Genomic DNA, 72089 nt, shown 5'->3' with positions numbered 1-72089 from the left:
ATATACAGGACCGAGAATTATTTCATTGTCTCCGATCAGTTCATGTCCTGAGAGCATCAAAGTCAATGTACCATCCTCTTAAAGAAGGGGAAGGTGTCTTGACTGTTTCCACTCAGTCCAAAATTTTACCCTTCTTCGTTCTCTTCTGATTCCATTTCACAAAGAGTTTCTGAAGATTCGCGAATCTGGAGACTGGGTTATGTGTTTTACCTCCTTAAAAGTTTTCCACTTGACAAGTGACAATATTTTCCCAACATCTCTTCATAATCCTCTGTCTTTCACCATGGCCAGGGATGAGAAGTCCGTTTTGTGGATTGATTTCCGAGACTGGTGATTTTCACTTTGGAGAAAAGATGGTTTATCAGCAATTTCCTGCGACTCTTTATAATGATGGGAGAGGGAGTGGTGGGGATTAGCTCTTCGACGAGCGGGCGGAAGTATTGCCACTGACCAGAGTAAGTGAACAGGGGACTGGGATTAAAGGAATATATTGAAAGCCAGCACTTCTACACTGTACATTTAAAGAATACTGCATAAGCTCAATGGGTCTAGCAGTATCTGCGAAAAGAGAAGCAGAGGTAATGTTTGAAGGATAGTAGATTTCTGATTAAAACGTGAGATCCCTAAGTCTGATCAACTGTCTCACCTCTTTTATCGAGGCTGGATATTTGAGTGAGAATTCATCCCTGCATGAAGGCATTCCAAACATAGCCAGCAGGATTCGAATCTGCATCGGGAAACCCCCAATAATTTCTAATCCATCACCTTAACCATACGGCCATGATTACATGCACGGTGTTTACCATTTCTTATGAAATGGGAAGTTCCAAACTAAAGTCCAGTTTTTGGCTGTTCCTCGTACCTCAGAATTCGCTGTCACACTCTCTTGCTTCCGAACGGAGGAGGATGTTGGGGGATCAATTTGATTACCACACATATTGATGAGAGGTAAAGTGGATGGGTCGGATCCATTTTCAAGCGCAGAGAGGCAAACAAACGCAGCATTGGATCGAGAAAGTAAAATGTCCTTGCATTTGTGTAGCCTTTTCATTGCAAGTTGAATTATGACCATTGAAGTGCTCTTGAAAAAAATCACCACTGGCAAATCTAATGAGCAAATCAGGTCTATTTTTTTTTTAAATCAGAGGTCAAAATATAAAAATGTTTCAAATACACAGAGCTGGCACTGGGGAGTGCAGACCTCCCTTCAGGGACTTATTCTGCTCTGATGTCCAACCGCAAGAAAGTGGGATGAGAGGGCTTTCTCACAGCTGAAGGGATCAAACCTTTAAGAAAGTGATAAGGAGGATATTCACTCTTCCAAAGGTAGCAAATCTGTGGAGTTCTTTGCAACAGAGAGCTGTGAAGGCGAGGTACATTCAAGGCTGAAATAGACAGACATGGAGAATCACGGAGATGAGGCTGAAAACGGGGATTGACGATGAACCAAAGCTACCATGATCTCATTGAATGTTGTGGGATAAATTACTTCCATCTGCTTTCATGTCTTTGCCGTCATTTGGAAGATGCCGGACTCTATTTTAAAAGAAGAAAAGCACAAATTTAGGATGAAGTGCTTTCAGTCAAACTTAGTGAAAATTATTTATTGAGAGAAAATTGCACTTGGCAATTTGCCAGATTTCTTTGCTAACATGACCAGCAGAGTTCATCAAGGGAGCTGTTGGTCTGAATGTACTTGGGCATGAAACATACAAACATTAGTGACATAATATTTATTTTCTTTATGTCAAAAGTAATGTCTTTCCTGATGGTCACAACAAAGGAGATGGTTTCCAAGAAAAGACAGAAACTAAGTCAGCTGTAAACTAATCGATGACCAAAATATGTCTCGCGTTGTTCTCTGGGACATAAATATGTAATTGATTATTGACAACCAAACCTTTTTTACAATTGAACCGTGAGTGTGAGATGGGAAACTAAGATCACCCATAATTATTCCTTCTTTTATCACTCACATGAAGTAATCTTTTCTTGTAGATATTGGTTAATGCGAGTGGGCTTTTAAGCTAAACCTGCGGGTGATTTCTTTCCTCACTGTTCCTGATTTCTACACCAGCATGTTTTACCTTCTTATTTACATTGGATAAATGTCACTAAAACCTCGGCATTTCACACGCCTCCATTTGTAATCTTCCAATGTTAATTAATAATTTACCGTGTTGCAATTGCACAAAACAAGAGACAACAAATACAGGCAGGTGGACCTGGGTAGCAAACGCACGTTTTTGCAGCTAAAACGCTGGTTACTGCCAACAATACGATCAGGGAAGCATGCACCGAACCGTCAGGAAGCACATATAAGTCCAGTTCCAGAGGGCATGTCAGGAACAGCACCAGAAACGCAACCAAAATACTTCTCTTGGATAATATTTTGGATGTACTCCTCAATGATCAATCGTGCTTTACAAATGTTGCATCAGTAGTTACCACACACAAGGAAGCAACCAGTATTGCAGAGGGTCATATAATCGCAATTCCCTGAATCAGAGACCCTCAGTGCCCTGCATATAACTACAAGAACAAATGCATGATTGCAGGTCGCTAGTCGTCCGACTGTTTCTCCTATATAGTGTTTTGTGCTGTCCCTGCGTGGAATCTTGACAACCACATTTTTCTTGCACATGATGGGCATTGGATATTGCTTTCTGGTGAGTTTTGTCTCAGCGAGGCTGTTGGTTTATGTGCTGTCGTAAATCCGAGTGTTCAGAGGAGTCTGGCTATCAGTTCCCAAAAAATTATTTTGTTAAAGGGAAGCTTGCTGTTTACATTGCCTTCCGGCATATCCTAGTTAACAATTTAGCGTAACACACATCTGGGAATGAGGTTGCGGGATATATATTTTTGGCAAAGAATTTGTGTGGCCGTCACGAATTGCCACTACCAGCTATCCCTAGAAGCAATAGGTACAGACAGCAAGCATCACAAATTCCACGAGAGCAGCACAACAGTAATAGGACAGGCAAAAGAGAAGGCAGCTAGATAATTTCTAGAAGCAGGTCACCCATCCATGGATTCCATCAATAAACACATTGATCAGGATCCAATCTGCAACACCAACAGTGGACCCAGCGGGAATGAAACCAAATCAATTCCAACCATCACAGGAGAGCAGGGCTTCACAACATGCTCTGCAACCCTGAGGATGTTATACAGAATTGTGAGAATACCACTTCCCAGCTCTGCAAAACATTCCAACAACAACTCCATGTATCACACGAGCTGCACACCTTTCTGCTCCAAAGCACTCCGATTTTCCTCAGCAGAGAATTTTACACCGAACTGCCGCGTATAAGGTGAGGATGCCAACCCTACACGATCAAGAACGGCAGAGTGAGCGAGGGCAGAATTGCCATTGTCATGTGGACAGCCACAAACACTCTCTTTGAAAGGTATCTTTTCATATGAAAATCTGTTCAGCAGAATAATCCGGGAAGCAAGCAGGCTGCGCTGGGTATTCATATTTCAGACAATTTCCTTTGTTCATCGTTTTCACTGAAAGTGAATGGAGATGGCGACTTCATTGCTGATATGAAACCAGATCCTGCATTAAATCTGCTTGCCGTTTTTTTTTGTTGTTGCTGGGGCGAAATGATCTTGCGATGTGAAACTTTTGTGTATTTCTCTTATTTCCTTCATTACTTTCCTGGTGAGAGGGGCTGGCGATTGGTCCTCTCGATCAGATGGAGGCATCAGCGCATTGTTGACATAATTTCATCAAGAGTGTAGTTGGTAATGCTCATTTTCCATGGGGTATTGCTGTTCGGTTTTGTTTTATGTTTCTTGAAAACTTTCTGTGACTTGGCAAAGCACTAAACCTCCAGAATGTTTGGAATTGTCTCACTGCGATGCCTCTGAACAGTTCATGACATGGACGACTCACACTGCCTCAAAGGCAGCATGCATGCTTCAGTGTGTCTGGCAATGGTTCCGCCTTTTCGGTTCTGCTTCTGTTCCACATGAAGAGCTGTCACTTTCTGGATTCGTTGGAGAGCTGAGGGGGAAACAATGCGTGAGGTATATTTCTTCAGACAATCAGTTTGATGGCAAACTTGGGGAGGTGTCAAAAGAATGGTCATTGGCAGTAAAAATCCGGAAAGACTTTCATCGCTGGTTCGGTTTGACCCATCCACCCTCCAGAAATGTAGGCAAACGCGCTGACTGATAAATAAACTGCGTGTGATTTTTTTTTTTTGCAAATGGTCCATTAAAACTGGTGCCAGCTGCTGGAGCATCTCAATGTTGCCGAGCACGGAAACAGACCCTTCTATCCAACTTGCCCCTTCTGAACAGATAAATGAAATTAATCTAACCACCTTTCCCAAAATTTGTCGCTTATCTCTCCAAACCCTTTCTGTCTGTATACCCATTCAGATGCCCTTGAATTTGCCCTAAATGTGGGAAACTTTCTGCATACACAATAATGATTGGGTGAAAATAGCTGTCCGTCACATACCTTTTACATTTTACAATTCTCACATTAAAGCTGTGTTATCTAGGTTTGAACTCGCGTGCCTTGGGCAAAAGTATTCAATGACCATTCAGTCTGTCCGTTTTCCTCATAATTTTATAAACTTCTCTTCGTCCATCCCTCAGCCCTGAAGCTCCAGGGAAAACTGTCGAAGCCCATTCAGCTTCGTGCTACTTTCTAAATCGTGCAAACCCTTGTAAATATTTTCTAAATTGCACGAAGTTCGTTACTGAATGCGGGAGGTGTCAGTGCCTGAAGTGAAACGCGGGTCAGAGCAAAGTTGGGGTAGCAGTCTCGCAGGGCTGGTCGCTCTTGTGTGGTGTCATGAATGAGTGGTCTACAGTGCTGAATTTTCACTCCAGACTCTATTGAATCATTTGTTCGAATCTCACTGATGCGACAATCGCGAGTGAGCTACTGCAGGTAGTTAAATATGACAGAGCTACCCAGGTCGTTTCCTTCTTCATTGACGTGCTTGCAGATCCTCAGGCTTCTGATCCTTTCGGCGACGAAAGCGGGAAAATTAGCGACTGGTTCTGAAAACAGTGGGAGCCACTGATGGTCAAAGCTTCCTCAAAACAACTCAGCTTTCGGATGTATGCAGGGCTGGTTTTGGCGCTAGTTTCTGTATCTCAAATAGTTCGAGCTCACGCCGAACTCAGAGTCTCAAATACTTCATTTCAAGCATTCAAACCAACCACGTACCTACATTGCAACCACAAGAACTCATCCACGATTCACCCAGAGTCTGCAGGGAACGAGACGTTTACACGCAGCACAAAGCCACCCCAATCTCTCCAATCCCCCGCTGCCAAGTGAATGCGGCTACAACAGCTTCAGTTAGCGGCTTCATGCCCAGCCCTGGGACACAGCACATGGAAACTCCTTCCTCAGGAACGGCTCTTGCCGTGTGAAAAGGACAACTCCACTTTAAATAGGAAACAGCCACAGAAGATTGGAGGATTGTTCCTGTTCTCGGAACGTTTTCTCAACAAAACTCCTGTCTGGAAAATAAGAAGTGGTAAAATGTTGAGGCAAGAAGTATCCAGAAAGTGTTGATTGTGAGGACTCTGTCTCGTCAGCTGATGTGATTCCCTACACTCGAAACAGAAATTCTTGAGTTTCCTTCTGTAATTTCCCGATTGATTTATGGTCTGTCAGATTGACTGGGAATCATTTCGGCGACCTAAATCGAGGGCAAAAATATGAAAATATTAATATTGAATCTTAAATCCGGGGACAAGTTCGAAATAGATTGGAACGTTCTGAAGGAATAACCACTGAGAAGTGGAAAGTGTCAATTTTGTCACTTGTGACTGGGAGGAATGAACTAGATCATTGCAAATTGCAGTGCTAGGTGAATTATGCTCAGTATAAAGTGACACACTAATCAATCGTGAGGCACGCCCAGCTGATTTTGCCGGTAGAATATGAGATGCTTAACGGCAAGGCAGTGGGTTCAAACCTCACGATGGGGGCTTTCAATCCTTCAAAGAAATTCACCTCTCTGTTCCACTTGTAGTATTGCAACCCAATTCAGGGACACGTCGATTTGACTGTTTTTGATCACACGTCGGTTTCTGAGTCAAAACTGTCTCCTATTTCCTGGAAGTTCCCGAGACATGTGTATTAATGCAACTGAATATTCGATGAATGATGACCCTTTCAAAATGCCAGGTTCCACTCCAAACACGCACCAAATAAAATACTCAGAGATGTGCAATTAGAATGGCTACTCTTTGGGGGGCGGCTCCAAGTCAAATGGTCCTGAACCAAAATGAAGTGATTCAGAACGTTCTGATGGAAACCGACGAGAACTCACCCTGAACGTTTCAGAATTCACACGGAAAATAATCTTGTGTGCTCATGTGAGTTTATGTAGTGAACAATTTATTGTCAGTAACGGGGGTGAGGGTGGGGCAGGATTGTGAGGTTCCAGAGTGGGACCAAAGTGATCTAGTCGAAAAGGTAAGTCAAACATCCCCAGAGCATGGGAGTGCTGATTGGTCCTGGATCACTCCCATCTCCTGGTTCTGAACCAACAAATTAAATTGCTGGAAAATCTCAGCAGGTCTGGTCGCGTTTTGGAAAGGAAAACAGAGTTAAACCTTCAGGAGTAGTGACACTTTATTTTCCATGTCCATCTTTCTCTGTCTTTGCACACTCTTCCTTTTTATTTAATATCTCCTGACTTCCAACTTTATACTCAGTTTCTCTTTTATTTCTTCCTCTCCAACCATTTTCCCAGTTTTTAAATTTATATCAGATCTGTCCCATCTCTCATTTTGCCCAGTTATGAAAGGAGGACTTCAAACTGAACAATTAACTCTGTTTCTAATTCCTTAGATACCAGCTGGCTAGAGAACGGAAGGCATAGGAGAACTTTAGAGTTTTCAGCCCATCTGGTATGCTCCGCAATTCGATCATGATTAATTTTGTTCTCAACCCCATTGTCCAGTCTTCTCCCTGTAACATTTATTTTTCCTGAATGTAGGACACAGTCTATTTTTCTTTCCCAGAGTGCGTCCGAATCCGCCCCCAAACCCTCCTCATCTGCTGGTGGCTGTTATATTGTGCCTGGGTGTGATCAAAATCAAATTCAGTCCTGCATAGCAAACCGATCTGTTTTGAGCAAAGCTATCGCCGCTGGGGCACAGCTCGATTGGGTCTCTGGTCCCACTGTGTTTGTGTCGGGGAGCAGTTATCACCTCTATCTCCCACGGGAAGGATCGATAGCATAAAACATGAAAGAAAGGTAGGCTCGTGTGTTAACACAGGTGGAAGTGATTGCTTTCTGCCCTGGTCATTAAACCTTACTCTGAATGTCCCCGCCCATTCTTGCTGTTGTGAAAGGGAATACAAGTCCAATTAATTGTCGTGTCTGATTTTACTTGATACGCATGCTTCTTTGGTCAGAATATGCGTGGATGTTTCCAGCACAGATGATCGTTATTTTGAAGAATGCAGTCGGCGGGTCCTGCTACTTTCTGGAGAGTAGAAGCATTAGTTTGTACGAAAGTGGCCCAGTTCAGAGCTGAGCAGAAACATTATTGTTCCTTCTTTATGGGCGACGGTCTTCCAGATCGTAATGGATGGGGCAGTGGCAAGTGGAGCACTCATTTGCTCTTGTAAAAGCTAACAAAGGCTTCCTGAGGTAAGTTTCTGTCAAATGTATTCCAATGTAGGCTCTGAAACGCCTTATTTGTACCTTGTCTGGCGTTTCTCAACCTGTGCGAACCAAAACTAAAAATCCTCACTCATGCTTTGGAGTACTTCACATATTCGAGTTTCAAAGCAGAAGGTACAGTTACAGATGTTTCAGTCAGTAACAGGAATGAAAATATTTACATACTCAGATGAACTGTTTGACTCATGCTCTCATTGAGTCACTAATATTACGGTGTGGTCTGAAACCTCAGCCGTGTTGTAACTGAAGTTGATGAAATAACGGACAGGCTGCCGAATGATTGCATCCATTTTATTTTCTTGCTATCATAGATTTACAGGAAAGTATGAACAGGGGGGTAGAGGAATGAAAGATTCAGGAAGCTCTGGTGAAACACTTTCTCTCTGATTCAGTCATCAAGATGAGACATGAATGCGACTAAAGCGGGAGACCTTTTCACACCTCGAACAAAGAACAATCACGTACAGTAAGCATATATTTGACATCTCAGATCGTCTTTGACCTTCCCTGAATATGTGCCGAAACTGAATTTTGTGCACTTCTAAGTAAGAACTGTTTGATTTACAAACAATACGTGAGTCACATATCCTCTAAACCCACACAGGTTTCCGACTCAGCTTGCAGCCACATGGCAGTTACTCATGGCTTTGCGGGAAAATGCACGGTTCAGGAGAATGACAAGTAAAGTTGCAACTCTTGCGGTACCGAGTTTCGAATATCCTCACTACTTGTTCTGCCATTTTCAAATTCCAGTGCAAAATCAGATTTTCAGATGGAGGATTTCCTTTCAGCCGTTTATTCTGCAGAACTGCTGTAGTTGTTGTGTGTATGTTGCAGGTTATCATCAGGTACACGCTCTTGGCTTTCCGTTTTTTTGCCTCTGTGATAGCGTGGTGAGCAATCCGAGACGCTGGTGTCAGGTTCCACGTCTGAAGAAGGTTCCGTTTGAATCCATTCTCTGCCACTTTTGCGAACGGATAAGGCTGGCAACGTTTCGCAGGGATGAGTTGTGTTTTCGTTGAACAGAATAAACTTTAGTCATTTCTTCTACACCACGCTGTGACGTGGCATAGCACACAGCAACCAACGTGTCAGTGTCCACGCTGTGTTCCTTTGCTGCTGTGTTGAGTGTTGATCAGGTTCGTCTCCAGCTCCAAAGCCCCCCCCCCCCCCCCCCCCCCCCCCCGCATAATACGGGATCCAAACAGGCTGCGCAAGGTTTCCATTTTCAAGACAATTTGCGTTGTTCATCGTTTCCTCTGAAAAAGAATGGAGGTAGTTATTTCACCGCTTGTTGTGATAACAGGTCCAGAATTGAATTCGCTCGCTGTTGTTTGTTGTTGTGGCGAAAAGGAGGGCAATCGCAGTGTAAAACTTGTTTAACTTTCTCTCATTTCCTTCATCTCTGTCCTGATGAAGGTGGCTGGTGATTGGCCCTCTCAATCCGGTGAAGACACCAGTTCATTGTTAACTTAATCTAGTCGAGTCAATAATTGATAATCTTCACTTTTCATGGTTCATGTTTTATGTTACTGGAGCACTTTCTGGTAAGTGGTGGTGCACTCAGCCTCCAGTACGTTGAATGTACCGTTTGGAATTGTCTCCCTGATGTTTGGGTGAGCTGTTCATGACCTCGATGACTCGTACTTCCCCACAGACAACATTCATGCTTAGACGTTTCTGAAAAAGTTTCACCTTGTCAGTTCTGTTTCTGTACCACTTAAAGAGTTTTTTGATTAGCTGGAGAGCTGAGGGGTAACACTGTTTGTGAGGTATTTTCCGGAGCGAAAACCTTTCATGGAGAACTTGGGAATGTGACAGGAAGAATGGGCATTGGCAGCCAAAGTCAGGAAAATCTTCTTATCCCGGTGGTTTTGAAACAAACACCTTGCAGAAAACCACTACAACGCGCTGACTGAGTGAAAAGCTCCCTGCATTTTGATAATAATCTATTCCAACTACCGTTACCACTGCCGTGGCTCAGAGGGCTGAGCACGTAAACAGACGCTCGGATCCAACTCGTCCCTGCTGACCAGATAACTGAAATTCATCTCCTCCATTTGCCAGAATTTGTCCTTTATCCTTCCTCACCCTTCCTGTCCATATACCGATCTAGATACCTATCAAATGTTGTGAGTGCAACAGATTCTATCACTAAATCTGGCAATTCATTCCAAACACGCAAAACTTTCTGTGTGAAAAACAAGTGTCCCTCAGATCCCTTTTAAATTTTCCAACGCTCACATTAAAACTGTGCTCTCTCTTTGAACTTGTCTGCTCTAGGAAGAAATATTCATTGCCTATTTAACTCTACCCATCTCTTTCATGATGATATAAATTTCTGTAAGACCATCCCTCATCGCTGAAGCTCCAGGGAAAATTATCGCAACCTATTCAGCTTTACGCTGCAGTCAAATCTCGAAAAACTTTGCAATATCCTCGTAGATATTATCGAACTTACGCCAAGTTCATCATTGAAAATGTATGTGCCAAGTGCGCGAGGTGAGGCGATGCAGAAACACTCGTCAGGAAAAAACGTGGTTGCAGGTTTTTGTGAGGCAGCATTGAAGTCGAAGGTGCTGTACTTGCACTCTCTTCTCGATCCAGTCATTGGTTTGTACCACACCCGAAACAGAACCACGGGTAAAATAGCGTACTCTGCTCTTTTTGAAAGACCTCCACAGGTTGTGATTACATGAGTTGATCCCATAATTGCCTGTCTATTAAGAAGGGCTTTAAATAACAAAGCCACAGTGATTGTCCAAACTCTGCTTTACAAAACCATATATGCATTTACTTAACTATTCAATCACAGTAACTCAGACATTTCTTTGTGTGTGTGTGTGTGTGTGTGTTTCGCAGTTGCTCGGTGCAAAATTAAACCAACATCCGCTTTTCAGAATTCATCACAGCTGGATATTCTCCAGTGAAAATACGCAGTAAGAGGCAATCATTTATTGACTTTGTTTTAAACAGGTGCCTTCGCCTGTTTAAACTGACAGGATAACGAGGATGCGTCCATCCTCTCGGGACCCATAAGCTGCGTTAATATGCACAAAGGGAACCTCTCACCAAGAGGAGTGGGCTCATTTTGGTGAATTGCCAAGGAGTGGTGTGTGAATCAGTGTGAACAATGGGCAGTAAATACCGACACCGACATGGAGCCTCGCCAAACCAGCTCTTCACTCACTTGCTGTCTCATGCCACCCAGTTATCATTGATGTTCACATTTTCCCATAACCCCGTTCCACTTCACAAATTATTCCCGACTGCTTGCAGGTGTTCTCTTAGAAACTGCAGCCTTTAGAAACTTATTGCTGAGATGCCGTCATCACTCAATGGGATGGCATGCACCGCCCATCCCAAATTACCACAGATATTGCGATAATGTGTTACTCTGCAGAACCCTGGATGTCCTCAGTACCGAGGTACAGCCATGATGCCATGAGGAAAGGATTTAGACACAGCGACATTGAAGGAAAAGCGAGATATTTTAAACTCGCAATGTCGACATCCTTGGAGGCGGATTTGCGATGATAGTTTTCGCGTGTATCTGTTGCTATTGTCCTTCTAGATAGTTGCAAACAATCACTGGATTGTTCTGGCCGAATCCGTGTGCGTGTTCTGTGTGTAACCAGGAATTAGTTTTCATTTAGATAATTCACAAGAAGAGAATTAGACTTCGTTTCCTGACTGGGAATTATATCCAGGTCTGGACGATGCAATCTCAGACTCCTTAACAGGGATCTCAATTGATACTGCGGTTAGCCTTTGGGACCTGAAATGTACAAACTTTGGTTCTGGATCTTCAAGTCATCATTGTCTTCATCGGGCGTGTATCTCTCCAAGGTTCCAATTCGTTTATATTATCGCTCTGGGTTTCAATCTGAAGAAGGCAAAACTATGATAGTCTGACGTTTCTCAGCAGATATATTGCAGGAAGGTACGGAGACGCTGATGCTAACAGGCGTTCGTTTTGAGCTTTTCAAATGGGTCGACAGCAATAACGACGTCGTTGAACTTGTCTCATTACAGATGCCGGGCTTGTACTGACCAGAGGAGAAAGTGAGGACTGCAGATGCTGGAGATCCGAGCTGAAAATGTGTTGCTGGAAAAGCGCAGCAGGAATTCTGAAGGGCTTATGCCCGAAATGTCTGATTCCTGAAGAAGGGCTTATGCCCGAAACGTCGATTCTCCTGTTCCCTGGATGCTGCCTGACCTGCTGCGCTTTTCCAGCAACACATTTTCAGCTCGTAATGACCAGAGGCTTCTTTCTGAAAATTTTCAGGGTCTGGAATGTAAAAGATTCGAAATAGGAAAGTACCGTGAAAGGCAATGTTTCACAGAGTGGAGCCTTCCAAGTGAACCAGTGATGGTGATTATGTTTGCTGGTTATTCACTTTGTGAATGTTGTTTCCCCGATGTACATGTTTACATTAAATGTAGACATACTGTCCTGGCTGCGCCTGGTCTTAGTGCCAGTGATGTTTTTGGTAAAGTGTCTGACTTCGGGTTAGGGGAGTGTAGTTTCGAATTTAACGTCGCGAGGGTGCAGCGTGCAAGTTCGTCCTCGTGACCAGCTGTCTGCCAGAAAATGAAAGGATTACGTATTGAATTTAACGTTGCATTTGCGTCTTCCGTCCATTTTAAACTCCAGTTCATGGCAACATCGCTCATTGTCCGTTGAATTGCCTTAAGTTTCATCAAAAGCTTCCGTTTTGCAGATAACCTTGTGTGGGGGAGTGGAGAGTCGAAGTGATGCACAAGGTCTAATTCCTCAGATCTGTGCCAGTCCCAGGGTATGTGTCTGCGTTTCTCCGTCTTTGAGTGAAAAGGAGATGGGGTTTTTAATACAGAGTGACCATGTCAAACTTCAGTCCCATTGTTGTGTTATTTAAGACCAAAGCGAGAAACCCATTGAAATTTGTCCTGGGATCTTCAGAGCACATAAATATATAGAGCAAAGCTGGAAACGGGGAATAGAATAGATGAACGTCTTTGAACCGCACTCCCCCATGGCCTGAAAGGGCTTTTCCACTCTTCATAACTTGAAGACCAGTAGAAACCAATCTGCAGCGAAACTGATCAGAAATGAAAAGTCAAAAGCTGTATCATTGACAATAGGTACAAGAAGGTCAGTCTTCGTCCCATGTCATCTAGCAGATAGGATTTGGAGCCCTTACAGCTGTGGCATTGCTTCTGTTTACGGTCACGGAATGAATGTTTTGTTTTGCAAATATATCATGGTACCAGCATTTCTGATCGCTTTCCCGAAGCTGGCACGTGACTGGATTTGTGACAAACGTTAATCAGATTAAAACAAATCAAAAAGATGCAAGTTCTTGAAATCTGAACTCAGTATGCCTGACAACATCTGATGAGAGAAACATTTTTTTTTAAGATGGACAGAACCAGGTTAGTTAAAAATTTCTAGATTATACTGTCGGGAAAATGATCAGTTACACCAGTCGAATCACGATATTTATCAAAATCTCTCTTGAGCTTACAACCGTTGGAGTTAAGAATTTAAAAGGACTTAATCAGCAGTAATGCTTCTTCCATTTCCCTGAGCTGGTGGAAGGCTGCGTTTAAATTGTTACTTTTTCATTTTCCTTTCTGTCAATTGGCAGTCACATTTCTCTCAGCTTCCATCTCAATATGTGTCTTTGTTTTTGCCTATTTGTCTCTGTGTATCCTCCAGTGCCTCTTTTACATTCTCCGATTCTCTGCTTATGCATATCGCTCATTTCACGTTTCTGTTCTTTGAGAGGCCGGACATTCAGAGACAGTTTGAGAGTTGAGCTGCTAAGAGGCTTTCTGCCCCCTGCCTGGAGTCGGTCGAAGTAGGCTCACATTCTCCGGATAATGTCTCTGGTCAATTCGAACTGAGGTAAGGGTCCATTTCTTCCTCAAAATATTATGATCCTTTCGAAGTTAAAGTTGATTTCCATATCCAACAATAAAAAAATCATTACATGACAGCTACAGGAGAACTGGGATGTGTTTACCGCTTGATTACAACAAATGAATGGCGACAGCAGAGAATGAGGGTGATCAGCTTGTGATTTCTATAGTATTACCGTGATATTCCCCTGCAATGCTGCAATGTCTCCTGCCTCACCTCTTTAGGAAGTGGAATAAGAGGAGGAGAAGCAGAAGTCATTCTGGAACAGCGGGAAGAATCTTCAGTAAAAAAAATGTCGTTCGAAAGTGCAACATGCACTACTGGAACTGAACTAGGAAAAAAAAAGCGGAATGCCAATCAGAACAGGTCGGATCTCAAATACAACGTTGAGCTCTGTGATCGGCAACCCTGTACTTGTGAGAAATAACGAGCTTTCAATGCAATGAGCACGCACCACTGTGATGGGAGATGCTTTAACCAGCTAAGCCACGGCACCCCGCTGAAAGTGATTTTCATCGTCCATACGTGCAATACCTTAACCACTAGGTCACAGGAAATCGAAAATGTTTTTTTTTTCCTGTATCAATGTTGCTCAGTATGAATTGCAATCAATCTGCGCTTTTGCGAAAGCAGACATTTCACGCCAGAGCATACTCCAGTGAAAGGGCATAGAAAACAAAAAGAAATCTCCTCTTGCATTGGCTTCTAACAAATTTTCATTTGTTTGAACTGACAGAATAAACAGGATGTGTTCATGCTGCCGGGGTCCATTACGCACGTTAATACACAGGTAGGGATCTTCAAACCAAGACGATCAGGCTCATTGTGGTGAGTTGACTAGCAGTGGTGTGTGAGTGATTGCAAACTATGAACAATGAAGGCTGACCAATTATCACTGACACTGAGCCTTGCACCACCACACTTACATCCTACCTCATGTCTCCCAGTCATCAATGCATTGAATTTTATTTTACTCCTCTGCTCGACTTCTCAATTTATTCCTAACCCCTTGCAGGTATCGAATTAGAACCTGCAACACTTAGAAATGTATTTCTGGGACATAATATATTTCAATGTGTTAAGATTAACTGGGACATAGCTATATTTCAATGTGTTTAGATTAATTTTTAAGTCCCTAATTACCCCAGAGGTGAAGGGGGTGAGTTACTTTTGTTCACGTTTCGATTCCTCTGCATGGAGGTACATGCATGAAACCGCGAGAGATGGAGTTCCTGAATTTGGAAACAGCGACACTGAAGGAACTAGGCAAATGTGAAGACTTCAGTTGCTGGAAACCAGAGTTTATATCAGACTGGTGCTGAAAACGCACAACAGGTCAGGCATCATCCCAGGAGCAGGAAAGTTGACGTTTCTGTTGCTTGGCTTGCTGAGTTCATCAAACAATTGACGTTTTTGGCTCAGATTTGCCGCAACTGCAGCCCTTTGTTTTATGTTAATCTTCAAAACGTTTTGGACAAACCAATAACCTACTAGCATCGGAAAATCAGCCAGAAGTACTGGTACATCCGATATGTTTTCTGAGCAAAACAACCATTCCATGAGTGGGAATAGTATCTGTGTCACGGTGGTGAGAGTACCGAATCGTCACAAGTAAATAATACAATGTGATAGATACTATCGTATTTATTCTCAATAAAACACTGTTTATCTTTTACTTTCTGATAATATTTTCGTTGCAGATTATTTTCAAATAGTATTCGCAGATTTACACAGTGGGAAAAAGGCCATTCTGCCCATTGTGCATTGCGGCTCATCAGAGAGCCATCTATTCTAGTCGCAGTTTCCAGCTTTGGCTCGAAGTTTTGTGTGTTCTGATGTTTCCAGGGCAAATGTCAATGCGGTTATCCTGTGTTCTGATATGACACAACAATGGGACAGAAGGTTGATATTTTCACAACGTATTGTAACTCTTTTGAGGAACTCGTGCTCATTTTAACCTACAGAGGGAGACACACAGGAAGATACTCCGAGAGTGACAGAGGTGTCCGTTGTGTTGAGCTGGAATTTGAAATGGGCAATAGAACAAATGCAATTCGAAAACACAGAGACGTCGTCCCGACAGGACTTCAAAGGAGACCATCAACATGGACCACAGTTAAATAAAAGCATTACTCTCGAGCCAGGTCGGAATCAAACCTGCCATTTCTGACCCGAAATCAGACGCGTTTTGCATTACACCACTTGCCCAAGCGTCACGCTCAGTTTTGGCAGCATGTCAATATGTAATGTCATGCACTTCCACGGAATCAGAATTAAAAAGGTGAACAAGCAGCGAAGATAATCACCAACACTGCTTCACTTCGACGTTTCCAATTTGTGAAGCAGTGCCTTTCACTGGCAAAGGAGACACATTTGTCCTCAGCTGCCTGCTTCGCCTGGATCTGCTGGAAGTTTCCATCGTTTTATTCACAGTCACGACGCGATTTCATGATCTACTGCAGTGAAAACGTGTCATGGTTTCTTCCAAGCAAGACCCTGCACAAACTCAGCGAGAGACCTCTGATCATTTCTAGCTCGGGATGTGGAATTAGATGAGATGAGCGACACTTTTTATTGGTGCCGCCCTTAAGTGCAAACGAGCGGCTCAAAACAAGACGTTGTTAGCATTAGCTTGATTTGTATCTTCCAGCAGTGCATTTGCTAAACAACATCAGATTTTGACAGCTTGCTTTCTTCAATTTGAAACCCAAGGTGAACTGTTTGGAAACTTGGAGAGAGAAATATTGCTGCCAAAGGTGGTTATGGTGTGAAGAACAGGAGCGAGAGTGTGTACAAGTCAGCTCGCAAGGTCTATTCTCAGCCCCACTGCGAAGGAGTCTGAGTTTGCAACGCCCAGACATGGATGCAATTCCCAGTCAGGAAATGAAGACTTATATCATTTCATCAGAATGAAAGCACGTTCCTCGTTAGAGACAGAACACACACCCGGGTCCTGCCAGGATCAGTCCAGTAATTGTTGTATTTTATTCACAAGGACTTTGGCAACACATGCACGTGAAAACTACAACGGCAAATCCACCTCCAATATCTCACCTTTCTGAGTTGCAAATGTCTCTGTGTTCGTCCAATGTCGCTAGTTCCGAATCCAGGAACTCTATCTCTGCAGGTTTCATGTCTGTACCTTCATGCTAATGAGTTGAAGAGTGAACAACAATCACTCACCCTCTACACCTCTGGGGTAATTAAGGGTACAAAAGTGAATATTATCACATGGAAATGCATCTATGTCTAAGAAATGCATTTCTAAATCTTGCAGGTTCTAATTCGATATCTGCAAGCAGTCGGGAGTAAGTAGAGATGTTGGCGCAGGGTAGCGAAATAAAAGTCAAAACCATTGATGACTGGGAAACATGAGGCAAGATATGAGTGTGGAGCTGGTGGTGCAAGGCTCAGTGTAAGTGTGGTTTGATCAGCCTTTACTGCCCACTGTTTGCAATGACTCACACACCATTGCTGGTCAATTCACCACAATGAGCCCGTTCCTCTTGGTTGAGGATCCCTGCGTGTGTATTGACGCGGTTAATGGGCTCAGAGAGGATGAACACATCCTCTTTATTCTGTCAGTTTAAACAGCTGAAAATATCAGTTGGAAGCCAATGCAAGAGGAGATTGACTTTTTCTGTGTCTTTTCAGTGAAGAATGCGAAGCCGTAAAATGTCTGTTCTCGCAAAAGCGGATTTTCATTGCAATTCTCACTAAGCAACATTGATACAGAAAACACATTTTCGAATTCCCATGAACAAGTGGTTAGGGAATTGCACGTATGGACGAAAATACTCACTTTTAGCGTCGCACCATGGTTTAGTTGGTTAATGCACCTCCCATCACAGTGGTGACTTCTCACTGTTTTGAAAGCTCGTTATTTCTCGCAATTGTAGTGTTGTTGATGATGCAACTCAGCGTTCTCTTTGAGATCCAGCCTGTTCTGATTTGGCTTCCCCGCTTCTTTTTCCCGGCGTAGTTCTGGCAGTGTATGCTGTTCTTTCTAACGACTATTTCCTCATGGAAATTCTTCCCGGTTGTTCCACAAGCACTTCTGCTTCTCCTCCTTTGATTCTCCTTCCTTCATACCCCGTTTCGTGGAAATAAAAAGGTGAGGCAAGAGTCACTGCAAAATCACCCGGGAATGTTGTGGTAATGGCAAAGACGCCACGAGCTGATATCCCTCATTCTCTGTTTTCACCATTCATTTGTTGTATACCAACAATAAATACATCCTTGTTCTCCTGTAGCTGTTAGGTAATTATTTCATTGTTTGGATAAGGAATTCAACTTTAACTTCGAAAGGGTCATGATATTTTGAGGAAGAAATGTCTCCTTGCCTGAAGTCGAAGTGACAGAGGCATTATCCGAGAATGCGAGCCGATTTCGACCGACCCCAGGCAGGAGACAGAAGGCCTCTAAGTAGTACCACTCTCAGACTTTCTCTGAATGACCGGCTTTTCAAAGAGCAGAAGTTTGCAATGAGGAATATGCATGGACAGAGAGTCGGAGAATGTGAAAGAGAGAAATAGGCATGAGCAGATGCACTTACTAAGGTAGACACTGAAGGAAACAATTCTCAATTCGACTTGAATGCCAAATGACAGAAAGCAAAATGAAAAGGTAACAATTCAAACACAGCCTTCCACAAGCTCAGGGGAATGAAAGCAGCATTACAGCCGATTAAGTCCTTTTAATTTTGTAACTACTGCGGTTGTAATCTCAAGAGAGATTTTGATAAATATCCTGATTCGACAGATATAACTGATCATTTTCCGACATTATAATCTAGAAACGTATAAATAACCTGGTCTTTCCATATAAAAAAATCTGTTTCCATCTTCAGATGTTGTCAGGCGTTCTGAATTTCTCGTTTTTACATCAGATTTCCAAAAACTGTATCTTTTATATTTCGGTTATTTTGAATAACGTTTGTCACAAAACTAATTACTTGCCAGCTTTGGAAAAAAGAAGTCAGAAATATTGGTACTACGACATATTTCCATAACAAAACATTCATTCTCTTAACAAGGATAGAACCAATACTGCTGTGGTGAGAGCACTGAGACAAAACATCGGAGCAAATCGCTGCAGATGCCGCAATCTGTACTGTAAACAATAAATGCTGGAAATCACAACGGGTCAGCCAGCAGCCAAGGAGAGAAAGTAAGCACGTGTTGAATTTGGATGATGTCTTATCACGTGTGCAGTGTGAAGTGAAGTGTGGAGGATGCATTATTTATGCAATAGTGAGGAGAGAGGTTGGCCTGTTGAAGAAGAAATATTGTTAATTATTCTGATTAAGTGATTGGAATGTGGGAAGGGCTGAACAATGGTGTGATTTTGAATGCACTCCCACTCCTTCCCCTACATTAGCTTTACCTGTTGCATTCTATGTCACAGTGTCCTCTTGCCCCTCCACCTACACCAGTGGGATTGCCTGTTCTTTCCAATCTGGCAGGTAGACACACTATTGTTCTGCCATTTTTATATTCTGATGGAATTGTGTACTACATGGACTGTCGGGTCTGGCTTATTAAGTATATTCAAGGCTGGGAGCGACAGAGATTTACTCCGTAAAATTATCAAGGCTTATGAAGAATGGCAAGAAATTGCAGTTCAGTATTATCACTTCAGATGTGAGCTCATGGGATCGCGGAGCACACTTGGGATGAATGAACTCTTTCTGCTTCTATAATTAATTATGTTATAATATGAACCTGCAAAACTGACTTTTGTAAGGTTTGCCAAGTTAAAAATGCGAGGATCCCCTCGAGGCACTGAACCAAGATGAGATGTGCAAAGGACGACACACAAAGTGCAGTCATTGTGCGTAATTGATCCAGAGTAATCAGTGTATCAGGATAAAGATGATACCCACCTTTAGCACCCACGTTTTGGATGAGTGATCCAGATTGATTAGTGTACCAGGGCAAACATGAAACCCACATTCAGCCCTCACAATGAGCGTGGCTCCATGGGTCCACACTCACTTCTCACAAACAAACAATTTCCCTCCCTTTTCCTGTTGTCCCCTCTGTTCTTGTTTTAAGCCGAGTGCAGGTCAGGCAATAGCAGCTGACATTGCCTTTGTCAGAGTCAGTAACATGCAGGGAAGTGATTCTGATGGGTCCACAGCATAATTCGTATTCGAAAGATTATTATGAATGGTAATTATGAACAGACCATGGCAGTGTAAGCAGAGAATCCTCATGAACGGACTACCTTGGAAGATATCCGTTTATATCATCTTGTACACTGTCTAAATCAGCATTGCATTCTCCAACTTTTCGGTAGATCCCTTCGGCACTACCTCGGTTTGTCACATTTGCTTGGTTTGTGACAAACAAGCTAACGAGCTACGTGTTACCTTGCAGTCTCACATGCATGAGAGCATCTCTCTCATACGGTAATGCACTGGTTCTGTTGCTCAGTGGTGATATCACTGGCCCTGATAAAACAAAACATGTTCTTGCAACATCCCTGTTTGTCTTTTTCAGGAATTTGAGGAAGACCATTCTGAACGAAAGGAAGCAGCTGACATAAGAAATGGTCAAATTCGCATGGTGAAAGAGTTGAGGCAGCATAAACTGCAGAGTGATGGGGAAACAATTGGGGAGGCAGTTTGACAGAGGACTGAACAGATGCTGACTTGCACTGCAGGAACCAGACGGTGGTTTTGAACTCTGAAATGGGACAATGTATGTCAAGTGGGTGATAAAATATTGTCTGAGCGTTTGTCTCTCTAGGTAGAATGTGTCTGTATGTTTGGCTCTGTGGTTGAAAATGAGTTTCAGTTCATCCAGAGGCAGGAACACAGTTCTGCCATCTCAAACTTCATTCCATTCATTGTGTTATTTTAGATTAAAACGTTACGGGGAAAATATCATTCAGGTGAGCTAGGTTTCAGAAGATTTGTAGCTCAAGTTGAGGTTCTGGATGTAGGTTTTCTCGCGGAGCTGGAAGGTTCATTTCCAGGCGTTTCGTCACCTTGTTAGGTAACATTTTCAGTAAGCCTCCGAAATAAGAACTGGTGGTATAGCCTGCTTTCTATTTATATACGTACGAGAGAAACGCAAACAAATTCTTTGAAGCGTGACATTCTAACCGAAACGCTGTCGCCAAACACATTGATTTTGATCGCATTTCCCACCCACTGAGAAAAAAAACAATGACTGGCATTAACATAGGAAATTATGTCACAACGGGAAATGGCATTACGAAACCAAGTAAACCCAAATATATGAATAGAAAGCGGCTACCTCACTAATGGTTCACTTGGAAGGTCACTGAAGATGTCATCTATTGTGATGATGAAACGTCTGGAAACGAATTTTCCAGCTCAGCGAATGAACCTACATGCATTGAGATGAATATCTGGAATGTCAGAGCACAAAAGGCTGCAGGGCAGCGTTGGACAACTGAGATGATGTGTCTTTTTCTGTGCTGTAAACACTCAATGACCCATTCATATTGGAGAAGAAGATTACCTGCTTTGAAAAAACACAAAAGCTGTGTCATTAAGAAACGATGCAACGATCACTGTCGTCATCGCTGGTGGTGCTGCAATTGCGATTCTTCGTTTACTTTTCATTTTACACTACGAAAACCCAGTCTTTTTTGTTACTGGCATGCATTCGATGTACAAAAAGAAATTAGCCAGCGGGTTCTTGAATTCAGAAGTATACAGATGTGAATTTGTGATGCTAAGGCACATGAGTCAACTGTTGGAAAATGCGATAAGGATCGTAAAGCGGTTGTTTCTGACAAGAGCACCAAAAAGGAGTTTGAAGGCTGTCGACCAACCAGGCGACACCCTCCTTAGTTTAACCCTCGTCGTCTAAAATGTACGATGCGGTGTTTTCAGCTTTGTAGCCAGGTTTCAATTCGTTATCAGGGAATGAGGGTTTATTCATTCCTGACAGAGATAAAGACGAATGCAGAGCATCTATAACAGAAGTTCTTTCAATGCCCCGAATCAGCTAATGTCCTCAGGAACACCTGAGTCAAATTCCAAGCCTCTTAAAGGAGGTGAGGGTACCTCAAATGGTCTTTCTCAGTCGGAAATTTTACAATTCATTTCCCTCTGTTTCCGCTTCCCATGAGATTCTAATGAGGTTGAAAGCTAAGAAAGGGTATTTTTTGTTTCCTTTTCATTTCCAGGAGCCGCAGCAATTGGGAGGTCAGTATGGTAAAGGGAAGGCCGCCATGAATTGCTTGTGAGACTATTTCAGCTTCCCCGTTTGTTTCGACACGGGTCAAATGCTTAACTAAAATCTAGCAACACGGATCAGATTTATCCCTTGCAGTAATCCGTAAAAATCCGTGTTGCCAAGAGTTATTTAAAGTAAAAATTAGCAACTTTATTTCTTAAAATATAACAGAATAATTAACAAGCGGCAATTTCCAATTTCTTCCTCTAAACTATCATTTACAGTCCGATAAAACCCCCAATTAAGATTTCCAAAATCACACTTCTTATCTATGAACCAGGCAGCTTTCGTGCTATTATTCGGATCTTCCTGTGTCTTCTTTTCTTCTTCTTCGGAATTTGTATGTCCAGTTTACTGATCGAAAAGGTACCTTTACGAGAGCTATTTTTCAAGCAGCGTATTAATATGTTGAGCTTGGTAGTTCTCCTCCTAAATATTCCCCGGGCCTTTCTGCCCAAGGCTACAGATTGTGTCATTGGCTTTTAAGCTTGTCTATATACTCAATACAATTTGGATTTGTGTTTGATATTTTACGAGGTGCACTTTAAACTGATTGGCAGATTTCGAATTTGTGTTTTTGTCTCATACCAAACTCAGCGACTGCTGCTTATTCTGAATCAAATGTTACTTTGTAAAATGTCCAGCAGTCAGTGTACTTCCCTAGTCATTCAGTCTCTCAATATACACACACAACTCCATTACTCTTCTGTGATAGCGTTGGGAAAATGATTGTGATGTCTTCTGGGTCATTTTCTGAAGAGAATCACACACCTGCATGTCAGGAATTCAAAACTCCTCCCAGCTTCAGCATTCTCCAGAGTTGTGAACTTCGCAAGAAAGTACACAATAGCAGTCATGTTCACAAGTTGAACAACCAGTCAAAATATTCACTGTTACTGCTTCACTCCAATGGTCCCAATGATATGAAGTGGCAAGTCTCGAAAAGGAAAATTGTCACTTCACACGAAGTGAGAAAACCTACATCCAGAACCTCAACCTGATCTATAAAATCTTCTGCACAGATTAAGTTCTCCACTGTGTGTAAACAGGCCATTTGGCTCAACAAGTGCACATCGATCTACCAATGAGTTACCCAACAAACAAGTTTCCCTCTAACTAATGCACGTAAGATTCTGGGAAATTCAGCATGGCCAATCCACCAGACCATTTTTGGATTGGGGAAGGAAACCAGATTAGATTAGATTCAGCCCAACAATTCCACACTGACCCTCCGAAGCGCAACCCACCCAGACCCATGCCCCTACATTTACCACGTCACCTAACACCAGGGGCAATTTAACAAGGCCAACTCACCTAACCTGCACATTTTTGGACTGTGGGAGGAAACAGACGCAGACAGGGGGAGAATGTGCAAACTCTACACGGCCGGTCACGCGACGCTGAATGGATCCCAAACAATAGTGCTGTGAGTCTGCAGTGCGAACTACTGAGCACGATTTGAACCTTTCCAGGATTCTTCTTTATAACTGAGACACGTCCCTCGGGCAGAAATCCACAAACATGTGTCCTGCCAGATATTATTTCATTTCAGATTAAAATCCTTTCCATCAGCCTGATGTCCAAACGCTCCCTGCTCTTTATCAATAGGAGCTGCTATGGGTGAGGTTGGAACACCCAGTCTAATGTACAACACTCCGTTCTCCATGTAAATAGAAACTGACAAAGTTGAGTTTGAAGCTTCCAACCTGATATTCCAATACACTCCTATGATCCATGTCAATAGAAGCTGCTCCAGGTGACGTTGGAGCCAGCTTTGGGATTTCACTGGCATCCTTACCATCTCGGATGGACGTCACGCGCTTCGATCGCATCATGGGAGCCACATCTGCTGCTCTTCCCCATCTGCATTTCCAGTTGAGTCTTCGGAGCTGCACTGATTGTGGGATTGTGAACGGGAATTATAGAATATTTAGCAGCAGCGGTTAGTTGCTTTTGTGAGCAATTTGGTGAAATAACCGATCTCAAACGACATTTTTGTTGGGAATGGATTTCAGAAATACCCTAATCCTTTGATGTTTTTAAGAAATTTATTAATATCTGCATTCATCAAACTCTGAGTTAAAGAGTCAGCCCACTCTGAGCACCCACATCCCAGTCAGTGTTTGGCAACTATTTGTGTTGTGCATGTGGTGCTGTTCCCGAAATGTCCCCTAATGCTACCCTAATGGCTTTTCAAATCTTGCTCGACATGTGGTGCCGGGACCTTGTTTTGCTTTGTCATGTGGCCACCGCAAGTTCAGTTCCAATCTGAGTTACGCAACGGGCATTTTTCCCGTTTTATGGCACGTAATGCGGTCGTAGCAAACGCGTGTAGGAATCTGTCATATTTTACATGAAAATACTCTTCGAGGTGACGAGTTTACTCCTTCAAGTACCCGCTTCGCTAATCTCAGCGTTTCGTGCATCAGGTTTCAAACCCAAACTTTCTCGGAGATTTCTCTCCACTCCACAACCAGCAACCAACATTTACGCCGCTTCTCCACTTTCAATGAGGCATTCACAAACTTACAGTCACATTGACACCATTCAGCCTTTGCTGCTGCGGTCACTGTTGCTGGGTTGAATGCGCGCAAGTCCCACCGACGGGAACTTCCAATAGTCGATACATTTAGATGCTCGGTTGCGAGTTTGATCCTCATACAGCAGCTTTAATTGACATACAGCAGATATTACTGGAGCATCAGACTCAGGAAAAAGACACACCGCAGTATTGAGCAAAAGAGAATTTATTGGAAAAGAGCAGTTTTTGTGGCTTTCTGCATCATTCATTTCATTTGTTCTTTCTGCTTTAGCCAGAGTATTGCGCAGTTCTGCAATTCTCATTACACTAAGGATATTATATCACTAAAAACCGTGGAGAGATTTAGATTAAATGAGATTCCCTCCCGTGTGGAAACATGCCCTTCAACCCAACAAGTCCACACCGACCCTCCGAAGGACACCCATTCAGACCCATTCCCCTAAGTGGGCGGCACGGTGGTACAGTGGTACAGTGGTTAGCACTGCTGCCTCGCAGCGCTAGAGACCGGGGTTCAATTCCCGCCTCAGGCGACTGACTGTGTGGAGTTTGCAAGTTCTCCCCGTGTCTGCGTGGGTTTCCTCCGGGTGCTCCGGTTTCCTCCCACAGTCACAAAGATGTGCAGGTCAGGTGAATTCGCCATGCTAAATTGCACGTAGTGTTAGGTAAGGGGTAAATGTAGGGGTATGGGTGGGTTATGCTTCAGCGGGTCGGTGTGGACTTGTTGGACCGAAGGGCCTGTTTCCACACTGTAAGTAATCTAATCTAAATCTAAGTTCACCCATGACTAATGCACGTAACACTACGAGCAATTTAACATGGTCAATTCACCGAACCTGCACATTATTTGGACAGTCAGAGGAAATCGGAGCATCCGGAGGAACCCACGGAGTCACGGACAGAATGCCCAAACTCCGGATCTGTTGCGCTGAGCCACTAAACAGCATATTGACTGGTTGAAGAGTTGGAATTTTAAACAAACATTAGACAGACTGGGGTTATTTTTCTTACAGCAGAGGAGATTTTAAATGACGTGATTGAAATAAAAAAAATGGTATGTATTGGGTAGACTAAATACATGTTTCCTCTTGATTGATCACCGTGGGCCACAGACTTAAGGTTAGAGGCAGACAGATTTGAGGATATATGCAGTAAAACGTCATCAGCCGGCAGGTGTTTTAAGCTTGAGCCCACTGTCTGTCAGAGTCAGAGAAGGAGAAGCCCACATAACCTTCAGAAGTATTCAGATATGATTTTGTGATGCGAAGCCATAAACAGCCAGTGGATGGGGAATAGGATGAGGATAACCAATCGGTATTTTTCTGAGAAGAGCACTTACATGGAGCTTGACGGGTTCCAAGCAACCCATGCAGCTGACAGTTGGATGCTGGTGATTTAATGGTAAGGATTGAGCGCTTTCACGGCTGTGGCCTGTGTTCGATTCCCGGTTGGGAAAAGAACAAAGCATCTTCTTCATCAGCAGTAACAAGAAAAGGGGAGCACCTGTGACAATATTGCTTTCAATGCTTCGTATCAATTAATGTCCTCGAGAAAATCAGAGACAATGTTTCGTTCTCTTCAAAAAAAGCAGAAGGTACCTCGATAATCCCTGCTCAGTCGAATTCTTCACCCTTCATTCTTCTTTGACACCGCTTCCCAAAGAGTTTCGAATGAAACTGAAAGTTGCGACTTGTGCATTCATGTTGTTTCCTTGCCATTCCCAGGAATCGCAGTGAATGTGTCAGTGAGTAATGGAAGTGGAAAGGTGTCCATGAAGAGCGTGTGGAGTAAGTTGAGTTCCCCTCCTGTGATGTTGTAAGAAGATTGTCTTTGACGTTCTCAGCGACAGTGACAGAAGGTTCCTGCAGATTAGGAAATCAAACATCAATTCGGCTTCAGAACAGAGAGGACCATTGGTTTGTAAGTGCAATAAAAGCCTGCGTTGCTTTCGAGCCAGGTAGGAGTCGAAATTATAGTATCATGACGCGTAATCAGTCGCGTTATCCATCACTGGCTCAGACATGAATTGAAAAAGGATCAGCATTTGGGAGACAGCATCACCGCACAGACACATTTCCTCAATGTTTGGACATGTATCACCGTTTGTGAATAACCTCAAAGAGTTACAAGTGACAGAGAGTCGTCGTGGACTGGATAGACTGTATGGCTTCAATCTGCACGGGAATGACACCATCAGGTTATGCCGTCCCTCCCCCTATTTCTGGGACAGAGGAAGATACAATGGCTCATTTTTAAACGTCACTGCCACGTTGCACTCTCAGCGCTGTTGTGATAACTGTCAGTAAGTGAGCGTTCCTATTGGCTTCTCTTCATCTGGGAAAGTTGGGGCTCACATGTTAACTGCTACTCCGACACAGGAAATAAACGGGATTTCTGTAGGATATATCTGTGAAGACAAACTCTGAACACCAAACAGGCTGCACACAAGATAACTCATATTAATTTGCCTGGACAAAGAATCTCCAGTGTCCATTTCTTCTTTTCCCGCCATCTCAGCAACTTTCCATTTCTCGGATAAAAGAGATTCGGAGAAAATCCACAATCAAAGTTGCTGATTTCCTGCCATGTAACTGATTCCACCCACTGTAAGTGATTGACACTGAGCAGAAAATCGAACGGGCTCTGCCCTTCTTCCAGCAGAGCTTGCAAGTAGAAACAAAATGGTTTTATTGTCCGCCAGTGGAGACTGTCTGGTTCTTTGATATTGGACAAATGGTAAGTTCAGTGAGCAGGGAGACAAAATGCGCAGCAGATATTCTGCTACCACTTTGCTGCTTTGAAATCCGGAAACGTTGTGGAATGAATTTCAGCCTATGAAACGGTCACCTGCTGCCACATTGTCTAACGCAAACAGACTGTGGTCATTGCTCCTTGAGTGTCAATTTTTCTTTTGGGCTTTCAGTGAATTAGCTATGTGGTTTCAAATCCAGGACAGGCCATCTGTCCAGTCTGCACTTAGGCAAACATTTCAATCGAATTTCTTAAAAAATCGTTTCTGTAAATATGGTCGGAGAGCCAGACGTCGGCATGGGGAAGAGAAACACGACAAAGTGAAACATATATTCAAAGTGAAAATATGTGTTTCAGATTGTTCACATCGTCAATCCGACTCTGAATGAAACCTCCAGCTGCATTTCTGTCCAATCTGCTCGTGAAACTTCAGAAAATGGGGAAATTTTATAATTTGAGACAGCACTGAACAGGGTGATGTGAATGGTGCAGCGGAAATGCAATGTCACCTGTGAAGGTAGACTGTAAAATTTGGGCAGTTCTCCGAGGAGAGCAGAAGGCTGAAAGCTGGTATTCACTTGCTATCGAAAGACGTGAAGAAATTCACCATCAACATCCAGCTCAACTCTCTCCACCGTCCTAAAGGATGCTTCCCCATCCAGAAGAGATTTTCCAGCACATGTAACCATGTACTGTGACTATTGTTCTGGACGGGATTTCCTTATCCCTGGGGAGATACGACCCTAATTCGCAGAGCGTTGCAGAGAAAATCTCTGGGAGACAAGTACCAGGCAATCACACCGTGCTGTAGCTGACTTCTTCATCTTCCCCCTCCCACTTCAAGGACATGCAAGTCCTGGGTCTCGTCCACCATCAAATACAAGAACAATTCGCCTTCCTCGAAGGAACCCATCAAACATTCGGCATCAATGTTAACTTCACCAGTTTCCTCATCTCCCCTCTCTATCCTCCCATCGCAGATCAAACCCTCCAACTCGACTCCACCCTCTTGACTGTCACCTGCGTCCATCTTCCTTGCTAAGAATCAGCTCCACTCCGCTTCAAGCTATCATCATCACCTGCAACCTGCATAAACTGATTGATTTCCAGCACCACGCCCATTCCAGTGCCACCCACCCTCCTGTTTAACTCTCTACACCCTTTTACCTCCCCTCATTCCGGATGAAGGGGTTCTGACTGTAATGTCGATGTTCCTGCTCCTGATGCTGCTTGACTGGCTGTGCTTTTCCAAACCAAAACTTTTTGCATTAGCTTGACATTTTCAAAATCATGAAGGGTCCAAAGAGCGAAATAAGGAAGGAAAATGCTCCAAAGTATGAAAGTGACTAGAACAGCTCGGCAGCGATTGACAGTCATCAGGAAAGGAAGTGGAAGTGACATAAGGAAGAATGGGTTCGCACAGGGAGTGGCACATATCAATAAATCACTGTGGCAAAGGTTCTGATTCGATGGACAGAAAGGGGAATTCGATGCTTACTTGAAAACGATCCATTTCAGAGTGACATGGTGAGAGCAATAGAATGGTAATGGAGAGCGAGCAGAGAGAAGGTGGGCTGCAAACCTCCTTCTGTGGTACGGCACACTTTGTGATTCTGTGTGAAACCAGATTTTTTAATAGAATCTGGGAAGTTTGACAACGTGTTTATTTACCCAACAGCATATTACACAACAGCAAATAAAGAGTTGTGGCATCATTCTCAACGTTACATGCTCCATGCCAGATGTAAAACTGAGTATTTCTCTGAATCATTGAAAATGTTCTTCACAGATATTGACCTCAGGTGTGTGGAATGGCGCATTCGGAGCGAACGTTGTGTAACCCCGTGATCAATGCCATCTCCTCTTGTGTGGCAGTTCCACGAGCACTGCAATTTGCTGTGCTTCCAGTAAGTAGATGCTAACATATATTATGTAAGACATTGGTGAAGTTAGCACAGAGGAGGTGATACGCTTGTGAAAGTTTGAATGCCCGTACCCCATCTCTGTTGGTCTGCGATTATCTAAACCTTGCAGCCTCTCTTCTATGAGATCGAAATAAACTCGTGAATTTGGTACAAAGAAACAAATCAGTCATCATATAGTTAATGCACAGGACTGTTTCACACATCCGCGTCTTCCCTGCCAATTAAATTTAACAAATAGCAGTCTGAACCAAATACATGTCTATAATTGGCTTTTACTAAAACAGTCTTAAATTCAGGCTAACCGTTAATGTGGAGTAGGGCTGTCAGACTGCAGTTTTCCCTCCTGTTGTTGAGATAAAGGTCACTTTAACTGCGTCCAGTGAGAGGAAAGATTGCTGTTGCCGGGGACTATTACTTTCTGAAACCCCTGTCATTCTGCTGTAACAAGAGGAGTTGGAGTCTCCTGATATATTGAAGCATAAATTGGGGACCATTCAAGAACAAAATGTCAGTACATGTTATTTACATCACGCTGACAGCAAATGAACGAAGCGACTGCCCAGAGAGATTCGGCTGCGTGTTTATACCCTATGATGAACAGTTTGTATTTTCATTATCATAGTGGGAAAACTGAACATTTACCCAAACAATGCGCATCCACCTACAAGTAACATTGTTCACAAATGAAACTGACAGCAACTCATCTCGTGTTCTGGAAAGGAACTGGAAAGAACACTTTGACCAGTGAATACCGCCGACAACAAACTCTGTTGCCATGTTAAATTCAGAGAGTGAAACCTTCACAACACATCGTGAGCCAGGTGTGGTTTGAACACACAGCTCTCTGAGCTGATGTAAGACACGCCACAAGCCAATCGTCACACTCTTGTTGCTGTGCTCCTTCATGGAAGATATCGTACTGTGATAATTTTACATTAAGACTAGCAATACAGGTCAAATATTAATGAATGTTATGTTCGCTCTCTGTTCTTCTGTCTCTCAAAACAATGTAACCTTCTGTTTGTCTGTGTTTACTTGCCCTCTGACTCCCTCGTTTCTCCTTTTTACAATTCAATGTCGACTCATTTCTACTTGGCCTTTCCCCTCCTGCTTCATAGATTCGGCTCTAAATTTGTCTCTGCGGAGACTCATTTGAGACTGTACGTCACAGGGTGGATTCAGGACAGAGAGAACGAGAGACAAATAAACTGCATGGAGTTAAGAAAATACGGACAGTGTTCCATTCCCATTTTCCTGTTATTGTCCAGGCTGCAGATGTCCGTTGTATTACTGGCCAAGTTAAATTGCACATCGTGTTAGGTGAAGGAGTAAATGTAGGTGAATGGGTCTGGATGGGTTGCATTCGGAGGGTCTGTGTGGACTTGTTGGGCTGAAGGACCTGCTTCAACACTGCAAGTAATCTAATCTAATCAAATCCACATACACAGACCTTTATTGGTGACATGGATGAGTTTGCAGTGACTGGGATCAGGAAGGCACAATGAAAACCTCAGCCTGTATTTTGATAAAGTAAAACTGGTAAAGGACAATTGCTCTTTCAGTAACTGTGGTCTGAAGGTGGACCTCGATGACACCCAGATGGTGATGTAGGGCGAAAGAGTTTCAGCTGATGGAATTTAACTTGGTGCTAAATTGGAAAGCAAACGAAACAGGAATAATCTCGGGATTGCGATTTAATGATGCTGGGGCCAAGGTCCTTGGAAAATTTCTTAACTCGTTTGTTTAGAAAACTGCAGAAAAAAATTAAAGAAGAGGTGGCTTTGCGCAGTTTAATGTTTCCACAATAAGTAATTAGACAGAACAAATGGAAAGGATGAGGAAACTACTTCCGGCACAGTAGACAATGGGACATCCCTGAGAAGAGGAGCAGTCCCGGCAGGAGTGAGGGTGCTGCACCTCATTAGACGTAGTGTATGAAATAAAGTAAAGGACTTTGAAAATGGCTGGTACTTAATTGTGAGTAACACATTGACGTGACTGCAATGGGATTAGGGTTGGGAGAGCACAATCGGTCCAATGGATATAGTATATGACATTGTGCATCTGTTGCACAATCACAAATGTCATCTATTATGTTCATTGCAACTGATGTGCCCTCCTCCACATCGACAGACAGGACGCCAACTTGCGAATCATTTCAGGGTAAATCTCTGGCCGCCAGCACCAACTTCACCACAGTGTAGCTGAATACTTCAACTCCCACTCCCACTCTAACAAGTACATACAGGTTTTTAGCCTCCTCTCTCACCAAACCTTTCCCGACTGAAGCCTGGAGGAGTGAAACCTTGGCAGCCCGCAACCCCACGGAATGAACGTGGATTTCACCTTTTGCCACAAATCCCTTCCTCACCTTATGCTCGTCCCAAGCCTCCAACTCGGCACTTCCTTCATGGCCTGTCCATCATCTTTCCCATCATTGCGCTTCACATTCCTTTCCAACCTGTCATCTTCTCCCCACCTTCATCAACCTATCTTGTACCTAGCCTCAACCGCCTCCCACTTATCTCTCAGCTCCACAGCCAACAAGCTTCATTCCTGATAAAAAGGCTTACGCCCAAAACGTCGATTTTCCTGCTCCTCGGATGTTGCCTGGCCTGCTGTGCTTTTCCAGCGCCATATTCTCGACTCAAATCTCCAGAATCTATGGTCCTCACTTTCTCCTGAGGTTTGCAAAGGACAACACAGACTAGGCAGTCAGTGTGTTTGATACATCCGGAGTGATATGTTCACCACTACATACAGGAAAGCCCGTCTTCAGCACCCAAATTGAACCTGGGTCCACTCTGCTCACAGCCATCTCTTAGAAACTACCAATGTCTTTCCATTTTCCTGATGTCCCATCTGTTCGTGTTTCAAGCAGATTGTACATCAGGAAATTGTAGCGGACACCGCTGATGTAGGACTTTAACATGCAGGGAAGTCATTCTGATGCTTTCCTTCATTGGTCAGAGCACTGAGTATCGGAGTAGAGAGGTCATGTTGAGGCAGTACAGGAAACAGGTTCGTCCACCTTTTGGAATATTGTGTGCAATGCTGGTCTCCCTCCTCTGAAAAAGATATTGTAAAACTTGCAAGAGTTCAGAAAAGATTTACAAATATGTTCAGAGGAACCAGGATTCCAGTTGCAGGGTCAGCCTGAATAGGATGTGACTGTTTCTCCTGGCATGTCCGAGGCTGAGGGATTAACTCATAGATATGCATCAAATCATGAGGTGTATGGATAGTGCAAATAGATAAGTTATTATCCCTGGAATGGAGCTAGTGCAGAACTAGAGGGCACAGATCTAGGGTGAAAAGGAAAAAAATAAATAAAAAGGGAGCTAAGGGTCAACTTTTTCAAGCAAGGGTCGTGCGAGTATGCCATGAACTGCCAGAGGAGATGGTGGAGGTTGGTATAATTACAAAATTTAAAAGTTTAAAATTCGCAAAATGCCGGGTCATAGTACAGTAGGTTTGTTTGGACACACTCGCTTTCGGAAAGTGGCTCCTTCATCAGGGGGTTGAGGAGGATAGGATTGTAAGACACCGCTCGTGCATCCAAATCAATTTGTTGAACTATACCCTGGTGTTGTGTGTTTTTAACTTTGTACATTCCAGTCCTACACCGGCAACACCATCCCATTTAAAAAGTCATCTGAATGGGTATATGAATAGAAAGCGTTCAGAGGAAGATGAGCCAAATGCTGGAAAATGGGACGAGATTAAGTTAGGATATCTGGTCGGTAAGGGGAATTTGGTCTGAATGATATGTTTGTGTTGTATAACTCTCCACGATTGATCTACTGCTTCACTCTGCTTCTAAAGATCAGGCAGCATTTTATTTTGATGCTGAAGATCTTAGGCATTAACAGGCCATGTCACAGATAGATTTGAAATCAAATGATTAAACAACAAGGGCCGATCTCTGTTGATAACATCCTGGACACGACCTGATTCAGCATTGCATTCTCCTATCTATCTGTACATGATTCTTTCAGCTTTGTTGCCGCTAATTTGAAATACAGAGGCTATTCAGGTATCTATTATACTGCTGCATTTATTTCATTAGACCTCAACTTTACAGGGGTGCTGCTGAAGCAAAATGGATACACTATTGCTCTTGTACGTCTGGGAATGTGAATTTGCGCTTCCCTGAGGCACATGTGAACTTTTGAACAACTGTCGCATCCAACATCCAAAGGAACACTTTCGTGCAAACAGATTCTGCTGTTGAAGTCTGAAATGGAACAAATAAGCCAAGCAGGTCAAATCGTTCTTCGTGGACTTGGTCACCCTTGAGGCCTCTGTCACTCTCGGGCTAATGTGTCTTCATGATTCTTTCTCTCAGTTCACCGAGGGCACATGAATACATTTTTTTCAATATCAGACAAAAGCAGATGTTGCTGGAAGATTTGGTTCTGAGGAAGGGTCACAGACCTAATAACGTTAGTTCTGATTTCTCCGCACAGATGCCGTCAGAACTGGTGAGCTTTTTCAGCAACTTGTACTTTCAGTTCCCGTATCAAACTTCAGTACAATTTGTTGTGTCATTTGAGTTCAAAATGTTCCAGGAAAAAACATGATTGAAATGACCACTTCAAACTACAGAGCACTCCAGTATACAGGCCAAGTTCTGGAAAACGGGATAATGGGCTTCTATCAGTGTTGTAAAAAACTCGATGACTCCATCATTTTGGAAGATAAACGTATCTCCAATGAATAATAACACAGCCTAAAGCTGTTCCTTAACTAATACTGTAGGCTAACTTGCCTCCATCTCTGGTAGGACAGTGTGTTGGCTTCGGCGCTTCTACCACTACTGCCCGAGTTCCGAATCCAGGTCCAAAATTGAGATTTATTGCTCCTGACGCTCATAACTGCAAAAACAGAGCAGGTCCGATGGGAATAAATGTATCAGAACAGTTAATGTCGCCGAGAACATCAGAGCTCCCTGTGATAGAAGAAGCAAGTTTACAGACAGACTCTGTTCACTCAGACAGTTCATGTTTCATTCTCCTGATCCCGCTTCCTAAATAATTCTTAAAGATTCGCAAAGCTGAGATTTCGTTTGATGTTTGTTTCCTTTCCATCCCCAGGAGCTCCAGTGATTGGGTCGATGGAGTTTGGCAAATTAAAGTTGTCCTTGAGCGGCGGTTGGAGCTATTTCAGCTTCCACTGCACTGACAGCGCGGTGACATTGACTGTTGTATTCTCGGGAAGATTTGCTGATATGAGGCAGTGAAACGATTCACGGTCCTGCAGATCAGAAAAATCAAACCTCATCTCAGCTTCAGTAAAGGAGGAAGATGAGATTGGGAGTATAACGAGGTATGGAAACTGCACTCAAAGCAACCATAATCGAAACCTGTTCTGCCCCTGGTCCCGTGCATACCAAACGCCCACATGTTGCAGAGTTCTGATGTTGACACGGACATGAGCAGCAATAGGAATACTCACAACATGGAAAAACATGAAAGATAATCACAGTCACTGCGTTCCTTCAATAGTCTCCATTTTGTGAAGCAGTGTCTCTCTGCGACAAAGAAAATGAATTTCGCCTCAGGTGCCGGCTTCACAGTCATCCTCTTCTACGTAGTAACTTTCCACCGTTTTATTTGCCGTTACTGAACAATTTCGTGACTTGGAGAAATGAACCTTGGCGTTAGCGAGAAACGACTAGTCATTTCTAGCCCTGGATCTATAATCCAGTAAGTAGAACCATACCTTCATAGATATCGCCCCTTCACCGCGTCTCAGCGCCTCAAAACGAGTCCCTGTCAGTACCTTCCTGCAGCCGTCTGCTGAAAAAAAGAACATCAGATTATCACAGGTCAGCTTTCTTGACATTGACAACAAGGGCGATAGAACCAACTGTTTGGAAGCTCTGAGTGGAAAGCATTGCGGCTTGAAGTGGTTACGAAGTGAAGAACAGGCAAAAGAATGTGCATGTCAATCGCAAGGGTTCCTTTCAGCACCACTGGGTTCCCTGCGTTATAGTACGAGTTTGCATAGCCCAGACCTGCATTCAACTCCGAGTCAGCGAACGAATATTTATTTCTCTGCTGGTGAGGCATCTGAGTGGAACCAAATTCCTGTTTAAACAGTGAGCACCCACGCTCATCCTGCTCGAATTAGCCCAGAGACAGATTGCATTCATCAATAAGGACAATGACAGCAAATACACGGCAAAACTACCAGAACAAATGCCCCTCGAATCACCCCACCATTCTGTGTTGGAAATATATCGCTGTTCCTTCAATATTTTAAACCTGAAAGGTACTCCCTGGCAGCTTCATGAGAGTACCTCCGTGCTAAGGACTTGAAGGGTTCAGGAAATTACCTCATCCCTTATCCCATCTCTGGCGAGGGATGCGAAGTGAGTGCTTTTCCTCTCAGAAACATTCATTTCCCAATCATCCATTTCTCAAAATTGCAGATTCTAACCGGTTCCTGCAATCGGTTGGTAAAATGTTGAGATGTGAGGTGAGGATGTGAAGTAAAAGTGAAAAGCAATGGTAGCTAGGAGGCATTGCTCAGCAAGTGAGTGGAGCTGTGCTACAAGGGTCAGTGCCGGTGCTAATGGGTGAGCCTTTATTGCTTACATTTATACTGACATACACAACTCCCGGTCAATTTACCACAATACCATGCTCCTCTTGGCGTGAGGTTCTCTCTCTGTTTCTTCATGCTGTTAATCGGCCGGGTGAGCACGAACGCATTCTCATTATCCCGTTGGTTGAAACAGGTGAAAAGTAATGCAAGAGCAGATTGTCTCATTCTGTGTGCTTTCGTTGGGAATGTTCAACTGTGAGTTCTCTGTTTTTGCAGAAACGGGGATTGATTGCATTTCTCGCTAAACAACATTGATCCAATCAATTCTTCAGGTTACTGGTGAAGCGATTGCTCATATGGACAGGAAAGTGAGCCGGTGGTGAGCTGTCGTGGCTTTGTTGATTAAAGCACCTGCCTAATAAACAACGACATTTTACGTTATCCTCCGATGGTGACTGTCTGCGTCAAACGCTCCTTGTTCAAAATTCTCGCTCATGCTGTGTTATTGATTCAAGATCTCGAATGTGACAACTCAACCTCTTGCCGTTTGGTGCTACTCCCCTCAACGGGTTTGCACCATCAGTGAGTGCTGTTTTCAGCAAATTCAAATTAGAACTTCATTCCTGTGTTCCACAGGAGCTTTCGCTTCTCACTTTTATTCTCACTACTTCATTCCAAGTTTGATGTGAATAACAGGGTGAGTCTGGAGATACCTCAGACTGGTAGAGGAATATTGTGGCAAAGGCACAGACAATAACGATATTATTACACTCATTCTCTGCTGTCAAAGTCATTCATTACACACCAAGCGTGTAGACATTATTGTAATTCAAATCATTATTTCTTTTTCATGGTGGATTACGAATTTTACTTAGATTTCGATAACTTTATAACGTTTTGAGGGAAAAAATGTTACGTTGCCAAAGGCCGAAGTGGCAGACACATTATCTTGCGTATGTAAACGCAGATCTGCACATTCCAGCCAGGGGGAGTAAATAGCCTCTCAGCAGCTACACTCTCACACTGTCTCCGAATGGCTTACTTGTAGAACAGAATTGGGAAATGAAGGATATGGAGGACAGATATGAGGAGAATATGAAAGAGGGTGAGATGGATTCATAGAGACAAAGAGAGGCAAACAGGGAAGTTTGAGGTAGATTTTGAAAGAACCGGTTCTCCAATTGAACACAGTTGCCAATTGACAGAAAGGAAAAGGGAAAAGCTAATCATTTAAGCACAGCCTTTCACAAGCTCACAGCAACAGAAGCAGCAACAGAGCCAAAAATTTACTTTTACATTTGGAAACGTGAATGTTGACATCCCATGAGACATTTTGATAAATTGGCTGATACCGCAGATAAAACTAATCATTTCACTGGCATTATAATATAGAAATACGTAACTACAGTTGATCTGGATGTAGTTTTGCTCGTTTAGCTGTAAGGTTCATTTTCAGACGTTTCATCACCATACTACGTAACATCGTCAGTGAGCGTCCAGCCAAAGCACTGCTGATGATTCCTGCTTTCTATTTAAATGTTTGGGTTTCTTTCGGTTGGTGATTTCATTTGCTGCAGTGGTCATATCCTGTGGTGATGTCATTTCCTGTAGTGTAGTCATGTCCCGTCCTTTTCTTCGGTAGTGGTAAACGTGGTCCAAATCTATGTGTTTGTTCATAGAGTACCGGTTAGAATGCCATGCTTCTCGGAATTCTCGTGCGTGTATCTGTCTGCTTATTTTAGGATGGATATGTTGTCCCAGTCGAAGTGGTGTACCTCCTTATCTGTAACGAAGGATACGACTGAGAGAGGGTCAGGTCGGTTTTTGGCCTGTTGATTTTCATGTATCCTGGTGGCTAGTGTTCTGCCTGTTTGTCCAATGTAATGTTTATTACTGTTCTTGCATGCTATTTCGTAAATGACTTTAGTTTTGCTTGTTGTCTGTATAGGGACATTGAACGTCGTTATTTAATTAATTAAGGATGAGGTGTATCCTTGAACTCTGTGGGAAGCTAGAGAAGTGATTGCTGGGCCTCTTGCTGAGATTTTGTGACATCGATAGTCACAGGTAAGGTGACGGAAGACTGGATGCTGGCTAACGTGTTGCCACCATGTAAGAAGTGTGGTAAGGTCAAGCCAGGGAACTATAGACCAGTTTGCCTATACGGACGTGTTGGGCTCGTTGTTGGATGGAATCCTGAGCGACAGGATGCATATGTATTTGGAAAGGCAAGGACTGATTTGGGATAGTCAACATGGCTTTGATTGTAGGAAATCATGTTTTGCAAAATTGATTGAGTATTTTGAAGAAGTAACAAAGAGGATTGATGAGAGCAGAGAGGTAGGTGTGTTCCATATGGACTTCAACAAAGTGTTCGACAAGGTTCCCCATGGAAGACTGAGTATCAAGATTAGATCTCACGAAATTCAGCGAGCACTTGACATTTTGGTTACAGCATTGGCTCAAAGGTAGAAGAAAGAGGGTGGTCGTGCAGGGTTGTTTCCACACTGGAGGCCTGTGATCAGTGGAAAGTCACAATGATCAGTGATGGGGCATCTACTTTTTGTCATTTATATAAATGATTTTGATGCGAGCATCAGAAGTATAGTTAGTACTTTTGAAGATGGCACCAAAATTGGAGGTGCAGTGCAGAGCGGAGAAGGTGACCTCAGATTACAACAGGATCTTGATCAGATGGACCAATGGACTGAGAATTGGCAGATGGAGTTTAATTCAGATAAATGCGGGGTGCTGCATTTTGAGAAAGCAAATCTTGGCAGGACTTGCACACTCAATGGTAAGGTCCTCGGGAGTGATGGTAAACAAGGATCCCTCGGAGTGCAGGTTCATAGCTCCTTGAAAGTAGAGTCGCGGGGTCAATAGGATTGTGAAGACGCCGTTTGCTATGCTTTCCCTTATTGGTCAGAGTATTGAGTACAGGAATTGTGAGTTCATGTTTCGGCTCCACAGGACATTGGTGAGGCCAATGTTGGAATTTTCCATGGAATTCGGGTCTGCTTGCAATCGGAAAGAGGCTTTGGAACTTGAAAGGTTTCAGAAAAGATTTACAAAGATGTTGCCAGGGACGGAGGATTTGAGCAACTGGGAGAGGCTTAACGGGCTGTGGCTGTTTTCCCTGAAGCTTCGGAGGATGAGGGGTGACCTTGAAAAAATTTACAAAATAATTCGGGGAATCGATAGGATAAATGGACAAAGACTTTTTCCTGGTGTGGTGGAGTCCAGAACTAAAGCACATACGTTTAGATTGAGACTGGAAAGATATAAAAGAGACCTAAGGGGCAACAGTTTTGCACAGAAGATGCTACATGTAAGGAATGAGCTGCTAGAGAAAGTTTTGAAGGCTGGAACTATTGCAGCATTTAAAAGGCATTTGTATGGGTATGGATGGGTTGTGCCGAACGGTCTGTTTCCATGCTCTGCATCTCTATGACTCTATGAATCCCTTAGTTGCTGTTTTAGTGTGTTGGTGGGTTTGTGGATAACCAAAATGCCAAGGGGTTGAGTCGTCTGGCAGTCGTTTCCGAGATGTCTTTTATTTCGGGGAGACTGGCGAGGGATTCTGGACGCTTTCAATCTGCTTGTTTGGGTTTGATTCTGAAAAATCGGTGAACTGTGTTCATTGGATGCCCATTTGTTTTCATTATGCTAATTAACATATTTTGCTCTGTTCTGCGCTGTACCTCTGTGCCGCATTGTGTGGTGGCTTCTTGAAATAATGTCCTGATGCAGCTTCGTTTGTGGATCTTGCGATAATTGTTTCTTTTGATCAATCTTTGATCCAACGTATTGCTTTCCTGTGGATGTTGAATTTCCCCATTTGCTGTTGGCTCTACTGTGACATGCTGGGAATGTCAGTCTGTTGTTGTTTTCCCCCTCTTTAATGAATATTATGCCGGTACGGGTGTTATGGATGGACTTGAAGTTTTCCTCCAAATTTGTTTCGGTTTAATGATGACAAAGGTGTCATCCACCTAGCTGACCAAAAGTTTGGGTTGGATGGTAGGCAGAGCTGCTTGTTCGTGTCTCTGCATTACTGTCACTGCTAATAAACCTGATATTGGAGATCCCATGGGTGCTCCGTTGGTTTGTCTGTAGGTTTGTTTGTTGAAGTTGAAGTGGGTGGGAATGCATAGGTCCATTAGCTTGATGATTCTGTCCTTGCTGATGCACTTAATGGTGTTTCGTGAAATTGTCTCTGAGTCTTTCAATGTAGTCAGTGTTTCCATGCCAAGGTTGATATTGATTGATGTGAACTGGATTGTTACATCAAAGGACACCATTACTTCGTCCTCATGGATGTTTGCGTCTTTGTTGGCCTTCAAGAATTCTTGGGTGGAGTGGATGGAGTGACGTGAGTCTTCTGCTAAATGTTTTAGTCTTTGGTGTTGCCGCTTGGCCAATACGCAAGCCCACAAACCCACAAACACACTAATACAGCAGGAAATGAAATCGAAAGATCCCACACAGACAACAAGCAAAACTAATGTCATTTACAAAATAGCATGCAAGAAGTGTTACAAACATTGCATTGGACAAACAGGCAGAAAAGTAGCCACCAGGATACATTTTCATCAACAGGCCACAAAACGACATGATCCCCATACAGATAAAGAAATATACCACTTCGAATGGGACAACACATCCATCCTAAGACAAGCCAAACAGAGACACGCACGATAATACCTGAAACATGGTATTCTAAACGGACGTCTAGCAAAAAGAAATTGAGTTGGACACCATTCAGCACCCCGAGAAAAAGGACAGGAAATGACATCACCACAGCAAATGACATCACCGCAGAAAATAGCATCATCAACCCAAAGAAACCAAAACATCTAAATGGAGAGCAGAAATTATCAGCAGTGCTTCGTCCTGAGGCTCAGTGAAAGTCTCACCTAGTATGGTGATGAAACATCTAAAAATGAACCTTCGGACAACCAGCAGACCTACGTTCAGAACCCGTATAGTTACGTATTTCTATATTATAATGCCAGGGAAGTGAATAGCTTTATCTGTGGAGTCAGCATATTTAATAAAAAAAACATCTTTAGCTGACAGCAGTCACATTTGCTCATGAAAAAGTACTTTGTTGGCTCTATTGCTCCTTGCGTTGTTGTGAGCGTATGGAAGGCTGTCTGTGCTTCAATTGTAACTTTTTTTCTTTTCTGTTATCTCAATTGACAACCACGTTCAATGGTGAATTGGTTCGTTCAATGTCTCACTCAATGTTCCTCTGTTCATGTCTGTTTGTCACTGTGAATCCACCTCATCCTTGTTCATATTCTCCGATTATCTGTCTGTCCGTATCACTCATTTACTATTTCTGCCTTACGACAAATATGAATTTCGGAGACAGTGTGAGAATGGAGCTGCTGAGAGGATATCTACTCTTCCTGGCTGGAATGTGTGGGTCTGGGCCCACATTCGTTGGATAATGTATCTGTCATTTAGGCCTGAAGGAAGGAAACATTTCTTCCCTCAAAACATTATGCAATTTTCGAATTCTACCTTGAATTCATAATTCACCAGGTGAAAAAAACACCACATTTATACAATTGCAATACAATCTCACTTTTGTTGTGTACTGAACCAATATTGACAGCAGAAAATGAGGGTGAACAGCTCGAACTTTAAGTGCCATTGCCACAATATTCCCTGGCCAGTCTGCAGTATCGCCAGATTCACCTTGGTATTCAGACCAAACTTGGAATTAAGTAGTGAGAAGAAGAAACGAAGAGAAGCAAAAATTCCTTTGCAACACAGGAATGAAATTCTTCCTTGAATCTGCTGAAAACAGCATTAAATGATTGGGAAAAAGCAGTCGGAGGCCGTAACACCAACGGCAACCGGTTGAGTTGTCACGTTTGGGATGTTAAATCAGTAACACAGCATGAGCAAGAAGTTTGAACAAGGAGACGTCAACCCAGACAGGCACTAACGGGGAAGAACATAGGATGTCCTTGTTTATTAGGCAGGGCATTAACCAACAACTAAACGGCAGCCACCTCGGCAGACTTGAACATCTAAATAAACAATCCCTTAACCACTCGATCTCAGGCACTGGAAGATTTGTTTATATCCATGCTGTTCAGTGAGAATTGCATTCAAGCCCTACTTCAGCAGAAACAGACAGCTCACAGCAGAACATTCTCCACTGAAGTGCACAGAAGCAGATCAACTGCTCTTGCATCGGTTTTTCTGTTTTAACTAACGGGACAATCAGAACGCGTTAATCTTGTCGGGGCCCATTAACCGCGTGAACAGACAGAGAGAGAGAATCTCACGCCAAGAGGAGCAGGTTCATTGTAGTGAATTGCCCAGGCGTGGCGTGTGCCAGTATAACTGTGGGCAGTAAAGGCTGAACAACAGCACTGACACTGACCCTTGTACCATTTACTTCACTCTTGCACTCCCCTTCCCAACATTTTACACATCGGTTCCAGCTCCTGGTTAGAAACGGCAACATTTAGAAATGGATTCCGGGGAAATGGATGTCACTCAGTGGGATACGATTCAATGCCCATCTCTCGCCAGAGCTGGTGCAGAGGTGAACCCTCGAAGTCTTTTGCACAGATGTACTGTCATGAAGCCGCTAGGGAGGGGGTTTCAGAATTTTGATCTGGCAACACTGAAAGAGCAGCGACAAATTTCCAATGCAGAATGGTGTGGTGATTGGAGGGACTTTTTGTGTGGTGGTTTTTCCATTATAAGCTGCTATTTTCATTCCAGATGAATGCAATCAGTCACTGGGCTGGCTCTGGCGGGGTGAGAGTGGGTTTTCTGTATACACCCAGGAATTCGCTTCCATACAGATAATTCATAAGAAGTGAAATGAATGTTCATCTCTGACTGGCAGTTTTACGCAGGTCTGGGCGATACAAACTCGTACTACAAAACACGGAACCACAGTCTTGCTGACAGAAACTGACAGAACATGCACACATTCTTTAGCTTATTAGTCACTATCTAATCACCTCCAACTGCAATGTTTCACTCTCCAAGCTTCCAGTTCGGTGGTTCTACACCGCTGCTTTTCAAGGGGAAGAAAGCGGAACTGTGATAATCTGATGTTTGTTATTCAGCAAACGTCCTGCAGGAGGGAACTGAACAGGCTGATGTTGACAGGAGCTCGTTTTAAGGCGCTAAGCTGCAGTGACGAGGCGATATCTGTAAAGGCATATTTCAACTTATCCGATGAAATATCCACGTCTACAAACGAGCAGAGGTTTCTTGCTGACTCCAAGGGTCCATTATTTGAAGTCTTGAAATAGCGCAGTGATGGAGAAAAAAATCGGTGAAAAGTTCCAACAGCGAAGAGCACGACACTGAAGCCGCCTGTGATGCCAAAACCTTTGTTTTGTCACTGAAAGATACTGCTTCACAAAGTGGAGACTACAGTAACGCAAAAATGACTGCGATTATCTTTCATGATTTTTCACACTGTGAGTATTCCCCTTGCAACACATGTCCGTGTAAACATCAGAACTCTGCAACATGTGGTAGTTTGGTATGCACAGAATCAGAGGCAGAAAAGGTGTTTCTCTTGTTTGGATTGAATGCACTTTCCAGCTTCTTTTTCCTTACAAACTCATCTTCCATACTGTACTGAAGCCGAGATGAGGTTTGGATTGCTGATCTGCAGGAAGGAGAATTCTTTCACTGCCTCACATCAGCAAATGTCCCTGATAAGACCAGAGTCAATCCCACAACGCTGTCAGAGGGTTGGAAGATGAAACAGCCACAACCGCTACTCATGGACACCTTTAATTTCACAAACCCACCAACCCAATCATTGCAGCTCCTGGGAATGAAAAGGAAACAGACACAAGAACGCAATCTCAGCTTTGTGAATATTTATGAACTTTTAGGGAAGCGGAATCAGGAGAATGGAGCGTGAACTGTCCGACTGAATAGGGATAGTCTGCAAAATTACTCTTTCTTTCCCAGGGAGAACCGATGTTCTTGGCGACATTAACTGTTTTGAGATATTAATTTTCGTCAGACCTGTTAGGCTTTTGCAGTTGTTCCTGTCAGGAACAATCATTCCGCATTTCGGACCTGGAATTGGAACCTGGCCAGGCTGGAAGAGATAGAAGAAAGTGAAGACTACAGAGGCTAGAGTCCTCACTTTCTCCTAGTTAGATTCTCCTGCTCCTCGTATGCTGCCTGGCCTGCTGCGTTTTTCCAATACCACACTCTTCAGGCTGGTAGAAGCGCCGAATCCTACACACTGTACCACCAGGGATGGAGGAAATTGAGGCACCATCGTTACTTAAGGAAACAACTTTAGGCTTTTTTATTATTCACTGTAGGTAGGTTTCTCCTACAAAGTGATGGAGTCATCGAGTTTTTACAACACCACTGATAGAGGCTCATCTTTCCGGTTTCCAGCAGTTGGCCTGTATACTTGAGTGTTCTGCCGTTTCATCTGTTCATTTCAATAATATTTTAAACACAAACGATACAACAAATTGGACTAAAGTTGGTGATGGGAAACAAAAGCAGAACTTGCTGAAAAATCTCACCAGTTCTGGCAGCATCTGTGAGGAGAAATCAAAGCTAACTTTATGGGTTCGCTGACCCTTTCTCGGAATCAGGTCTTCGAGCAGTATCTGCTTTTGCCTGAGATTAAAAAATGTGTTCATGAGCCCTCGGGCAACTGAGGGCCTCATTTTCTCCGACAAGGAGTATCATGCAGACACATTGCCCGAGAGTGACAGAGGTCTTAGGAGTGACCAATCCAGGAACTAGCATTTGACCTGCTTGGTTTATCTGTCCCATTTCAGACTTCAACAGCAGCATGAATTTGCAGCAAAGCGCTCCTTTTTGTGTTGGATACGGCAGTTGTACAAAAATTCACATGTATATCAGGGAGGCACAAAACCCACGATACCAGACTAACAAGAGCAACATTGTAACCACTGTGCTGCAGCAGCACACTTGTAATGTGGGGTTCTCATGAAATAGATACTGCAGTATTTCAAGTATGTTTCAACAGAGATGACTCATGTGCAGAAAGATGGGAGAATGCAATGTTGAATCAGATGGTACCCATGGTGATATCAATGGAGATCTTCCCTGGTTGTTTAATAATTAAGATTTAGTCCCCTCTGTGCCATGGCCTGTTAATACTTAAGATTTGCAGTCATCAGGATGAAATATTGCCTGAGCATTAGAAGCAGAATGAAGCAGTGGATCAATCATAGAGGTTAACACAACAGAGCCTGTCCTTCGGACCAAATTTCACATGGCGACAAATTCTCCTAATCTAATACAGTCCAATTTGTAATCACTTGGCTCATATTCATCTGAACACTTTCTATTGTTAGACCTATCCAGGTGACTTTATTAATGGTTTGAAGTTTCTGGTGTGGGACTGGTGTGTACAAAGTGAAACATCACGCAACACCAGGCTATCATCCAATAGGTTTATTTGGACGCACGTGCTGTGTCTTACAAGCTTGTCCTTCACAAATACCTGATGAATAAGCAACGGTCCGAACGCAGGTGCATCCACGTACATCTGACGGTCTATAAACTGGTGTTGTGCAATTTTTAAATTTTTAAGTGGCGTAATTCTACCAGACTGCTACAGTTCCTCTGAAAGCTCATTCCGTGCATGCACCACGTTATGTGTGAAATCGTTGCACTTTATACCACTTTTCAATTTTTCCTATTTTGGCATAAATCTGTGGCCTCTAGTTCAGGACTCGCTCCACTCCACGGACAAGAACTTATCCATTTATTCTATCCACGCACCTCATGATTTTATAAACATCTATAAGTTCATCCCTCAATCTCCGACGCTCCAGCGAAAACAAACACATTCGATTCAGCCTCTTCCTGTAGCTCCAATACTCTAATCCCGTCAAAATCCTTCTGAATCTTTTCTGAACTCTTTCATTTTTTCCACATGCATTCCAGAGGAGGGAGACCACAATTGCACACAATATTCCAAAAAGTGGCCGAACCTACTTCCTCCCAAATCTGATAGTCTAAAATCTGACCAATAAAGGAAAGCATCAGAATGACTTCCCTGAACGCTAAAGACCCACATCAGTCGTGTCACCTGCAGTTTCGGGATGGGCAATCGGCCTGAGAAAAGAAAGAATGGGACATCTCGAAAATTGAAACACATTTGTAGTTTGTGCAAGGTGTCGGTGAGCCAAGTGGAGCCAGATTCAGAATCAGTGCCGAAGACCGGCTTTCCTGTTTATCTTGGTACACACATCAGTCCGGATGTGTCAACCACAGTGACTGCCTTTTCTGTGTTGTCCTTTGCAAACATTGGCGTAAAGTGAGGACCACAGATCCGGGAGGTCCTTCACTTCTTCAACTTTTCACACAATTATCCCAAACAACTGAAATCATCTCACACAATTTATTTTAAAGTCCGATCGACGGATCCCTTTTATCAGAAATTCCAAGGACTTTGGCCCCAGCATCATTCAGGTAGAGACTCTCGCATTGGACAGTTCAATCCTTCGCCACCTCTAACCACACAATGCAATGAAATATCACACATTTCTCCCTCACCAGTCTTTCAAACACACAATTACCTGGATAACACGGCAGGTCAGTCAATACCCGACGAGCAGGAGAATCAACGTGTCAGGCATAAGTCCTTCATCAGGAATGCAGCTTTTTGAAAGGGAACTGAGGGATAAAGGAGCGCAGTTGGGTCGGGTTCACTGTAGCTGAGAATGCAATAGGAAGACAAAGGTGTGGAGAAGGCGTTGGGTTGGTGAGGAGGGTGGTGCGGATAGATGGGAAAGATGATGGACAGACCAAGAGTGCTGTGTCGAGTTGGAGACTTGAGACTTGCAGATGGTGGGGGAACGGAATTGCAGCAACAGGTGGAATGCACTTTAATCCTATGGGTTTGCATGGTGTCAAGGCGGACAATGAGGCTTCACTCCTCCAAGCTTCACGTGGTTAGGGGTTGACGATGGAGGAGGCTCAGAACCTGCATGTCCTAGTGAAGTAGCAGGGGGAGTTAAAGTGTTCAGCTACACGGTGTTGGGGTTGGGGTAGGCAGCCCAGAGATATTCCCTGCAATGATACGCAAGTTGGCATCCTGTCTGCTGATGTGGAGGAGACCACACAGGAAGCGAAAAACACCATCGATGACATTTGTGGAAGTGCAACGAATGAACAAATGTCATCAACTGTGTCCGTGTGACAGATTGTCATCTCACGACCCCTTCCAGCCATCTCTTTGTGATAACCACAATTACGTACCTGGCAATTTCAAGGTCGTTGACTTGCTTCGTACACTGCGGCTATTTATGTGAAACACTCTCACTCCTGGCGGGGTACTGCTCCTCTTCTCAGAGATGTCCCCTTACCTGCTATGCCGGAAGTAGATTCCTAACTCTTTCCATCTGTTATGTCCAAGTACTTGATGTGCAAACTTTAAGCTCTGCAGATCCCGATTCCTTGACCTTTGTCCACAATTTTCTTTGCAACTGAAACCAACTCCCAAAATTTCGTTAAAAGGCCTATCGACTGACCCCAGTTATCAGATTTTCTAAGGACTTTGGCACCAGCATCATTCAAGTGGAGACATGGGACATTAAAATCCTTTGCCAGTTCTGACCCCAAAATCCAAGAAATAGTACGCATTTCTCCCACACCAGCCTTTCAACCACACAGTTCCCTCTTTAACCTTGCTGACCTTGTACCAATTCATTTATGGACCAGGTAGTAATCCAGAGATTATTCCTTTTGTGCATGTTTTCTAATTTAGCACCAACGTAAATTCCATCAGCAGAAATTATATTCTCTTTCCACCTAAACCAACATCTTGATCATTCCTCTCCCGCTCCAAGCTCATCTGTAGACCAGATGAGAATCCTGAAAACGAACACTAAGAAGGTATTACAGCTTTTGGAATCCTTGAGTCTGGCAATAGGGAACAGTGTCTATTTCCTGGCAGTTACCATCCCCGATTATACCGACATTTGTCCATTCTCCCACCTCTTGAATGGCCACTTCGACCACATTTCTAACCTCTGTTTGCTCATCCTCCACACAGCCAGCATTCTCATCCACACAGGGATCAATTATCTCAAAACCGTTGCAGTGGCTGAATGGCTGAGACACCTGCATTACTTCCCTGTGGTTTCCTCTACCTGCCTCACTCATAATCACAACCTTCTGTCACTGACCACTGACCGATTGGATGTGTTAGTCGAAGGTGTTAGGCTGTCTGCGCTGCAATATCAAAATGTCTGTCACAGATTTAAATTTAACAAATCATCACCTATCCGCTGCTGCATGTACAAGTGAGTTCCCAGACATCGAAGAAACGCAGCGTATAGACGTGCTTCGGAAGATGCACCTTGAATGCTTACTTAAAGTGCCATAGTAACTCAGTAATATTTTGGTGACCAGCCAAGCGTGCTGAATAAATGCACCACCGAGTCTAAGGTGTCAAAAAGCATGTAATATTCTAAAACCTGTGTTAGCAAGTCCAATCTTCAGAATTCAGTTCTTGAAACATCAATTGTCCTCTACCAGTATTACTTTACCGAAATACCAGCTGAGACGTGCATTGTGCAGATATGAGGACAGCCTGATCCAAACCAATGCAAACTCATCCATGTCACCAGGATACGACTTTATGTGTGGATACATACAACGTAATTCTGCGCCAGGAAAATAAAAGGAAAATGGGAATGGAACACCGTCAGCTTTTTTTTAATTCCACGCAGATTATTTTTTCTCTCGTTGTCACTGTCTTGAATCCACTCTGTGACGAATCCGTCTCCCCAGAGACAGGTTTAGAGCTGAATCCAAGAAGTAGAAGGTCAAAGGCCAACTTGAACGAAGTTGTTGCAATGCATTGAAGAATCGACGAATGACGGAGTCAGAGAGAAATACAACAGACAGACTGAAGAGGACGAGAGATAGAGTAGCAGCTAACGAGACAGAACAGACATTAATATTTGACCTCTGTTGCTGAACAAAAAGTAAAATTATCGCACAACGTTAACTTCCCTGAATCGAGTGCAACAGCAAGAGTGTGGCTGTTGGCTTTTTGCGCGTCTGACTCCAGATCAAAAAGTTTCCTGTTCAAATGACGTCAAGCTCGCGGTGGGTTGAGAAAGTTTACCTCGCTGAATTTCACATGGCAACAGAGTTTGCGGTCTACGATATTCACTGGACAGAGTGTTCTTTCCAGCCCTCTTCAATCACACGAGATATTTTGCTGTCAGTTTTACTTTTCAAGAACATTTCAGGGATGTAGAGTGCCCAGTGTTTGTGTAAATGCTCAGTTCGTGCAGTGTAATAAGTAAAATACAAATTGTTCATCATGTGCTGTAAACACACAGCCACATCCTTCTGAGCAGGTCTTCGTTCAGTTGGTGACAGCGTGGTGTTAATATTATATACTGCTGTTTTATAACTTCATATGTCAATTTTATGCTTCAATCTATCGGGAGACTGAAACTCCTCCAGTTACAGCAGAGTAAAAGGAGTTTCAGAAAGAAATGATTCCCAGTAACAGCAATTCTTTCCTGTAATAGGACATTGTTAAAGTGATCTTTATCTCAAACACAGGAGCTAAAACTGTACTCTTTTGGCCCCTCTCCACATTAACGCTGAGCCTGAATTTCACACTGTGTTGGTAAAATCCAGTTATGGACATTTATGTGATTCAGTCTGCTATTGGGGCGAATTTAATTGGACAGAGAACGCGACTGTGTGAAAGTGCGTGGGGAATTACTGCCAGGTGATCTGTTCATGAAACACATCAGAACTGGTTTTTGAAAACAAATTTACGAGCTTATTCCCATCTCACAGAAGAGTTGCTGTATGATACAGATCGTATCAGACCGACTGAGAACAGCATAAGTGCATTCAGACCTTCACAGGTATAACACAACCTCTGTGTGAACTTCACCAATGTTATACATAATATATTTTTGGAAGCACAGCACATTGCAGTGCTTGTGGAACTTCCAGGCAGGAGGAGAAGGCTCTGATTCATTGATCAAGGGGATGCACACCTTTTGTTCCGAATGTTCTGCTCAATTCTAATGCAACACCAACTCACGCTTCTTTCCTGGGACCGGGAAGTACTTAACATTTGAGCCCCAAATATTCCAGATGAACAGAATCGATGAGAAACGCTCGCTTACTGACAATTGGAACCACGGTCTTGAGCTGCGCCGCTGCAAAAAGTCCAACATGGATGTGAGTGTTAAAAGTGTGCCACTGTTGCTCCCTCTGTCCTAGAGACAGTCAGACGGATGGCATGCGTCAATGCCGCACAAGCAGAAGTCAGGCAGCCCATCCAGCCCACGACGACTCTCTGTCTGTGTATCTCTCTGAGGTTTTTCACAATCGGTAATACATGTCCAAATATTGAGGAGATGTGTCTGTGTGGTGATGCTGTCTCCCATCTGCTGATCCTCTTGTCATTCATGTCTGAAACATTAATGAAGTACGCACCTGATTATGGTAAGGATAATGTAGGTTCGACTCCTACCTGGCTCGAGAGCAACGCAGGTGTTTTGTTGCACTGACAAACCAATCGTCCTCTTTGGTCTGAAGCTGAATTGTCTTTGACTTCCTGATCTGCAGGAACCTTCAGTCAATATCCACAAGAACATCAGAGACAACGCGCCTCCTTCGTCTCAGGATGGGAACTGAAATTGTCCCATATGCTCTTCATGGGCCCTTTCCATTTCAATAACTCACACACCCAATCATTGCGATTCCTGGGAATAGCAAGGAAACTATGTACTCAGTCAAGTCGCAGCTTTGAGAATCTTTAGAAACACTTTGGAAAGCAGTTTCCGAGGAGAGCGAAGGGTGAACTATTCGACTGATGATGAATTATCGCGACCTCTTTCGCTTCTTTAACAGGATTGAACATTGTCTCTGGTTCCCTCGAGGGCATATATTGATCAAAGGCATTGAAATTATTCCCGTCATCGATACTCTCCTTTTGTTGGAACCACTGTTATGCAAAAACGCATTTCCTATTAACTGGCCGGGAATCGAACACGGGCCACAGCGGGGAAAGTGCTGAATCCTAATCACTGGACCAGCATGGACGACTTTGGTCATTGCGCGCACAGGAGGCGTGATAGCCCTTAAACTCCTTGTAAGTGTTCTTTTCAGAAACAACCGCTTGATTGTCCTCATCCCATATTCCAACACTTGGCCTTGTGTGGCTTAGAATCACAACATTACACCTGAATACTTCTGAAAGTGATGTGGGCTTATGCTTCTCCGACTCTGAAGGAAGTGGTTCCAGATTCAAACGACTGCTGGTTGATTTAGTTTTACTGCACATCTCCTAAACTCCGTTTCTATTCTTAAGTCTACGCCTGCAATAATCTATCAAGTGGAAACATTTACTTTAGTCTCCCCAATCCAAATCCCTCATTATTTTGTCAAGAAATCATACCTGTGGTAATTTGATGTTTTCAGCAAACACACTGCAGGAACGTAAAGAACACGGTGATGCTAACAGGGGCTCATTTTGCGGTGCTGATCTGCGGTGAAGGGGATATCCATAAAGACAATTGTTCAACTCATCCTACTTTTGATTCGGGCGAGAAATTGCCCGAGGTGTCTCGTTGACTCCAAGAATTCATTACTCAAGTCTTGAAATAGGACCGTGACGGTGGATAAACCAATGGAAACTTTCTACCGACAAGAAGGTGAAACAGAAGCCGGCACCTGAGGCCAAATAACTTTCCTTTGCGACAGAAAGATACTGCTTCACAATCTGGAGACTTTCGATGTGAAGCAGTGAGTCTGGTTGCTTTTCCTGGCTTTTCACTTTGTGAGTAATTCCATTGCTGCTCATGTCCGTGTGAACATCAAACCACTGTCGCATGGTGGCTTTTGACATGCACAGGACCAGGGGAGGAACAGGTTTTGCTCTTCCTTGGTTTGAGTACAGTTCCCAGCTTCGTTATGGGTCCAAACCCGTTTTCCACATTGTACTGAATCCGAGATGAGGTTTGGATTGCTGACATTCAGGAAGAGGATTCCTTTCACTGCCTCACATCATCGAATGTCAACGAGAACACTGGAAGCGATATCACAGCGCTATCAGTGGAAAGGAAGTTGCAATATCCCCACACTCGTTTATCTTGTTTGGTACGCTGTGTCTATTTAGGTACAACATTCTCACACATTCCGTGACTGCTCCTCTTCTCAGAGCTTTCCTCTGATCTGCTGTGCCGGAAACATATTCATTCCCCTTTACATGCTTTCTGTCCAATTACTTGTTGTGGAAACATTATCTCGTGCAGAGCCCTCCATTTCTTGAACTTCTTTCCAGAATTTTCCTTGCAGTTGAAACCAACCCCCATGATTTCGTTTGTAGTCCTATCGACAGACTCCAGTTATCGTTTTCTCAAGGTCTCTGGTCGCAACATCACTCAGCTGGAAAATGTCCCATCGGAACAGTTCCATCCGTCGTCAATTCTGCACCAAATATCCGAAGAAATAGCATTTATTATTCCCACATGCAAGTTTCAATCACACATTTACATCGTTAATATTGCTGACATCGTGGCAATTTATTTATGGATCCAGATTTGATACCTGATTTTATCTGTTTCCTAATTTAGCACCAAGCTAAGTTCTATCAGAAAAAGCTTTTTCTGCTTTCAACATATATCAACAACAGGATCGCTTCTCTCCCAAACCAAGTTCCTCCGAAGCTCAGATGAATATCCTGAAACCGGGCAGCAGGCAGTCATCACAGTCATTGGGACACTCGATTTGGGCAATAGGGAAGAGGCTCTGTTTCCTGGCGTTTACTATCCCCGATTACACCGACATTTCTTTTCACTCCCTCCCCTTCAATGGGCTACTCCTCCACATTTATATCCTCAGTTTGCTCATCCTCCGCACAACCATCGTTCTCATAAGCACTTAGAATGCTGGGTAACTGTTCAAATGGCGGGAACGAGTAAGTGCAGGATTCTCCTGTGGTCGTTCCGCCGGGAAATTAAAATAATACCATTTGGTTATTGCTGAGGCGACGACGTATCAGGTGCATGCAGTGAGGTGCAGGGCTCTGGCACAGAGTCTGCCTCTGTTGCAAAGAAAGGAAGGTGGGAAAGGAGGCGAGGTTTAGTCATTGGGGACATAATAGTGTGACGGTCAGGTAGAACGAACGAGACATACAGTTGGTGTGATGCGTCTCAGGTGCCACGGTCTGTCCTGTGACAGATCATGTCTTTGCGGTCCATAAAGTTGAGGTTCCAAACCGTGGTCCATGTAATTACCAACAGCATAGGTAGAAAGAGAGATAGGAATGTCAGGCAGAATTTCAGGCAGCTCTGGTGGAAGCTAAGAAATAGAACAAACAGCGTTGTCATCTTTGGTTTCTCTTCTATGCCACGTGATAGCGACGCAATGAACAGGGGGAGAAATATCAACTGAAAACGAAGCAGAGAGGATGTTGCAGGAGGGAGTGTTTCAGGAAAATGTATAATTTTGGCTCATTCTGTGGAAGTTCAGACCTCCACAAACAGGACGGACATCACTTCAACCAGAAGAGTATGAAAGTCCTGGGTGGGAAACATTTCAGTGGCATTTGGGTGGGTTGAAACTATCAAAGCAGGAGAATGGAATCCTAAGGTGTCGTTCGATTGCAAAGGAGTATGAGAGTAGGGAGGGCGTGGAGAGGACTTCACGGTCACAGTAATGTGCAGTCCGGGAGCAAACTGCTTTAATGTGTGTCTACTTCAACGCCAGAAAAATCCGAATTAAGGTGTGTGAAATTGACATTAGGACAGGTAATTAGGACTTCGAAGTTGTGATCATTTTGTGGACATGGATAGTGCAATTTCACGAATGGGTGTTGCAGATTCCAGGATTTAAATCTTCGTTATGAACAGGAGAGCAAGTAAAATGGGGGAGGTGTGGCCTTGTTAGTCAAGGACAGCATAACGGTGGCTGGAAAAACTGTTGTCAAAGACACGTCTATTGTGGTGGCATGTGATATAGTTAAGAAGAAGAAAGACAAGGTCACACTGCTTGGCGTTTTTTCTATGCCTCCGCAGACTTCCTGTGATATGGATGAGAGGTTCAGAAAAACGATTCTGGGTAGGAGTGAAAGGAAATTTTTGGTTAATATGGGGTACACTAACGTCCTCAGCATTGAATGGAAGCGCTATACCTCTAGTACGTCGAATAGTTCAGTTTTCGTCCAATGTGTGGAGGAGGTGTTCCTGACACAATATGTCGAAGGACCAACAAGAGGAGAGGCCACTCTGGATCTGGTACTTAGTAATGAACCTGGACAGGTGTTTCATTTAGTGTTAGCTGCACACTTTGGAGAAGATGACCATAATTCAATTACATTTAGTTTCACAAGAGAAAGCGATAGGTTAATGCCAAATGGCAAAAGTCATCGATGAGAGTCGGAAAATTATAATGCGATTCGGCAAGACTTCGAATGTATAGAATGGGGCATCAAAATGCAGGAATTGGAACAATCGAAATGTGGAGGTGCTTCAAGAAATTTTTTTGGCATGTCCTTAATAATTATGTCCCTATAAGGCAGGGAGAAAGTGGCTTACAAAGAAATCGTATCTCTTGTTAAGCGGGGGAAGGAGGCTTATGTGACGTAGAGACGAGATGGTTCATATGAATCGATGGAGAGTTACAGGTGAGCTCATAAGGATTTCAAAAGAGACATAAAAAGAACAATGTGGTCACACGAGTAGTCTTTATCGAGTTGAACAACGTAAAACCCGAAACATGTCTTCTGGATTTGAGGCATAAAAGGATGACTTGGGGAGGAATACGACCAGTCAAAGACAGAAGTGGAAAGTATTGTTGGACGCTTTAGAGATCGGAGAGAGGCGAAACGAATATTTTGCAACTGTTTTCACTCAGGAAATAGTGATTATTGTAGTGGACAAAACGGAACATTAGACTGGAAATGATCTAGTGTAGTAAGGAGGACGTCTGAAGGGTAGGTCTTCGGAGGAAGGTCTGAGAGACTTGAATTTTCTCAATGGAAAGGAGAAAGCTAAGAGGGGATTGTTAGAGACTAATAAGATGTCAGTCTTACGTCTGTGGTCAGCAAAGTTTTGGAAAGAATTCTGAGGGATAGGATTGATGTTTATTTGGAACGCATAGCGTGATTAAAGGCAGTCAGCATGGTTTTGCGAGCGGAAGGTCATGCCTCACAAACCTTGTTGAGTTCTTTGAGGAAGTGCCAAGACAGTTCGACGAAGTCGAGGAGTGGATGTCGTGTATATGCACTTCAGCAAGGCTTTTGATAAGCTTCCGCATGGTAGGCTCATTCATATAGTCAGGACGTATGGAGTACACTGAGATTTAGCGATCTGGTTACAGAATTGATTGGAGGACAAAAGGCAGAGTGTGGTTGTCGATGGAAAATATGCTGCCTGGAGATCAATGTTGAGTCATGACCCGCAGGTGACTGTTCTTGGGCCTCTTTGTAGTATTTAAAAATGACTTGGATGAGGAGGTTGAGGGTTGGGTTAGTACATTTGCAGATGACAGAGAGCTTGGAGGTACCCTCGATATTATCGAGTGCTATTGAAGGCTGCAGCGTGACATGGACTGGATGCAGAACTGGTCTGAGAAATGGCAGATGGTGTCCAAACTGGATAAATGCAAAGCCACTTGCTCTCAAAAATATCTGAAGGATTTCGGTTTGATGCGGCTTGAACTTTAAGTAAAAGAAGGCAAGTGTGTCTAGAGTCTGTTTAATGTAGAGATATGTCCCCACGTAAACCTATGTTGGGATGGAAAATCAATTCTTCCCATTACAAGGCTGCCTGAACCTCAGGGAAGTTTCTTTCAAGAACTCTGCCCGACAGCTTCCAGTTGCACCGTGACGTCATAGGGCAGAATCTGCCCCCTGCAACATGAATATGAACTGGTCATGGGACACGTGGTACTGAACCATTCCGCGGAATGTTATTGCATCGACAGGAACTTACAGTTGTATATGTCACTCACAGGCATTTCCGGGCTGACTTAAAGCTAATCAAATGCGATATTCAGCTGCGATTTTTAAAAATTTCTGATAAACATGATGGCTTTCCATGGTGAAGTTCGGGAAATATTGTATATTAATGGTTGAATATACTGGACAATAACGGGAAATTGGGAATGGAATCCAGTCCGAGTTTTTTTTTTACTCCTCGCAGATTCTTTGTCTTCCGTTGTCTCTGTCCAGAATCCACTCTGTGATGTACAGACTCCGCATAGAGAAGTTTACAGCCGAATCTATGAAGCAGGAGGTGCAAGGCTGAGGAGAGAAATGTGGAGACAATGAATTGTAGAAGGGAGAAAATAGCGGAATGTCAAAATGATTAAAAAAAAACAGACAGACAGAAGGGGTCATTGTTTCGAGAGACAGAGGAACAGGGATCGTGCGACACAGAACAGGCATTAATCGTTGGCCTCTGTTACTGGTCATAACGTACAATTATCGCCGTACAATACCTTCCCTTTATCGATCACAGTAGCAAGAGTGTAGCTGTGGGCTTGGACCGCATCGATTTCGTAGGTTGCATGTTGCAATCACATCCATTACATCCTTGAGTTTTACATGTCAACAGAGAATCTTGTGCCAATACTCATTGGTCAAAATGTTCTTTCCAGCTCCTTTCGATCACATGAAATGTGTTGCTGTCAGTTTTATTTATTAACAATATTTCATCGAAGGATAACACTGGAATGTCCATCGTTTTCACCCAGTGTGAGAGTTACAATATGAACTGTTCAACATGGGCAATAAGCACACAACCGCTTCTCTCTTCGCAGCCGCTTTGTTTAGTTGGTGACAGAGTAGTGTTAATTACACATACTGATGTTTTATTTCTGAATTTTTGACACCAGTTTTATGCTTCTATCAATTAGGAGATTCCACCTCCTCCCGTTACACCTGAGTGGCAGTAGGTTCAGAAAGCAATATTTCCCAGCCACAGCAATTATTTCCTCTCACTGAACACAGTTAACGTAATCTTTATTCAACAGAAGGGAAAGGAAACCGTAGTCTGACGGCCCTCTCCGCATGAACGGTGCGACTGAATTTCACACTGTGTTGGTAAAATACAATTGCGGTATTTATTTGGTCAAGTGCGCTATTTGTTAAATGTAATCGGCGGGGAGGACACTGCTGTGTGAAACGGAGTGGGGAATTACTGCAAGGCGTCCTGTGCATGAAATACAATTATTTTTTCTTTCACTTTCATTAGTTTATTCTCATCTCCGAGAAGAGAATGTGTACGATTGAGAACACAGCATACTGACGCAGAACAAGAAAAGGGCATTCAGATCTTCAAAAGCGTATCACATCCTCTGTGTACCTTTCGCCAATATTTCACACAACATGCATTTGTATGTACTTACTGCAAGCATAGCAAATTGTAATGTTCGCGGAAATGCCACACAGAAGGAGTCTGATTTGATAGATTGGCCGCAGAGTTGCACACGTTTAAGCTCCAAATGCGCCACTCGACTCACATGAGCTAAATGACTGTAAAGAAAGATCTCAGTGATTTAGAGAAATACTCAGTTTTCCATCTGGCATGCACAATGTAACTTTGAGAATGATGTAATAATTCCTTCATTTCTATTGGGCAATATTCTTTTGGGCAGAATATACATTTTGTCAAAAGTCCCACTTTCCGTTGTTTCATCCGATTTCATTCAGAATCACAAAATGTGTCATTGCAGAGACAGAGGCTCTGTAGCCAATCTTGTCTCCGCTGGCTCTATGGTATTATTTTATTGCTCTCTACATATAACTCTGAACATTGCTCCTTCTCACATCAACATCGAATTCGCTTTTGTACCCATGGAATCTGACTCTTTGTCAAACTCACATAGTGATATACGTACATGCGCCACTCCCTCTGCGCACACATTGTTTCTCGTGTCATTTTTAATTATTTTCCCCATGACTTTCCATTTCTGCCGATTCGTTCTGGATGCTTTCCAGCGTTGGAGCATTTTCACGTTGTTATTTCGTCTGTCCAGACCGGTCATGATACGGAAAAGTTCAAGCAGATTCAAACAGTGAAGGTTTGGAAAAGCGCAACTTGTCAGGCAGCATCAGGAGAAGGAAAATTGACGTTTTAGACATTAGCTCTTCATCAGGAATGGTGGTCTTGGAAGGGGACTGAGAGGTGAATAGGACGGTTGATGGGGCTATAGTGAGAGTGGAGCGGGGATCTAGGAATTCAATCAGTAGATGCACATTGAGGGGAGACCGTGATAGTTCGGAGTGGAGTGTGGAGAAGATGGGTGGGAAGGACGATGCACAGGTAGCACAGTTCACGAGGGCGGTGCTGAAATGGAGGGGTTGAGCTGCATTGGGGAAGGGGAGGGGAGATGAGGAAACTGGCGAAGTTAATGTTGATGCCAAGTGGTTGGAGTGTCCTAATGAGCAGGATGAGATGTTTTTCCTCTACTCTTCTAGTAGTTTGTATTTGATGGTGAAGGAAGGCTGGGACTTGCTTGCCCTTGGTGGAGTGTGAGCGGGAGATGAAGTGGTTGGCTCCAGGACGATGGATTATTTGGTGCGTGTGTACCAGACATATTCTCTGCACGCTCTGCGTATTCGTGTCCTGTCTCCTCAAAGTCATGAACACAACGTCGAGAAAAATGGACACATTAGAAAACGTGTTTGCTTTTGCAGGAAAATCTCTGCCGGATGTAGAAGGTACCTATCCGGTGATGGACAGGCGTAAGGGGGTGGTGAAGTTACTGGTTTTTCACCTCTTGCAGTGGTAATGGAAGACCAGCTTGCAGCCTTCTATTCTCCAGGACGTGTCACAATTTTCCAATCTACTTTCACAGCTGACATTGTACATGCACCATACCAGTCACGTTAATCGGTTCAGCGCTGTCGACAATCAATTCAATTCCCCAGTTACTTAAGTTTCAGGTGCAGAACTGAGCAATACGGAGCTGGCAGATTCATTCAGATTCGGACTGACAAAGCGAACAATCTGAAACCCATGTTTTAATTTTCAAAATGCTTCCCTTTGTTGTGTTTCCTGCAATAGTCTCTTTTCCCCATCCCGACTTCAGGCAGTCGGATCTCATTGAGAGTAGCTGCTTTTTGAGATAATTGATTGAACATTTTTGCGTAAGTGCAGACAGGGAAAATGGGGCCTTCCGGAATTTGAACAGTATAGTTAAATCCCTGAATGCTCAAAAGTAAACGACACCCCTTGAGCAACGAGCCACAACCTGGTTGCACTGCCCACACCTCCAGCGCAGACTTTTTCTCAGTGTAAATTCCATTCCACTTTACTCCAGGAATTCCAAACAGCAAAGTGTTTCCAGAATATCTGCTTCCCATTCTGTCTCCCTGCTCCCTGACACTACTGTTTGTCCTGTAACAAGAGACTGGACTGTCTCCACTGGCAGAACATTAAAGCATTTTGTTTCTTCTTGCAAGCTGTGCTGGGAGGGTGCACTGCCCATTCGCTCTTCGGCTCAGTGTCATTCATTGCCCTGGAAGGAGTCAGTTACACGTCAGCAAATCAGCAATTTTCTTTCTTGACTTTGTCCGAACCTGAGAAGTAGAAAGATGCTGAGCTGGCGGGAAAGGAAGAAATGGACACTGGATATTCTTCCTTCAGGTAAATAAAATGAGTCTTCTTGTGTACATCTCGTTTGATGTTTAGTATTTGTCTTCTCACAGCAGTCCTGCAGAAAGTCTAACTTAACATGAGCGTCCAGTTCTTTGCTGCTACCGGACAGCAGATAATATCTGAACCACAACTGTCGCAGATGAAGAGAATGCAAAAGAAGCACTCACTCACTGACTGTCATCGCTATGGCCCTGAGCTCCGCCCGTGCTGACAGACCAACGCAGAAATGAGGGTTGAAAATGAGCCATTGTTTGACTCTCTGTCCCAGAGAATGCGCAAGGGACGGCATATGCACCCGGCATCATTGCCACGCAGACAGAAGGAAGACAGTTCATCCATTCCACGGCGACTCTTTGTCACTTGCACCTCTCAGATTTTTCACCTCTTGCAGTGGTAATGGAAGACCAGCTTGCAGCCTTCTATTCTCCAGGATGTGTCCCAATTTTCCAATCTACTTTCACAGCGCAGCATCAAAGACTGCAAGGCGCAATGTGATTGTTAGATTATGCAGTGCTTCAGTGAAATTGCAGGAGGGGCTTAACGGTTGGTTAGTGATCATAGAGGGAGAGAATTCTCCGAGAAAGAGTGAGTATGAATCCTGATATGCTGTATGAGGAGAAAGCATGTATTCGAATGCGCAAAACCATCGCCTCGAAGTATATTTTCATGTAATATACAATTCTCTACCCGTGTTTGTTAAGCATGCATTATCTGGCAGAAATCGGGAAAGCTGTCCTTTTCCATAACTCAGATTGGAACTGGACTTGCAGTGGCCACAAGGTAAAGCATGGTCCCGGCGCCACAAGTAAAATCACTATGCAAGTAGCCAATAGGGATCGTGACAGAGGATATGTCAGCAAACAGGCACAACAGAAATAGTTGCCGAACAGTGACTGAGATGTGGGTACTCCGAGTGGGCTGAATGTTTAAGTTAGAGTTTGTAGAAGTCTAAGCTCGATAGATTTCTCTAAATCTTCCAAGATTTAGTGAATACTGCAGGGTATTATTGAAATGCATTTCCTGAAAAGAATGTAGCTTTATATCGGTTATATCACAAATTTGCACAAAAGGGAAAGTAACCACAGCTGCGTAATATCATGTAATCCCAGTCCACAGGCCCAGAATCAGTGAAACTGAGTGGTGCAGCCCCAAAAGTCAAACTGTAAATGGAACGGGGAAGAGCACGCGGTTATGGCACCGGTGATGTAATCGATGAGGGTTAGGTGCTTCTCTGACAATACAGAGTCGCGTGAAATGCCGATGCTGGGAGCTCCAACCTCACCTGGAGCACCTTCTCTTGTTGTGGAGCAGGGAGCATTGTAACATCAGGCTGAGAGTTTGAACTTCATGTGGAACAACTTCCTTTGCCATGTAGGAGCAGAGATTATTGGAATATCAGGCTCTGATCTCCAACCTCACCTTTGCAGCTCACATTGGTATGGAGCAGGTAGCATCTGGAAATCAGGCTTGGAGATTCAAACACACCTGAAGCAGTTTCTGTTGCCATGGAACAGGGAACATTGAGACATCTGGATGAGGAAAAGGTTACTCAGCTATTTTAATCTGATGTGAAAACTTTTTCGCAGGACACATATTTGAAGATTGAGGGAATGTGTTTCCCAAGGTAAATGTCTCAGTTATAAAGATAAATCCTGCAAAGGTTCAACTCGTGGAAGCGTTCACTGGTTATCATTACACCCTCATCGCGCCATGGATCAGAATCGATTCCAGGGTGGCGTGACTGTCTCTGTGGAGTTGGAACATTCTAGTTGAATATGTGTGGATTTGCTCCGTGTGCTCTTGTTTCCTCCCACAATTCAAATATTGTCAGTTGTATTGGCCATGCTAAATTGCCAATAGTATTAAGTGCATTACTTCGAGGGTAATGGGTCTTCTGGGTTACTGTTTGACCGTTCGATATGCACTTGATGGATCGATTGGAATGTTTCCACTCTGTAGGTTATCTCATCTGTGCAGAGAGAAACGGAGGAAATGTCTTCTCTCTGTGACCTTTCTCATATGGTGGACTCTGCACTGCGTGCACTTTACAAATGCAAATTTAGCTCGTTTCATATTATTCAATTTCCTGCAATCTCGCACAGTTGGTTTAAGTATTGTTGTTGTTCTGTTCGCCGATCTGGGAATTTGTGTTGCCCACGTTTCGTCCCCTGTATAGGTGACATACACTGTCTAGGTGTTACCTAGACACTGGACGAAACGTCTTCAACACAAATTCGCAGCTCGGCGAACAGAACCACAACAACGAGCACCCGAGCTACAAATCTTCTCACAAACTTTGAAATAGTCAGAATCTCTGAATATTAACGGGAACATCCATTTTTGTGATTACACTTGAGTTTACCTCAAGTTATGGTCGAAAACACAGGAAACTGAAGTTGAAATTTATCAAATTAGCAGTGATCCCACTGAATGGTGGAGCAGACAGAGAGTGAATGTCAGCTTCATGAGTACATACCTGTTTCCTTTGCGAAACTCGCTGCGTCAAAAAGTGGGGACGATTGGCGTGAAGCAGTGACGGTAATTATCTTTGCTACTTGCTCAACTTGTGAACATGAACGCTGTTGTACATATCCGGGTTAACATCCTTAAGCTTTCCGCCTGCATGCACAAAGCAACTGGATAACACACCCCTAACTACGAATCAAGAGTTTGGAGATTCGAATCCTACCTCGCTCGACTGCAAGGCAAATGGGCTTTCGCAAACTTATGCAAAGTTACTCGGAAATGAGAGGAGGATTTCATTCCTGATAGGCAAGAGCAAGAATCTTTTCCATAAATGTCCATGAAAATATCAGAATTAATCCCAGCTTCACCACAGCAGTGGAAGATAATTAACTGGTGAGGAATTGAAGCTGCGTAGTGGTCGATAAAGCGCCAAATCCGAGCCAATAGACTATGAATGTTGCCTGTCGAGCAGAGATGTACTGGGGGGTCGACAGCACTCAAGCTCCTCCACGTGGTCTTGTCAAAAACAACCGTTTGACGATCGTCATCCCATTTTCCATCACTTGGCCTTTTATGCATTTACATCACAAGTTCACATCTGAATACTTTCGAGGGTTATGTGGGTTTCTGCCGCTGCGGACCCTGTCAGTGCAATGCAGATTCAAACACCCGCTTGTTGATAAATGATTTCTGGATATCTACTGCAAGTCAGGATCAAACATCACCCAGGGTTTTGACCGGGAATTGAACTCGGACCATGGTTCTGTAACCGCTCAGTCACAACTAATGCATCAGTACAGATGACAACAGTCATCGTCGCATCGTTTCATAATGACAACGTTATCCTAGTTTTCCAGCCCTGGGCTGTGGCCTTTTATGCTCTGACATTCCAATTCTTCATCTTAATTACAATTCCCCGCCCGCCCGCCCGAACACTTTAATCTAAACGACACAAATAATGGGGTGAAGTTTGTGATGGGTAAGTTGTGTTAACGCCCCCTTGAGGAGTTGAACCGCATTTTCACCCACAGAGAAAAACAAGAAAACTCATTCCACTGAGTGCAATCAATGCATGATAACAGACCAACAACCTGTAATTAGGACAACACCGACTTGGTTTATATTGACCCATGTTAGACTTCAAAAGCAGAGTCTGTTTAACGTGGCAAAAGGAAGCAACTGGTCACTCCCCTGTCGGTTTACCTCCTCTATTAATTCCCTGTCACTCTGCAGTTTATGCTGACTGATCTGGCTCTTTCTGCTTCACTGGAACATTGCTAAAGCCAACTGTTTAATGTACTTCTCAATGATCTTCCTGAAATTCCTACAAAGACAGACAGGAATGTGCTATTTCAAGCGCATTTATACTTTACAAGACCAGTGTTCTAACCACTGAGCGACAGAGCCAGTACATTTCCATGCGAGAGAGAAGGTCTCATGCATGAGCAACTGCCAGCTAAATGATGAATTGTCAGCCTGTATAACATAAAGCAAGTCAGTGTAACAAAACACAGAGCAAAGAAGGGATCATGCCCAAAAAGATTTGAGGATGTAATGCTGAATCACACTGTGTCCCGGAGATATAAATAGATATCTTCCATTTTAGTAGGTCATCAGGATTCATGACTTTCAATGTCATGGTCTGTTAATTGTTACCAGTTATAGTAATCAATGGTAAATACTTACTGATCTTTAGAAGTATCATGAAACTGTGAAACATTCAGAATCACTTCCCGACATGTTACAGACGCAAATCAGTAGGTTTTGCCTATCGTGTATTTGGCTCAAAACATGAACAGAGGAGAGAACAGGAATGTGGAAGGCCAATGGTGGTTTGTGAGAAGCGACCGTGTACTAACTGGAGCCTGGATCAATGTGAACCCTGAAGACCAGTTATCCTGTTTACTCTGGTATACTGACCACTCCGGATCAATCACCTAATTGACTCTTCTTTGTGTCTTGACCTTTGCACGTCTCATGTCGGTTCAGTGCCACGAGTGGATCCACAGATTTTTAACTTGGCAAACTTTACCCAGATCATCTTTGCAGATTCAGACAAACAGAATTAATTTTAGAAGCAGAAAGAGACCATTCAACCCGAGTCTGTTCCGCTATTCAACGAGCTTATGTCTGATTGGATAATTCTGAACTGCACAACTGGCCTTTTCCAAAACTATTCATAACATTTTTGATTAAAACCGTGTCTCTCTTAGCCTCAGATATACTTAATGAGCCAGAGCCGACAGCACATGCTGTACATAATTCGGCTGGCACGAGAGAATGACAGAGCAATAGTGTGTATACTTGCCAGATTGGTAAGAACAGACAGTCCTATTGGAGTAGGGGAAGGGCGAAGTCATGGTGAGAGAGACTGTAACAGGTAAAACGAAAAGAAAGGGAAGGAGTTGGAGTGGGTTCACAATCACACCATCGTTCTGTTATTCTCAGTTGCCAATTGCTTAACCCGAAAGGGTAATATCCTTTCTCACACAGCAGGTCACTCTCTCTCCCAACTATTGCATAAATACTGCCACCTCCTCCTTTCCCATCAGGTCGGAAACTGGAAACATTGACTTCCTATGTCTGCGTGGCTTCTTGATCCGCTGAGATTTCCAGATTTTTTAAAATTGTTTTCGGTACAAATTTCAGCATCTGCCGTAATTTGCTCTGAAGTTCTTTCTCACGCCTGTCTTAAATGTGTGAATCCCATTCTGATATGAGGCACACTGTTCCTCGGCTGTCCAAGAAGAGAACCAAACTTTCTGCATGCAAGAAGGTAAACCTTCAACGAACGTGTATGTTTACAGAAGGAGTACTTTTTCTTGAAGTACTGAGTCTGAGAAGGCCAAGACAATGTATAACACCGCTTCCTCCCATTTAGTTTACTCACCGAAGTAAAACGCTCACTGAGTCTTGAAGTGCTGCTCCCTTTGCTGTTCTTCATGTCAGGAATTCATGTTCATGTTCACAGTTTTTAGAAGAATGCTAAATCCGGATTCCTGTCTTGGAATCAAACCCAAGAAATAGCAGTGTGTGCTGATTCCCAACAATCATAGCAGAAGCGAAGGCGCATGCAATGCTTGCAACTTTACTTCTTAACACGATTGGCTTTGTTTTCAGTTGCAAAATGATAGGGAATCATTAAGTTTTAGCAGCAATGGGACTGTCCCCTCGGTCCATTATATCAATGACAGTCATCTAACATCGCACTTCTGAACCCAGTTTCCAATAATTGATCTTGTGTGTTCTATCGCGTTTTAAATGCTCATCTAAATAGTTATTCCATGTCTTGACTATTTCAATAGAGCAAAAACAGCTCATTTAATCGTTAACACGAAATGTTTTTGATTGTTCGAAAAAACATTCTATGGTATCCTCCTTAAAGATGTTTCTGAAAACGAAACACATTCTCAGAACCGATTGCCAGTTTTCCTTAGGACGCCACCAGTGTGGGTTTAAATCCGTCAGCTTTCCAGTAACGACTCTCCTTCACAAAACGTCTGTGGTGTGATATCCCTCAGTGTCGATCACCACCAGTTATCCCTCTGTCTAATAACAATCCAGAACGACTATTTCACATCAGTTCCAATTTAACCAGTCAGTTTAAATTATGCCCCGATTTATTAAAACCCAATCGAAGGAGACTTAGAGTTTTCAATATTTGTTGGTAATGTTCAGTTTTAGAGTTAAAGAATAAAATTGATATATTATTGTTAAATTTTGGAATTTGGGTCACTATTTGTCACAGATACATGAACAGATTATTAGGCGAGGCGAGATTTTCTGTGTGTTTGGTTTATTCGCAGAAAGGTTCACCACGGTGTCGTTACATAGGGATAGATTGCATTCGCTTTGGTCTGTCCGTGTTTCTAAAGAGAGAGACAAATGACACTAATTAATAGGAAGACAACGGCAGACAAACTGCAGAATTATTTTGCATGTATCCGCACACAGGGCTGATTCCTGGTGACATAGATGGGTATGCAATTGCTGGGATAAGACTGCCCCCACCTTTCGACAATGAAGGTCCCAGCCTATACTTTGGAAGTGGAAGCCGAATCGAGGGCAACTGCTATTACACGAAATGCAGTCTGAAGCTGGAAATCGCTGACACCAAGTTTTTATAATCCTCCACTTTTTTTAAACCTCAGACTGTCTTTTGCATTTAGGCAGCATCTTCGGCTGTTCAGAAAGATATTTCTGAGTTGATACGGTTCATAATCTAAAATTAGGGCCAGGCCATTCACGGTGCATACTCAGAAGCACTTTCACCCACAGAATTCGTCAGATTTACAAGTGGCAGCGGATACAGCACGATTTGTTCACGTTAAAGCTGAGATTTTATCTTCTTCAGCTGACGTTTTAAGGGATATGGGCCAAAGGGAGGGAATGGATATTGGCCTCCGATCAGCCATGATTTCTTTAAATGTTGGAGCGGAATCGAAGGGCTCAAAGTTCCTCAATCTTTACTGTCTCCTTATCATATATCTCAAAGATTCCACTGGCCTTTTGATGAGGAAGCATTTATGCCGTTGGCCGCTGATGCCTCTGAATTAAATTCAGTGTATGGTTTTTAAAAGGTAACCTGGCATTGACAAGAGATGTAATTGTACCTTGTCTGTGTTGTCCTCTTGCCAGTGTCAGGAGAATAAGAGAGTTTTAGTCTCAGGTCGTAAGTTTGACACCCTCATTGCATAATGATCCATTGAAAATTTGTGTTTTGAGCTGAAATTTGGCTTTTCATTCCATTGGCAGTGTCATCCTATTCGAAGTGAGCTTGAATACTGTTCTGCTTACTAATGCCTCAGTTGCTGGTTCAAAGTCCAAAAAGGAGTGAATGAGAGGCACGTTTGTAAATGTGGCTTAATGTTGACTGACCGGGGGCACTTTAAATTTGACCACTTATAATCACGTCCTGACACCAATACGTGACTCAATCACAGATTTAGAATGGCTAAATGTTACATGAATCAAATGCAACCCATCCAGATCAAAAAAACACTCAAATGAGATGGATTGGATTCGTATCTGATCTTCCTCCCAGTTGTGAGAATTGAGTGCACATGTGTGCGGTCACAGATGTTCAGGCAGACAGGCTTTGGAGAAAGTTCACACTGTCCTCACTCATAACAAGCCAGACTGGAAATGAACTACTCTTCTCAAAGACTGTCTCTGGAATGGTGCAGACGGTGGCGTCCAGCACAACGCGAATACAAGGTAATTCTTAAACATTGTCAATAATGTCCAGGCAGAAGTAAGAAATGATGTGGACTCTGGAAGATTCTACATAAATTCTCCCTCCCCCGAAGATCCACAGCATTGATATATCGGAATAGCGGGCGGCTGTTTGGGCCTTCCAGCCTGTGCTTTCCTTTGATACAATGATTGATGATCATCATACTCAATGCCCGACTCCCGCTTTCACAACAGCGAAGTGTAACCATGGCATTCATGCTGATACAGGTTTTTCAAAAATGTCCAGTTGTGTCGAGTCCACAAAAACAGGACAAATCCAACGCTTACTCCAGTCAATCAACTCTTAACCATCAGCAACATGATGGAAGCGAATAATAACTGTGCTTTGTGGCTGTACTCTGTCATCAATAAGCAGCTCTCTGATGCTGTGTGTTTCAACAGAGGCACTTAGCATTTGTCCTCATTGCAGTATTGAAACAACATGGATAAAATACTGAAATCAAAAGGCAAGGTGAAACTGATTGCCCGTGACATTAAGGCTGACTAAGACATTGAAGAGCTTTTGCAAAACTGCAATCAATAGGAATCAAATAAAACCCTTGTTGCAACGCGGGCGTCGAACCCCTCGTTAATTAAAAGCAAACACTCGGAAAACATGTCCTCACCTCCGAATCTATTTAAACATTAGTGAGTGACAAAGAATTTCTAATTTCCATTACATAAAGAAAAACAACATTTTATTTGACTCTATTGCGACGACTAAACAATACAATGAACAAAACTAAGCATTCTTTCCTTTAACTGAACCGAATCGTTATAACATGCTGTTTCAATAACACAGTTGTTTAACATCATATCAACGTAATCTCAAGTCCACCCAGTTTGCATGTGCTCCCGTGTCTTCCACTTATATCTGTTCATCTCAATTGTTTCAACGTCTTTCATTTTTAAAATGTATGTTTTGCTGAAAAAAGTTACCTTTTGATACAGAGTGACTTCTAATTTCTTAGAGAGGAAAGTGTTAGTTCTCCAGGAATAGCTCTCACTCTAGTTTTCAAATGCTGGTTTTACATACACACCAATGATGCATTCAATTTGTATGATTTGATTAGATTCCAGATGCTAAAGCAAAACGAAAATTGAAATTTCATTAGCTTCTGGGATCCTGGATGTAACTTAATGTAATTAGTTAAATTTGAGTTGCTGTTGAAACAGCGAGCAAAATTCAGGTTTTCACCAACAAACGTTACATCTATCTGTTTTGGAACAGCCTGTCCCCCAGCCCTTTCAGTCAGGAAGCAATGCGTGCACTGTTTGTTCTTTCAACATTCAGAAAATACACAATTTGAAAGTGAACACGTGTGCTTTCAACAATATAACACTCTCCACTGCGTGTAATCGTTCAGCAAAAATGCTGACAAATTTTCAATGTCAATCAGCCCAAGCCCACCACATCACTGCACGGATTTCGCAGGTCATTGTCTTAATCCCAACCACTCTGACATGTTTCAATTAGTGTTATTCAATCATAAAATCAGAGTGGGATATTTGTCTCACGGAATCATGGGATCCCTGAAGTATGGAAACGGGCCAATCTACCGAACAATTCCACACCTACTTTCTAAATGCCATCCTACCTGGAATAATCCCTCACCCTCTTCCTGTAACACTGCATTTCCCAAGGCTAACTATCGTACCCAGTCTTCCCTGAAGAATTTAGCAATGATAAATCCACGTAACCTGCACGTCTTTGCGCCGTGGAATGATCCCCTCACGGATATGGAGAGATTGTGCAAACGCCACACACACTATCACCCAAAGCTATAATTGAAGCAAAGGCCCTGGCCTGTGAGAAAGCAGTGGTGATCATTGCGCCAACATGCCACACCTGACTGCATATTATTTAGCATCATTTGAGACTTCTCAGTCACACACACATTCCTGTCCGGACAATGTGGAGAAAATCAGGCACTTCTATGAAGTTTGAAGAATTTGTATTGCATATATTAGCTGGTGTCGATCAGGAAGAACATGAAACACATTTCGTTTCTGCAGGAATTTATTAACTTCATCGGAAGGAAGTCACAATGGGTATCATTCGAACAATTAAGAAACAGTTAAACTCTTTGGAACAGCTCCACTGTAAGCTGGAATTCAAACCAAAACTTTTGGTTAAGACTTTGACACACGATGAAGCACAGTAAAAACCAGGCACTTTGTTCACTTGTGAACTTGCTGTTGTTTCAGTAGGTTGGATTTCACATCAAATCTCCTCCCACACTAGTGCAGGGGAACAGCCTCTCCCCACAGTGAGATGGCGCGTGCACAGAGAGTCCAATTAACCACTTTAATCCAGGCCCATTTTGGGAGCAAATGATGTTTCTCATCAGTGTCAACATATTGATGGGTCAACAGATTCTCAGAGATTTTAAGCTGCTTCCCACGTTCAGGGCATTTAAAAGACATTTCCACTTTGCGGACTTGCTGTTCTTCCAACAGCGTAGTGGATCAAGTGAATTCTGTCCCACACTCGAAACAGATGAATGACCTCTCCCTCGTATGACTGTATTTATGTTCTGACAAGGCAGATTATCTGGTGAAGCCCTGCCCACACGTACAACACGTGTACAGTTTCTCCACACTGTGAATGATGCTTTTCTCTTTCATATTCAAAAGCGAATCATATTCAGGCAACAACCAACTGGACAACACCATCAAATACTGAAGTGATATTTGGTTTTAAGCCTTCGCACTGTAAACCTTCTTCTTCTAATGCCCGTTAAATTCATTGATAAAGGAAAAACAGAAGCAATTGAAAGTCCAGAAAGGAAAGATAATAAGATGCAAGAACAGAAGTCGTCAATTTAACCTGTGCAGTCTGCTCTCACCATTCACTGAGATTACACCTGATCTGATAATCCTCAGATTCACGTTCCTGCAATAACATCTAGCCTTTGAATACCTTGCTGATTAAAACCTGTTTCTCACAGTCTTAGAACATAGAACATAGAACAATACAGCACTGAACAGACCCTTCGGCCCACAATGTTGTGCCAAATATTTGTCCTAGCTTAAGCACCTATCCATGTACCTATCCAATTGCCGCTTAAAGGTCACCAATGATTCTGACTCTGCCACTCCCACAGGCAGCGCATTCTATGCCCCCACCACTCTCTGGGTAAAGAATCTACCCCTGACATCCCCCCATATACTTTCCACCCTTCACCTTAAATTTATGTCCCCTTGTAACACTCTGTTTTACCCAGTGAAAAAGTCTCTGACTGTCTACTCTATCTATTCCCCTGATCATCTTATAAACCTCTATCAAGTAACCCCTCATCCTCTGCCTTTCCAATGAGAAAAGATCTAGCACTCTCAACCTATCCTCGTACGACCTATTCTCCATTCCAGGCACCATCCTGGTAAATCTCATCTACACCCTCTCCAAAGCTTCCACATCATTCCTAAAGTGAGGCGACCAGAACTGCACACATTACTCCAAATGTGGCCTTACCAAGGTCCTGTACAGCTGCAACATCACCTCACGACTCTTGAAGTCAATTCCTCTGCTAATGAGCGCTAATACACCATAGGCCTTCTTACAAGCTCTATCCACCTGAGTGGCCACTTTCATAGAGCTATGAACATAGACCCCAAGATCCCTCTGTTCCTCCACCTTACTAAGAACCCTACAGTTAACCCTGTATTCCGCATTCTTATTTGTCCTTCCAAAATGGACAACCTCACACTTGACGGTGTTGAACTCCATCTGCCACTCCTCAGCCCAGCTCTGCATCATATCTCAGTCCCTTTGCAGCCGACAACAGCCCTCCTCACTATCCACAACTCCATCAATCTTCGTATCGTCTGCAAATTTACTGACCCTTCCTTCGACACTTTCTTCCAAGTCATTAATAAAAATTACAAACAGCAGAGGACCCAGAACTGATCCCTGCGGAACTCCACTTGTAACTGGTATCCAGGTAGAATATTTACCATCTACCACCACTCTCTGACTTTCAGCGGTCAGCCAGTTCTCTATCCAACTGGCCAAATTTTCCACTATCCCATGCCTCCTGACTTTCCGCATAAGCCTACAATGGGGAACCTTATCAAATGTCTTACTAAAATCCATGTGCACTACATCCACTGCTCTACCCTCATCCACATGCTTAGTCACCTCCTCAAAGAATTCAATAAGACTTGTAAGGCAAGATCTACCCCTCACAAATCCGTGCTGGCTGTCCCTAATCAAGCAGTGTCTTTCCAGATACTCATAAATCCTATCCCTCAGTACTCTTTCCATTACTTTGCTTACCATCGAAGTAAGACTAATTGGCCTGTAATTCCCGGGGTTATCCCTATTCCCTTTTTGGAACAGAGACACAACATTCGCCACTCTCCGTTCCCCTGGTATCACCCCCGTTGACAGTGAAGACGAAAAGATAATTGCCAATGGCTCTGCAATTTCCTCTCTTGCTTCCCAGAATATTTCCCGTCAGGCCCGCGGGACTTGTCTGTCCTCAAGTTTTTCAAAATGCCCAACACGTCTTCCTTCCGAACAAGTATCTCCTCTTCACACTCCGTTTAACACTCTCCACTTCAACAATATGCTCACTCTCATTTGTAAATATTGAAGAAAAGTACTTATTCAAGACCTCTCCTGTCTCTTCCGACTCAATACACAGTCTCCCACTATTGTCCTTGGATCGGACCTCACCTCGTTCTCGTCATTCTCATGTTTCTGACATACACTTAAAAGGGTTATCCTTGATCCTACCCGCCAAAGATTTTGCATGCCCTCTCTTAACTCTTCTAATCCCTTTAATCAGCTCCTTACTGGAGATCCTGTATCCCTCCAACGCTCTGTCTGAACCTTGTTTCCTCAGCCTTATGTAAGCCTCCTTCTTCCTCATTACTAGATATTCAACCTCCCTAGTCAACCAAGGTTCCCTCACATTTCTTTCCTACCTGACAGGTACATACATATCAAGGACACGTCGTATCTGTTCTTTGAAAAAGTTCCACCTTTCAACGACATCCTTCCCTGACATCCTATGCTCCCAACTTATGCTCCTCAGATCCTGTCTTGCAGCATCGTATTTACCCTTCACCCAATTGTAAAACTTACCCTGTTGCATGCACCTCTCTCTCTCCATAACCAATGTGAAAGTCACAGACTTCTGGTCGAACATCACCAAAATGCTCA

Source organism: Chiloscyllium plagiosum, unplaced genomic scaffold (genome assembly GCF_037043375.1).
Source record: "Chiloscyllium plagiosum isolate Xiang-an unplaced genomic scaffold, Cpla_swu_hap1 HiC_scaffold_45, whole genome shotgun sequence".
Classification (NCBI taxonomy): domain Eukaryota; kingdom Metazoa; phylum Chordata; class Chondrichthyes; order Orectolobiformes; family Hemiscylliidae; genus Chiloscyllium; species Chiloscyllium plagiosum.
Note: the sequence above shows the minus strand (reverse complement) of the source record.